General features: G+C 46.2%; 2 protein-coding genes across 2 annotated transcripts; one reads left to right on the top strand and one right to left on the bottom strand.

Moving 5' to 3' along the window:
- Positions 1-8175: 8175 nt before the first annotated feature.
- Positions 8176-19444, bottom strand: IGFBP4 (insulin like growth factor binding protein 4). The gene is made up of 4 exons (XM_079798380.1): positions 18814-19444; positions 12544-12701; positions 11603-11737; positions 8176-9440 (listed from the first exon to the last, which is right to left on the bottom strand). Exons 1-4 carry the CDS (start codon positions 19160-19162, stop codon positions 9306-9308), a joined length of 777 nt encoding a protein of 258 aa, XP_079654506.1. The 5' UTR covers positions 19163-19444; the 3' UTR covers positions 8176-9305.
- Positions 19445-29815: 10371 nt separating this feature from the next.
- Positions 29816-60517, top strand: TOP2A (DNA topoisomerase II alpha). The gene is made up of 34 exons (XM_079797147.1): positions 29816-29972; positions 33480-33635; positions 33862-33952; positions 34481-34544; positions 36124-36269; positions 36444-36541; positions 36644-36856; positions 37012-37185; positions 37368-37469; positions 37576-37713; positions 39668-39806; positions 40963-41120; positions 42053-42178; positions 42518-42628; positions 42773-42878; positions 42971-43080; positions 43305-43397; positions 44183-44297; positions 44401-44522; positions 45819-45967; positions 47871-48102; positions 48293-48427; positions 48564-48764; positions 48940-49135; positions 52057-52148; positions 52250-52408; positions 52535-52618; positions 53478-53660; positions 54838-54928; positions 57238-57390; positions 57632-57752; positions 57864-57907; positions 58632-58831; positions 59407-60517. Exons 1-34 carry the CDS (start codon positions 29952-29954, stop codon positions 59530-59532), a joined length of 4449 nt encoding a protein of 1482 aa, XP_079653273.1. The 5' UTR covers positions 29816-29951; the 3' UTR covers positions 59533-60517.
- The last annotated feature ends 2095 nt before the right edge of the window (positions 60518-62612 follow it).

Consider the following 62612-nt stretch of genomic DNA (forward strand, 5'->3'; position numbering starts at 1 on the left):
GGCTGACCCCCAGTTTGCAGGGCTAACTCCCCTCATTAGAGCCCCAAGAACATCCGCTGCAGGGGTTTACAAGGCCGTTTGAGTGTTAAAGGCAACCCTCCCCACGCCCAAAAGAAAAAGTTTCAAAAACTTTTAAGGTCCACTTACATATAAACCCTTCTGGGCCTGTTGCCTGGGACTTGGGACTCACCCACCCTAAATTCGAAGAAATCTCTTCTGGGGAAGGTTTATGTTTTTACCACAGCCTCTCCCTCATCCAGGGCTTTTGGAAGTGGGGGTGATCACAGGTTCTGGGAGCACAGTTCAGGCTGGCCTGGCCTGACCCTTCAGGCCGCGATCAGGCCAGGGGTCACAGAGCAGTCACGTGTCGCTTTGAATGAGAAGCCTTGAACTGAGGCTGAGAAATGAAGTTGGGAAACAGCTCAGCCAAAGGCAATTGGGCTTTTTTTCTTAGGCTTTGGGGGAGGGGGGGGGGGCGGGCCGCGGCTCTATTGTCCGACTAACCTTCCACGATGCTGGAAAATTGAATTTATTTCCTGAGCAGTCTGATCCAATTTCCCCTGGGTAGGGACGAGGTTGGGCTCCCCTCCCTGCTGCTCCAACTAGAAGCTTCTGGCTCTACTCAGAGACTAGACCCTGAGCCCCGGCCCAGCCAGCCAGCACCCCACCCCCAATACGATCCTCCCTCAGGAAGCGCCCCCTCCCACCCCTGCTTGTGGGGGAAACTTTCTCAGGAGCTTCAAGTTTCCTTGTCCTTCTCACTCAGCAACCAGCTGTCCTGGCCTGTCTCCCACACACTCCAGCGTTCCGTGCATGCCCCTCTGAGTCCCCCAGGCTCCCCATCTCTGTCTCTGCCCTCCAGGGCTCCAGGGCGAGCCGATGGAGAGAAGTACAGCTGTAAAGCATTTGTGCTGGCCGCCAGGCTGGCGGGGGAGTCATCTGCAGCGGGGTAGCTGCCAGGCCTGAAATGACGGGAACCTTGGGCTTCAGCCCAGCTCCAGCCAGGCCCCAGCCCTTCCACCCCAACCCCCAGCGCAAGAACCCCTGTCTGCCAAGGCCAAGGAGGCCAGGGGTGAGGAGAATGACCTGGGGGCCACTCCAGGAGCCTGGGGGCGGGCACCGTCAGCCCCCACTTGGCACCCTGCCTCTGAGCTTCGTGGTGGGGGTGGGGAGATTGTCCTAGGCTCCAGGACTGCCCACCCAAGCCCCCGGGAAAGGCTTGTCCAAGGCTGGTCCCCACACCACTGCCACCCTCCCTGGTGAGGAGCGCCTCACCACCTCCACCTCCCCTTAGTCTGTACCCCGCCACCCTCCCGGCAAAGGAGCGGACTGCAGAGACAGACCTCCGACCACATCAGGCCCATCTGGTTCCAATCAGGAGAGCAGGTTCCCAGATCATGGAGGGCACATTGGCAGGGGCGAGGCCACAGCCTCATGGGCACCCCCAGAGCCCTCCCCCGAGTGCGACCCCCTCCCATTTGGTCACCTTTCACCTCTCAGGTGGGCCTCACACACCTGGGCCTCATACACAGCCACCAGCGTGGGCCTGCCTTTTCCTGCCCAATAGTCGGTTAACATAAGAAACGTCCGAAGCTGTAAGAATTTTTGAGAGGTGTTTGTTTGTTTGTTTGTTTGTTTGTTTGTGGGGGTTTTCTTTTTAGTGTATTTGAGCCAAACTGATGGCAATTGCCGAGAAGCAAAAGCAAAGCAAGGGGGACCGGGTGTGGAATCTCCGAGATTGGATAAAAAATAAAACAAATAGACACTCCTTTTACATAGGCGGGTATAGGACAGTTAACACTGGCAATTAACGGGATAATGGGAGAAATGGCTCACCTGTCCAAATTTCAAATGACGGACTAGGAAACAGAAACATGGTGAAAATGAGGCTTTTATAACACTCTCCAGAGGAGGGCGGCGCCCATTTCACAGGAACACACAAGGGCAAGGAGCGCAGCCTATTTATTTAGACCCGCCTCCGGTTCCTCATTGGCTGAGGACTATTTGGTCATCTATTTCCTAACAGGTCGCCTGGGTCTTGCTGTCTCCCATTGGGTTACTTAAAAAAAAATGGGCTGGGGCCTTCTCTAGTTGCCTCCACTTCTCTTTGTCTAGGCCGCCTAGGGGAATCTTCCTAGGACATACGGATGGACGTACTGCTCATACCCTCCCCACCCCACACCCTGTTTGCTCTGGGGAAATTCAGTAATGGCCTGGCCACGTGCTGCTTCTTTTCTATGAAGATAAATCAGAGGCATGTTTCTTACAATAATGATAACAATGAGGGGACTGGTGGCCTCTGCTCAGGTGCCAAGGTTGTGCATTGAGGGGTCGGGAGAAAAGGAAATTACTGTGATAGTCCAAAGGCATGTTATCAGGTATGTTACACAAAGTATGTAGATACAAACTATGTAGATTCAAAAAAGACAACAGGCTCAGTTAAGGTAAAGATCGATCTTCCTTCGGGAAAAATACTGGCCTAGGACATGACTCCCCGCCACGAACGGCTTTTAGTTAGGACGTTTTCATTTCGGACCATCCTCTGTGGTGACTTTCGGTCTCAGTTTGTAAGGCTGCCATGTGGGCCTCCCCTGAGATAGTCAGGGTTAGTATGTCGCCCCTTTTTTGTCCATACGTCTAAGCACAGACCCCAGACCTCTGTCGGTAGTTAGATGTCCAGACCACAGAGGAGAAAAGGGAAGCTGAAGGAACACGGAGGGAGAAGAAGGGCTGCAAACAGGGCGTCTGGGCAAGCGAAGGTCCTGGAAACCACCAGATCCCAGCAGCACCTTGTTATGAATGGGGTCCTAACCCACCACTTCCTGACCTCGGCCCAGGCCCTGGTCACACGCTCTGCCCACTGGTCTTCACTCTCTACATAGGAACGACCATCCCCACTTGACAGCTGGGAAAACTGAGGCTCTGGCCTCAGTGAAAGTCTTACCTGCCCAACCTCACCCAGCAGGTGTGAGTCCAGAGTCTGAGCACCAGGCTGCCCTCCAGGTGCCTCCGCAGCCCCATGTCCCAGGGCCCCCATCTTGCCTTCTCTGCTGTCTCCAGGCTTGGAGCAGGTGGGAGCCCAGTTCTGGAGAAATCTACCCTCCCTGACCAGGCCCTGCTCTGATTCCCCAGCCCTCGCCCTCCCAGACCCACGCTCTGTCGCCAGGCCCAGGGAAAAGGATACACACCTGGAAAGAAAAGCCTCCCTGGTCCTGGCTTAGCGCCAGAGTTCGAATCCTGGCTCTCAATGACCTTGGCATCTGGGCCTCAACCTCCCCATCGATCAGATGGACTGAGTTGTCTAAAAGTGGGTTGAACAGCCCAGCTGGCGTGGGCGTGGCTTGGAGGTTAGGCGGCAACCTATGAACCAAGAGGTCACGGTTCCATTCCAGGTCAATGTACCCTCAGTTTCCGGCTCAGTCCCGTGTGGGGCATGCAGGAGGCAGCCAATCCGTGATTCTCTCTCATCGTTGATGTTTCTATCTCTCTCCCCTCTCCCTTCCTCTCTGAAATCAATAAAAATATTTTTTAAATAAAAGTGAGTTTTTCGGTGAATCTGTGATTACCCTACCCCCATTCTTTTCTCTTTTTTTAAATATATTTTATTGAATTTTTACAGAGAGGAAGGGAGAGGGATAGAGAGTCAGAAACATCAATGAGAGAGAAACATCAATCAGCTGCCTCCTGCACACCCCCTACTGGGGATATGCCCGCAGCCAAGGTACATGCCCTTGAGCGGAATCGAACCTGGGACCCTTCAGTCCACAGGCCCATGCTCTATCCACTGAGCCAAACCGGTTAGGGCCCCAACCCCCATTCTTATCCTAAACAAACCTAGAGTCTTCCCTTTGGCCTGGGTGGTCTTTACAAAGAAAGTTCTGACCCCAATTTCAGAATTTAGAGCTGGCAAGGGGGCCAAGAGAACAGCTCCCCGCAACTGTTCCCCCCCCCCCCCCCCCCCCCCCCCCCCCCGCCAGCTGTGGAAGCGGCTGATCTCCGTTTCTGCCTGAGGGGACTTCACTGCCGCCTCTGCTGAAAGCAATTTGTCATGCCCTGAATTAAGTGGTTCCAAAACGGGTTTAATTTCAGTTTAATGGCTCTGTTTTTATGTGTAATTAAATACCATTGCATGGTGAAAATATGTTGTTTGCACTTCAGAGTGTGTGTAAGCGCCTGGGAAGCCAACCCCAGCGGGTTTCTACTCCCAGGCCCCTCCAGCCCCTCCCCTAGCCTGGCTGGAATTGTCTAGGTTGTGGGGAAGGGGATTAGAGATCTGGGGGAGACAGGGGGGCCGTGCGGACAGAGGCAGTCCTGGTGGTGCCTGCTGGCTCAGTGGAGCATGTTTCTAATTATCTGTAGCGCACACACACCCCTACTCCCTGACCCCAACCCTCCCCAACCCCTGGGGCCTCAGACAGAGAAGGGATAGGTCACCCTGACAGTGAAGATCTAATTAGGCCCTTGGCTGGCTGGAGTGGTGTCTGCTCCGGGGTTGGGGGGGGGGGTGCCCAAAAGTGCCCCATTGTCTCTCCTCTACTTACTGTTTCCATTAACTCCCCCTCCCCCTTGACCCTTCCCCCTGACTCCCAAGTGGGGCCCCTCTCCTCCCCTCTTCCCTGGGACCACCCAACATTCCAGCCGCCAGCCCGCCTCCCAGCTCCATCCAACCACATCGTCTTGGCTTTCTTTAGGTCAGAGGTGACATTGACATAGGGGTCTAGAATGCAGGGGGCGTTTCTCTGGCTGGGAATGATCCAGGGTCCTTTACCACACAGCCGTCTCCCCCTCTCCCCGTCTCCCCCACTCCCTCAGGACGGGGCGGGGGGGGGGGCAAGCAGGCGCCCCGAGTCCTGCGTGCTTCAGAACATTCCTGGAGCAGCTTGGGGGAATCTGGCCCCAGGAGTGAGAGGAGAGGCCGGTCGGATCGGAGCAGCCTTTTCCTGGAAGGAGTTGGAGCGTTGGCCGTGGCCGGAACCTTGGGGCCCTGATGGGAGGAGGGGCCGGGAGGCTTGGCCAGCGCTCCAGAGGTTTCCCCACCTGAATCCAATACCAGAGTCAGTCCAAGGCTCCGTTTTTTTCTTTCTTTCTACCCCCACCCTGCCTTCGTGCCAATGGAAAACCCAGCCCCCAACCTCCAGCCGACATCAGGGCTGGATCGCCACTAATGAGCTGGGGAATGGAAACCAAATGCCTGATGTGGCTCGGCACCTATGGCCTAGAGCCGTGGCCGGCAAACTGCGGCTCGCGAGCCACATGCGGCTCTTTGGCTCCCTGGAGTGTGGCTCTTCCACAAAATGCCACGGCCTGGGCGAGTCTATTTTGAAGAAGTGGCGCTGGAAGAAGTTTAAGTTTAAAAAAGTTGGCTCTCCAAAGAAATTTCAATCGTTGTCCTGTTGGTATTTGGCTCTGTGGACTAATGAGTTTGCCGACCACGGGCCTAGAAGATCCTGGCAAGATGTCCCCCATACCCCTGCTCCAAGCCACAGTGGGGGGGTTGGGACAACCTTTCGGGGAGGGGGAAGGGGGAGCAGGACAGAGCACTGAGGGCTGTGGTTTTAAGTTTATCCAGGTATGGTGGCCCACCAGGACATAATAGTTTGGTCCTTGCCATCTCCTCCTTTCTACCTCTGCCAGTGATGCTGATGCCCCTGTGGCAACTAGAGTGGCCATTTCAAGGGTTTTTGGAATCGAGGGTGGGAGGGCCTGGTGCAAACTAGGCCGGCAAGTCCTCCCTGGAGCCCCGTTCTCCCACGGCGACGCTGCCCAAACCGCTCACCTTGCCCAGGGGCGTGTCCACTTGGACACTGAGCTGCCCTTATTTTCTTCTTCTTTTTTTTTTTTAAATATATTTCTTTATTGATTTCAGAGAGGAAGGGAGAAGGAGAGAGAGCTAGAAACATCAATGATGAGAGGGAATCATTGATTGGCTGCCTCCTGCACGCGCCCCACTGGGGATCGAGCCTGCAACCCAGGCATGTGCCCTTGGCCGGAATCTAACCTGGGACCCTTCAGTCCGCAGGCCGACGCTCTATCCACTGAGCCAAGCCGGCTAGGGCTATTTTCTTCTTTTTTAACACCTACGACCTGGCTCCTGGATCATGGGGGCGAGCGCCAGGGGTTGGGGTGGGGGTGTACATTCTCTATTCTCTGATGCTAGACAGCTCCCTCCCAAGCCCTGCAGGGGACACCTAATGAGCGAGGGTCACTCCTTCACAGCCAGGAGGGGGGTACATGTCTGAATTTCTCATTCCCTCTCTCCTCACCGCATACACATTCATTCAGATCCATGGAGCAGCCCACATAGGGACACACCACACAAATGCACTCATCCATACACACCCAGACCTGGTATATGTGCCCTGTAAAAGCCCACACTCTCACATGTCAGGTATCACTTGGCTATATTCACACACATGTGCGCACGCACGCGCGCGCGCACACACACACCATCAATATACATGTAGCACAGAGGCACATCCCAGGCCATGTGTGCAGCTACTTCCCAAGCAGACCCTGCTTTTCCCGGAGGCCCATGAAAGGAAAAGGACCCCCTGCCACCCATGGCCAAGGGTGCGAGGCTGGAGCATTTAAAGAGATACGTTAGGGATCCAAAGAGAAACTTTTCCTGCGTTTGGTTTAGGGACCTAAAACTTAATCGGCAGCCTATACCCACCTCCTACCCCAACATGCCTTGGCCTTGGCCCCACGAGTAGGGGGCTCTCTGAAGAGTGGTCAGGGGCTGAGAGATCAACCCTCCGCGTCTGCCACTTGGTTCGTTATCTCCTGCTGCCAGGGGCCCATGGTGCCTCGGGGAGACTAGATGGCTGAGCTAGAGATGAGGGAGGACTGCAGCCCCAGACTCAAAATGCAGACAGCACAGGTGCCCGCACATCAGAGGCCAGTGAAGTCGAGAGCCTGGCAGCACCTCTGGAACTGGGGAGGGCTAGGAATCCAGGAGCTGGCCAGACCGGAGGGTGCTCCCCCAGAGGCCAGGTCAGACAGGAGGGTGCGCCCCCAGAGGCCAGGTCAGACAGGAGGGTGCGCCCCCAGAGGCCAGACCAGACAGGAGGGTGCGTCCCCAGAGGCCAGACCAGACAGGAGGGTGCGCCCCCAGAGGCCAGACCAGACAGGAGGGTGCGCCCCCAGAGGCCAGGTCAGACAGGAGGGTGCGCCCCCAGAGGCCAGGTCAGACAGGAGGGTGCGCCCCCAGAGGCCAGACCAGACAGGAGGGTGCGTCCCCAGAGGCCAGACCAGACAGGAGGGTGCGCCCCCAGAGGCCAGACCAGACAGGAGGGTGCGTCCCCAGAGGCCAGACCAGACAGGAGGGTGCGCCCCCAGAGGCCAGACCAGACAGGAGGGTGCGCCCCCAGAGGCCAGACCAGACAGGAGGGTGCGCCCCCAGAGGCCAGACCAGACAGGAGGGTGCGCCCCCAGAGGCCAGACCAGACAGGACGGTGCGCCCCCAGAGGCCAGACCAGACAGGAGGGTGCACCCCCAGAGTGCAGCAGCTCGGTGCACAGGGTCCCCAGGCTGCCTGTGAACTCCCAGAAAGGGACCTCCACCCAAGAAATCAGTGCCTGGCACAGAGGTCCGGGAGGAGAGGGACATTAGGAACTGACCAGGAATCCAATCGTACCATGTGGGCACAAATTCGGGGGCTGCCACCAAAAGTCCACAGCCTGGTGTGCCCAGGACAGCAAGATCAAAGATGCCCCCACTCTTGACCCCTCGACCCATCAGAATCAAATCTCAGCACAACCCCCAATCAGGAATCCAAGCATGCAGAGCTGTGGAATGTGGTGGAAAGTTTACCCCTTTCCCAAGCTTCCGGGCAGTGCCTCCCCCGCCCCCGAATTAGTAAATCAAATTCAGATGCAAACCCAACCTGCCTGATGCCCTAGGAAATGCCCCAGCCTCACACACCAGCTGCTCCCAGGAATAGCTCTGGCCCTGCAGGACTGTCCGGCTCTCTCCCTCCGTTTGGAAGCCAGTATTTCCCCACCAGAAGTCTGAACACCAACAGCACAGACTTGGGGGACAGGGAGGCCCCTCCGGAAGAGGCTGCAGGGAGAGGCTGGTGAATTGGCTGAGTCTTAGAGTCCTTCTACCATGTAGGATAGGCCTCCCATCCCTGGTACACCCCTGTCTCTAATTTAAATAAATAAGCAAAACACAATTGTATTGTTTTTTGTTTTGTTTTGTTTTTTGTTTTGTTAAAAAAAAAAAAGACATCATGGCCAACTGGTAGGTCCCTAAGTCTCCTTCCATCCAGCGAAGCCAGAAAATGCCCAGGGGGCGGGGTACAGGTGCGGGAGCTGTAGGGAAGGAGGTGTGGAGCAGGAGGCAGAGGCGCTGGCTGTGAGCCAGATGGAGTCATCCTGCTGATCTCGTGGCTCTGACTACAAATGGAAGGAAGCAGGACCCCAGGCAAGTCCCTCACTCCCGCCCAATCCCATTACGCTGGTCCTTTCCCCCATCAGGCACACACATTCCAATGACACATTCTTCCCTCCCTCCCTGACTGCTCCGACAGGGGCCCCAAACCCCAGCCCTCTGCCCTGCAGGCCTTCCTAGGACCCTCTCCCCTACTCCACAGCAGGGATTCCGCTGCCAGGCAATCAAGCAGATGGCATTCCCCCAACCCCAAAGTAGGCTTGTCTCTGCAGGTCCTTGCCCTTGGAGGGCCTGGGGACAAAGAGAAGAGGAGCCTGGCAGCCCTTAGCTTTGGGAGTGGGCCTGGTCTCCTGACCATTGGGCCATCTGCTACCCCACACCTTCTCTGTGGCCTCCACTCTACCACGAGATTGAGGGAGGGACAATGGTCAAGGTACATGTCTACTTTCCTCCTCGGATTATGGGCATGGAACTTCTCTTCTCCCACAGACTTGTGTCCACCTTGTAGGAGGTGGCCCCAATGTCCAAATCAGAGGAAGTCAGAATCAGAGCGCCCCCACCCCGGGCTGAGAACTAGAGCTGGCATGTAATATGTAGCCAGTAAATGTTTTTAGATGACTTGAATGAATAAAAGAATGAATGAATCCAGGGTCAATTTGGAAACACACCAGGGCTCCCCATTGCCACTCTGACCTCTTAGGCTATCTAAGCCCCAAGAGGACACCCCCTAGGCTCCGGCTCACCCCAAGGGTACATCCATGCTCATCAACGCACACACACACCACACATGCCGAGGAAAACTTCTGGGCCAGAGGCAGAGCCAGGACTCAGATCCAGGCTCCAGGTCAGCTCTGCAGCCTCCAGGGGGAGGGGGAGCAGGGGGCAGGGAGCCCCCTGCCTGCTGGTAGGGCTCACTCGCGGAAGCTGTCAGCCAACTGGTGGCAGTCCAGCTCCTCCTTCGGCTCCAGGCCCCCCGGAAGCTTCACTCCTGTCTTCCGGTCCACACACCAGCACTTGCCACGCTGCCCATCCAGGGCAGGGTGGCACTGTCAAGACAAGGGCATGAGAGGTCAGTCGGGTGAACCCCAATCCCAGCACCATCCCAAAATCAGACAATTGCTCCATGACGGCCCCTGAGGCCAGAGGCTCTCTCATGAGCACAAATCTTCTGAGCTCGCTGAAGTAGAGCGAGAACTTGGCCAAGAAGGAAAGGTCCAGAGAGTTTTAAAAGGCAGGGCCCTGAGGAAGTTCTCTAGCCTTCCTAGGGGGGAATTGGATCCATAGGATTTAGAGGTGAAGCTGGATTTGAAAGACACGTCGGAGATGTTTTGAGTGTGTTCTCATTAGGTTGGGACTTTTAAGAATGGGATTAAAGCCCGGCTGGCGTGGTTCAGTGGTTGAGCATCAACCTATGAACCCAGAGGTCACGGGGTTCAATTCCCGGTCAGGGCACAAGCCCAGGTTGCGGGCTCCATCCCTGGTGGGGGCATGCGGGAGGCAGCCGATCAATGAATCTCTCTCATCATTGATGTTTCTATCTCTCTCTCCTCTCCTTCCTTTCTGAAATCAATAAAAATGTGTATTTTTTTAAAAAAATAATGGGATTATGGGTAATAGTGGGATCCAAGTTGAAGTTACGGTACCGTCAGGATAAAGAATTGCAGTTGAATTGGGAATTATGACTAACACTTGAGTTGGGTGAGACTCAGAGTCCAGGTCAGAAATCGAGTTGGGATAAAGATAGAGGTCAAAGTTAGAACAACTAAAGCAGTTGGGCTCAAGTTTGGGTCGGGATTAGAACAGGAAGGCGGGGTGGATAGGGAAGGCAGGGAGCAGAGGTATATTTAAGAGTCAGGATTAAAGTTGAAGTGAAGGTCGTCTCAAGGGTCAGATTTAGTCTGGGGGATCAAGGGTCAAGGGTCAGACCTTTCAGTAGGAAAAATAATTGGGGGAAGAAAACCCATAGAACTGTCAACACGAAGAATGAAACCTAATGTAAACTATGGACTTTAGTTACTAATAATGTATCAGTATTAGTTCCTCAATCATAACCAATGCACCACACTAATGTAAGATAGTAACCGGGGAAACTGGGTACGGGGGAGTAGACGCAAACTCTGCACTTGCTGCTCAATTTTCTGTAAACCTAAACCTTCTCTAACAGAGTTTATGACCGGTTTTTTGGGTTTTTTTTAGTTAGGGCAAAAAAAGTTTTAAAAATTGGGACCAAAATAATTGGTGTTGGGAAAAAGGTTGGAGATAGGTTTGGCATTGGCTTAAGGGGGGGCCTCGTTGATTCCCAACTCATTGCACACCTCTCATCACATCCTCGGGCCATGCTGGGATGTGTAGACTCAGGGGCAGCCTTTCTCCTGGCTAGGCCTCTGCTGGCTGCATGGCAACCCACTTTGAGGATTTATCATAGAGCGTGCAGTGTGAGAATGTGTGTGTCTCTGCCCACAAGGAGCTGGAGAAGGAGATCCAGGCCAGGGCTCCCCAGGGAACACCCAACACGAGGCACCCCAGTGCTCTGTCCAGAGATGGGGCTGGAGCAGGCCAGCCTTCTTGGACATCCCAGCTTCCTGGTGGCTTGTCAGAGGAACCCATGTCCCAAGGGTATGAGGTGCACAGAGGTTTCTACACTCACGGCTTCTCTTCTGCCTACCTCCTTCCCCTGCTTCCACCCAAAGCCCCTAACTCCAGCTGTCAGATCTGGCATCGCCTCCATCCTGGCTGTACCCCAAGTGGTTTGGCTGCTCAACTTGGGGTAAGGGTCAGGCTGTTTCCCCCTTAACCCCTCGTGACTTAGTCCCTCCATTTCCAGGGCAGACAGACATTCGATGACGAAGGAGAACTACTCAAAGGAAGGGAGTAGGGTGAGTGAGAAAGTGACGGGAGGCAGAGGTTGGCAGGTGTACCAGGGTAAACGTCTCAGATTGTGAATCAAGAGGTGAAAATAGTCCTGGATGGGGAAGCAGGATAGTTCGTCTGCCGTTAACTTGCTCTGTGACTTTGGGCCTCAGTCTCCTCATCCCAAAATGAGTGATGTGGGCAAAATGAGCCGAGGTCCTAAAGCTGGGGGGAAGGTTTGGGAAGGATCCTAGGGGTTGGGGAGCCTCCCCCTTCCTGAGGCATCTACCCTGGATGACCCTGTCTAATGCCCCTGGAGCTGAGGCCAGGGCCCAGCAGGAGACAGAGGGTGACCCACCTGCTTGGGGTGGAAGTTGCCGTTGCGGTCGCAGTTGGGGATGGGGATGATGTAGAGGTCCTCGTGGGTGCGGCTCTGGGAGGCGGCCAGCCGCTCCAGGGCCCGGTGCAGCTCACTCTGGCAGGCGCCCTGGGGCTGGAGGAGAGAGAGAGGATGAAACTGCTCAGCAGAAGAGAAGAGGGGCAGGAGAACCAGGGATGGGGGTCATCTCAGGACTGAAGGCCTTGAAAGGAGGGTCAAAGCCCAGAGGTCAGGGTCAGGGCCCAGTGAGGTGAAGGGCGTGGCTTGGGTTCTGAAGACACTGGTGGGAAGAACAGAGGGACATTGAAGACAGGATCTTGGGCCAAAGAGCTTCTAAAAAGGAGAGGTGTGAGGTGAAGGAACCCTGTGGGGAAGGAGCTGTAGAAACCTATGGAGAAGGACTGGGAGGGGGTGATGTCTAAGCAGGAGGGATGAATGAAATCATGCAGTCAACAACTTGTAAGATCCAGGCATGGAGCCATCAGAACCATCCGTGAGAAAGGACATTTGCCGGACTCCGGAACAGGGTCCCAATGCCCCCTGCTATGGCCAGCATTACCCCTTTAGAGATTGAGAGGGTCTGGGGAGGGGAATCCAAGAGAAGGGCCAAGAAATATCAGGAAGCTTGGGGCAACCATGAGTTACCAACCAGGACAGAAGTATTTCAGTATTTAAAAATCACTTCGGCTGTGCCAATATAGAGAACTACCAAGCAGGAATGGAATTTTAAGGAAAGGAATGGATCCTCTCTGGATCCTGACAACGTATACTGTACACCTTTGGCATCCAAAGAACGTTTACTGGATGAACATAGGCATAGGTGGTGGTGGTGGTGGTGGTGGTGGTGGTGGTGGTGGTGGTGGTGATGGTGGTGGTGTGTGTGCCTGTGAACATGTGCATTTGAGGTCAGAGGTCCTCACCATAGGCCGGGCTTCTTCCCGGGGCGCCCCGATGACCTTCATCTTGCCCCCATTGGTGTTCCGGTCTCGAATCTTGGCGAAGTGCTTCTGCAGGCACTTGCGGTCATGGGCACTGCAGGGGCTGAAGCTGTTGTTGGGGTGGTCACCTTCATCCTTGTCTGCAATCAGGCCAAGATGGGGAGAGGTCAGCACGGACAAAAGACAGAGCAGCACACCAACCCAGCCTCCCACCTGCTTTCTGCTTCTTGGGGGCTCTCCAGCCTGACATGGGAAGCATGGGGAGGGGGTGTCTAGGAGCAGGAAAAAGTCAAAACAGCACCTCCGTCTCCTTCCCACTCCCCTGGAACTCCTCAGGAGACTATTCTTGAAGTCCTTGACTTGCCCCTCACCCCACCCAGTCCGGCCCTCAGATGAGTCACCAGCTGCAGCTGCCCAGACGGGAGGTTCCCCTGGGCTCTGCTGAGAGGTCTGAGGCAGGCAGGGGGGCCCCCCACCGGATCTTTTCTCCTAGTCAGCTCCTCCTACCACCCCCCTTCTCCATCTGCTCTCTCTTCCTGTCTCCTTTCCTGCTCTTTTCAGCGTCTGGCTGAGCCAGCCACAGGATCCCCAGGGCTATCAGCCCTGCTGACCCCCTTCCAAATGGCCAGAATCAAAGTTTCCATGAGTGATGAGAAATCCAACCCAAGCCCTCCCCATTGGCTGGACAGGAGAAAAGTGGGAGTGGGTGTGTATGCCTGCATGTGCAAGTAAGTGTGTGTATACTTGTGTAATGCTCTGTGTGGCCCTAGGACCAAGAGAATACCTTCACATCCCTTCAGTCCCCTACCCTTAGACTTCAGACCCCTTCCAAAGTCCATGTCTGTTGCCCAGCGTCAGGGCACTGGGGATCTGGAGATGGGGGTGGAAAGGCTGGGCCTGCACCCCCTCCCTGGGATGTCCTGAAGACTCTATCTGAACTCAAGAAAAACCCAATTGCAACTGCTGCTTCTCCCTCCGGGCAGCCGAATCCAGACTACAGGCCTGAGCTGGAGGGAAGGGGTTGCAGATCAGAGCCTCCTCTGAAATGCTCGGCTTAGCAGCTCACTGCCAGCATTCCAGATGTTGGCGGCCAGACAGAAGGCTACATCTGGTTCGTGTCAGGATTTCTTTTTTCCTGAGGAATTAGCAGGTTCCTCCAAGTGTGGCAGTGGTCCCAGAGCTGCCTCTGGGTCAAATGGTATGTTTCTGCCTGGCCAGAGTGAGTTGGGGGTAGAAGGGGGAGGTTAGCTCTCTTTTTATTCTCCTAGACCTGGGAGTGTGGGGAGAAACATGCAGATAAAGGAAAACCAAGCCAGGAAGAATCGAGACCCTCGGAAAGTCTTTGTCGAGATTCCACCCCAACGGTTATTTATAAAATTGAGTCATCAAGGATGGAAAGAAGGATCTGTCACGAGTAGCGGGCTGGCTTAGAAAGAGGAATCGAAGGGAAGAAATAAATAGAGCAGATATACCCCGTCCTTCAGCATACCTAACATCCCAAGGACAGCCCAGAGGAGACTCACTTGTAACACCAACTCGAGTGCCCTTCAAACCTGGAAAGATTTTACTGTCTTTCCTTTGAGTGTGTTTTCATGGCCATAAAGGAAAGGGCTACTTTGCAGTGACACTTATTCTGCTTGGTAAATGGGCAGAATGTTCTTGGGTTCAAGGAGTAAGGAAGAGTTTTCTACGAATGGGGCTGTCTCAGGAGGTAGAGAGCCCCCACGATACTAAGGTGTGGAGCGTCCGAGGGGTTGAGGCCTCAAGAATCTAGAGACATCTGGAGTAGAAGTTCAACTGCAACCAGGTTTTCCAATGTTGAAGTTCTATGAGTCGAAGTCCACAAATGACCAATGCTTGAGGGATTATTACTGGGTATTTGAAAATGTGTATACCTTAACTTGAGCGGTATCATTCAGGACAACTGGGTCTACTCACTGAAATCTGGGGCTGCGCTTATGTTCTTGTGTTGGGAGGGCCCCATGTCACATGGAGGTTACCTGGGGAAGATGAGCAGGCAGCATGCCTGGTCTCCCCATTTTTTGTTTCCCCACCACCACCAGCACACGTGTGCCTAGCTTGTGTGTAAGCTTAGAGAAGAACACACCAAGACAGGGAGAGTAGCTCCTTAGTGTCTCTCATAGGGACATAGGTACCTGGACTATGTCCATATCTGCCCACTCAGACACAGAGAGGCCGGGACTCAAGAATTACAAACATATACAAACAATGACGTGTCCAGACACACACTTGTCCACGTGTGCACACCTACATGCACTCAGGCACTCTGACCCAGCCTGGGCAGACACAGACCTAGGGCAGGGCACCCTGGCTATACCCTAGCTTGTTGACTTTCCATTTAATCTGTAACTTTTCCTTGTCCAGCACACCAAGTACCCACCGCAAGGCACCTGGCTTGGGAGGGTGAGTGTCACAGCATTGAGTCTCTGAAAAAACGTGAACCGAACCGTCCCACCTACAAAAACTGGCCACCTGATGCTGCTCACCCAGGTGGTGCCATCTGGAAAACCCCAGTACTGGTGGGCTCCCCCCCCCCCCCGAGCAGGGGCTGGAGTCAGACCTAGCCCCCTGAGAGATCTGACCTCCTGAATTCCAAAAGGCTTGTTTGGGAGATGGGGCATCCAAGACTACGTCATCTCCTCCAGCCCCTGCTTGGAGTGAGGCCAAGGACACGCAGCCACGGGGGAAACCTTGGTTTTTGCTCCAGCAACAGCAGAAGGGAAGGCACCCAGAGAAAGAAGAGGCTTCACAGCTTTGGCACTACTGGCTGCAAAGTTCGTGGCCAAAGCTAGAGGATTTCCGCTTTCTTGCTGCCTGATTTCATCCCCATGATTCCTCCTCAACGCCAGCCCCTGCCCCACTCAAGACACCCAGCGTGAGACTGTGAGGTGGGTGGGTTCCAGGCATGACCTGGAAGGTCGCCCACCTGCCCTGGAAGGCCTTTTCCTTCTTCCTCTGGACTCTGGCTGGAGAAGTCAAGACCACCATGTTGGGTACCAGACCCTTTCTTGGAGTTCTGGCTCAAGGGGTGTCTCCCTCACTGTTGTGACACACTGCTGGCCTCAAGAGTCAGAGACAAGGGCAGCTGGCCTGTTCCTCCCGTGTTTACAGCAGGAAAAGGCATCAAAGTCTGCCCCACCTCTCAACTCCTCTGCATGTCCCCCAGCTTTATTCCGTTGCCTACTGTCCCCCAAAACCCCAACATCAGAGGGGGATTTAAGCTTCAAGTTAAATCCATCCAGCGTCCTCTTCATCACCATCTTCATCACTGCTCCACTTTATTGAGCTCTTACTCCATGCTAGACGTCCCACCCTGTGAGGCAGGTCCTATTGTAGACTGGGTGGAAGGGAAGGAGGAGAGATTTATCTCTACAGCTCCTATGCCTTTAAACAGAAAGACTCCTGGTACCCAAGGCACCAATAATTCTCACTTTCCCAATACTAAAAAAAAGTAATCATATTGAGCAGCTATGCCCCTCCTTCCTCCCTCCCACAGAGGCACAGAAATTCTGGGAAGGCCCTGTTCCCATGACACGACTGGATTCCCAGTACTGAAGTAGGGGGGGACAGTGTTTGCCGTGTTGACTAAAAATTAACCTGGCCTGCATGTTCCCTAAGCCTGTCCCAGAGGAACACCCCAGTCCAAACGTCGATGCCACTGTCCACTCCCCCAGATTCCATGAATCCAGGGTCAGCGCACTTATGCAGAATTGTGGATTTCTGACGCACATGTCCACCCCATCCGCACTTCTGGTGGCCTGAGTGGTATTAGTCCACAACCTGTTGTGGCTCAAAAAGCTAGGACAGGAAGGTGGGGGAGCCTGGAGATGGAGGGGGGGGGGCCTGCCCCTGGGGCAAATAGTAGGCAACTGGGCCACAGCAGTTCAGGGGAGGGGGCAGGCCAAGTGGCTGCCTTCCCTCAGTCACTTGCTGAAGCTCAGCCCCAAGAGGAAAAGGCAGAGAGAAGAGGCTTAGGTCCCCAAGCCTTGGGACCTAGGAGGGACAGTGGCCTATTGTCAGTGGGAAGCTAAAGAGGAGAGTAGAGACAGGGGCCAAGCCCTGGACACTTTGTCTCACCAGAGATCTTGCAGGGCTACTGCACAACTCTAGGGGGCGCCTTTCACATGGTGCTGTGCGGCCCAGGCTGTGGCAGAGGGTTCTTCTGTGATGGCTGGGAGGTAAGAGGGCAGGGACACAGCTTGCCAAGAAGGTGCCTAGTTTCCCCGGGGTCCCCCTGACGTAGCCTTTCCCTCTCCAGAGAGTGCATGCACTGCATGGGTGGAGGACAGGCGAGGAAGGAGGGGTGAGGGGTGTTAGTGTTAGAGACCCAGGCCCTGTAATCCAAAGGGGACCTAAAGCCACCCTTGGAGGCGGGTTTGCATGATACCCACAGGACAATTACACTGTTCATGCCTCCCCAAAGCTCCCAGGGAAATGGATTTTTCTCCACTACAGGATGGGGTGTTCCTTCCCAGCCAAGGAAAATGGGTGCCCAAGACCCTCTGAGGGTTCTTCTGCCTCATGTTCAAGTTGGTGAGAGAGGAAGAGGCTACCAACCATCCTAATCAGTTGCCAGATACCCGCTGGCTGGTGGAGGAGGGAGATACAAAGAGAATGTGGTCCTGTTATACTCAGGATGCCCAAGGGCTCAGCCCTCACTCTCCCACTGGCACCGGCATCTCTGCCCCCATGATCAGCGACTTATTCCCTGAGGACTGCCCCCCTTCCCAGATGTGCTGGGTGCCAGGCTGGCATTTCTCCTAGAATGTTTTCTGCTGACCCATCTCTTGTTGCCCAGGGGCAGGAAGGGCAGTGAGGCCTGAAGCCCAGACCCCTGGGGTCCACCTCCTTCCTGTTTTCCCTGCATCCTGCTCTCCTCCAGCTAACAAGCTGCAGAGGATTGAGGAAGTGGAGCCTCGGTCTGGGACCCAGGGCAGGAAGCTTGGGGCCAGAGTCCCAGCATCCGGACTGGAACAATGGAAGCTTCAAGCACCAGGAAAAGAGACAGACAGAAGGGCACAGGGAGAGCAAAACAGAGAGAGGGAACAAGGTACAAAAGCAGACACAAGGAAAGGCAGGCAGAGAGAGAGAGAGAGAGAGAGAGAGAGAGAGAGAGAGAGAGAGAGAGAGAGAGAGAGAGAGAGAGAGATTCCAAAAGTAACAGAAAGACAGGAACAAAGAAAGAGAAACAGTGATACAGAAAGAGACTGAGATGAGAGTGAGAGAAGCAGGGCAACAGAAACAGAGAAAGGTAATAAGACAGAGAAAGAGAAAGAAACCGATGGTGGGCAGAAGGTATTGGGGAAAGGAGGACTCCAGAACGTTGTTTGTGAAACTAGAGGCTGAAAGACACAGCAGGAAAGAACAAAGAGAAAGAAGGAAAGAGACTGAGAAAGATTAGAAGGAGCAACTGAGAGGCTCACTGAGAAATGGAAAAGAGAAAGGATAAGAAAGAGTTTAAGGCAAAGGGCCTTCTAAGTCTGTCTCCCTCTCTTCTTTACTCTCTAGCCCACACCCGTTAGGTTTCTGCAGCTCTGGGCTGGGAGCCCAGACTTGCTTCTTTCTGCCACCTCAAATGGCACCTGCCAAGAGAAAAAAGAGGGATGCCTGTGTACCAGGGCAAGAGGAGGTGCCCAGGTCCGGTAGAGAGACCCCTGACTTCCCAGTACCCCCCAAACGGCTAGGTGAGCTGGCCTGGGGCTTTGGGGAAGGGCCACTCTGCTGCCCCTCACCACCAAAGCCCCCTCAGATGCAAGTCCCAGTCCTCCCACCCCAATGTCAAAAGTCCAAGCTCTGGCTTCTCAGACCCCTGGGGTTTTCACCTGTGGTGAGGGGATCAGCACCAGGAAGCTCCCCACCCCCCCTCCCCCACCCCCACCCTCATCCTCCAGTTATCTGGCTCACTTGCAGGCTGTGGGCTGGCCCAGGTCCCTTAATTTTCCACTCTTGCACCAGCAGCCAAGACTACTCTTCCCAAGTAGGCATCCTCGGGAGGTTTGAGATGGAGGGATGGGGCAGAGTCCTCCTTGACAGTGGCAACAGGCTGTTAGAGACTGGGTAGCAGTTGGCTCGGCTGAGCCTGTCCCATGCCAGGAGGGCCCTGCCACGTACCTACCTTCTCCTCAACTCACAGGGGATTTTCAAGGGCCTCCCGGGCCAGCCCTATGGGGAAAGGGGCTTCTGGGAGGGCCGCACACCAGGGAGGACGTGCAAGGGCTGACGGAACCTTACCCGTGGGCTGCACGCTTTCCTGGATGGCCTCGATCTCCGCCAGTTCCATGCACACGCCTTGCCCGTGCATCAGTGTGTGCAGGGGCTTCTCCACTCCCCGGGGAGGGTAGCAGCGCAGGCCCGAGCCGCAGCGGGGGGTGTACACCCCGCAGGGCATCCCCTTGCCCAGGGCGCAAGTGGCACAGCAGCCGCAGCCGGGCTCACGCACCAGCTCCTCGCAGCCCACGGGGGGGCGGCAGCGAGCCAGCTTCTCCTCGGAGCAGGGCGGGCAGTGGATGGCTTCGTCTCCCAGGCTCGGCCCGGGCCAGGCGGCCAGCAGCAGCGCGGCCACGAGGCAGAGGGGCAGCATGATCGGGCGAGGACGGGGCGCTGGCGCCAGGTGCGGGCGGGGAGCGCGGGCTGGCAGCAGGAGGCCCACGGAAGCAGCGCCCGGCGCGCCTGAAGGACCGGCTCGGGAGAGCGTGGGGAGACGGGGCGGCCCCGCTAGCGGACAGAGGAGGAGGCAGGGAAGTTAGCAAGCGGGCTGGAGAGGAGCGATCCTGGCCACCGAGGCGCTGCGCCGCATCCTCGGCCGGGTCCAGAAGGCGGGGGGGTAAGGGACAGAGCGGCGGCCCGGGACGGCTACCCCGGACTTTATAGCAGCCTCTGGCCACACCCCCAGCGCCTTCCCAGAGGTGGGGGATCAGGCTAGGGAGGGAGGGAGAGGGGGAGCGGGAGACGCCGCCGTGAGGGGGAGGGGGCGCTCTCCCGCGTCCCCGCCGCCGCCTCGGCTACAGCTGAGAGTCCTTTTCTGCCCAAGAAGGAAGCAGCGCGGTGTGGAAGCCCTGATAGGCGCCGCCGAGAGCGCTGCAGAACCAGAGCCCGGGAGGGGAGGGGAGGGAGTTGGAGAAGCGAAGAGGCTACTCCTTGGCCCCCTCCCCCAACCTTGGAGGGTTCATCCCGACCCACAAAGGTGGCCCCAGGCCCCCCACTGAGAGCACAACCTTGGACTCCGACTCCGGGTGGGCTCCGCGGATTCAGTCTCCCTGGCCAGTCCTTTCCTCCCTACCCCAGTGCTTCCAGTCTCAACCAGTCGGGTGAGGTGGGGGGAGAAGTACGGGTACACAACGAGGGGCCCAGAAGGGCCTCATGGCCCTAAGACTCTTCACACTTGCCCCTTCCAGCCCCCTTCCTCTCCCAGTCTCCCAAGGTTCATGTGGGCCCTGGTCCCCTCTGCCTTCCCCAGTGGAATCTCTGAACTGGGGAGGGAGGTGCCCAGCCTCTTCCTCCCTCAGGATATTTGCTTTTACTGCACAGACCCCGTGGGCGGGGGGGGGGGGGGGGGGGGGGGGGGCTTTGGAGATTGCCACTCTGTGTGCATACAAATTGTGCAGTGCACAACTCCAGAGGGCGCCATTTCTCTTGTAGGCTTTGTAGATGTGTGTAGGGTTTTGAGGAAGGGGTGCCTCTTTCTCATTCCGGTGTTGCTCTTTGGGGTTGGCTAGGCCCTTTGTGAGATCCTGCTGATGCCTGTGTCCTTCACCCTTGCCTCAATCCTCCTGATTGGGAGGTCCACCAGGGTAACATTTGGAGCAGGGCCCCATCTCCTAGGTTCTCTCTCAGGTCCTCTAGTACTTCCCCCATCCTCCCCCGCAAACGCTTCTGCTCTCCTGGAGCTGGCTTCAGGATAAGGCTCCTGTCCCGGCATAATTGGTGACCCACTGTGGGTGTTTTTTTTCTTTGCCTAGAAAGCTGCAGGGCAGCCAAGCTGAAATGCAAATCAAAGACCCTCTTCCTGCTTCCTCTCCCAGAACCGGGGTCTTTCAGTCTCGCGGGGATTGCGCCCTCTCCTACTTTGTGCAAGCGCAGACTGTACCGGTGATAGGAGGAAGAGAGGGACTGGAAGCTGGAACTGGAGGGACAGAACCAAAAGTGGCAAACTGACGGCACCTACCGGCAACCATCAAGACTGCAGAAGGCCTGGCGCGTTCTGGCCAGCGACAAGAGTCTAGGATTCTCGATTGTAACTGGAAAATAAAAATTTTAAATAAGAATTTTAAAAAAGCCCTGGCTGGTTTGGCTCAGTGGATAGAACGTCGGTCTATGAATTGAAGGGTCCCAGGTTTAATTTCGGTCAAGGGCACATGACTGGGTTGCAGGCTGAATCCCCAGTTGGGGGTGTGCAGGAGGCAGCCAATCAATGATTCTCTCCCATCACTGATGTTTCTATCTCTCCCTCCCTCTCCCTTCCTCTCTGAAATCAATAAAAATATATTTTTTATAAAAATGTTCTAGGATTCTCTCCATGCCATTTCACAGACCAATTGGGGTCTCTTGTGTCCCAGAGCCAGGTCCCTCAAGTCCTGGGGGGAAGCCCAGCCGGTCCCTGATTCAGAAAACCTCCCTAAGCCCTGTTCCCTTCCTACATCATACTGGGCCCAGTTCTGCCATCAACTTATTGTATGAACTTGGACAGCAGCCTCATGGAGCTTGAAAGTCCTGTAAAATGAAGATCGGCCACTTCCACTTACCCTACCTCTTAAGCTCTTATGAGAATAAAATGGGACCGGAAGGGATGGTTCTGATCTCAATGCCAGACTTGTCCTCTAGACAGCAAAGGTGCTGGGAAAGATAGCGTTGCAGAACATGGAGGAAGGCGTGCAGGAGAGAGTGGAGTGAGCCAAGAGAAATGCCTGGGGATGAAGCATGAGTGTAGACGAGTGTGGGGAACTGGAAAGGTTTCAGGTGAGACAGATGTTCACACCTCTACCCCAGCACCACCCCTCCATCCATCCTCTGATGCCCCCCTATCACTGTCTGAGATAATTCCAAGGAGGCAGGAAAATGGACATGAGACCTTCCAATCACTCCCATCGTTCATGCAACACATATTTATGAAACAGCTATTGTGCACGGACTTTGTGCTTTATTCAGGATGTACAGGGGATTCAGAGATGGCCAAGATCACTCTTTGCTCTCAAGGAGCTCACTGTCTAGTGAAGGGAGACAGGTATATAAGTAAAATAAGTCTAAGAAGTATGCAGGTGCCCTGGGGGCATTTCTATGGGGCACGATGGGGACCCAGAGGCACAAGTGGTTAGTTCTACATCCAGGACATGGAAAGACTTCATGGAGGAGGTGAACTGGAGCCAAGGTTACATGGTCTTCCATGTTAGCATAAGGTGACCTAGATTCTAATCCCAGCTTTGCCACTGGACTCACTGGGGAACCTAAAACAAGTTTCTTAAGCTCTCTGAGCATCACCATCCTAACCTGGAAGATGGGACTTTGCAATAAGAAAGAAAGAAGGGTGGCGAGGGGAGAGAAATAGTGGTCTGTGCAAAGTACCCAGCACACAGTAGGCACCGAGTGTTTATTCCCTCCTACCCCTCTCTTCTGGAAACTCCAACTTCTCCACAGGCTGGAGATCCCTTGGTAGCAGGACTTGTGTCTCCCCCACTGGACTGAAAGCTCCTTGAGGACTGGTTTAGTGCCCCCCCGCCCCGCCCCCAGGCCTGCTGGTGTCTGGGACATATTGTATACAAGGGCCATGGGATTTGGAATCACAGGACCTTGGTTCAAGGTGCATATGCTGGACATGGTCTGAGTGCTTCACTCATATGCATTTCACAACAACCTCGTGGAGTAAGTGCTTTTTAAGATAGAGAAACGGAGACACAGAGAGGTATGTAAGTTAACTCAAGGTCACACAGCAAGTAAGTGGAAGAGAAGAGATATGAACCCAGGCAGAGTCTGTATGATTAACCTCTGTGTTTTACTGCCTTCCAAAATAGCTGTCATAAGCATTCCAAACAAATGCCAAGGATGAAAGACTACGATACAGAGTGCCAGCTGGCTGTGGGGGGGTCAGAGCAGAGGTAGCATTAGCGTGAGGACTGGGTTCCGGGCCTCCCCATAACTTTGGCTTTCCAGCCCCTCCCTGGCTTCCCTGGACTGTCCCCTGAGCCCACACTGAGTAGGGACCTCAGCTTCCCTCCATGTCAGCTGATGTGTAGGCCCCAGGTATGGCATCCTCCACAGTCACCCCAGGTGTGTGGGCTGGACAGTGACACATTAGTATGGCTGCCTCCTTGGCCAGCAGGGCCCCACTCTTGGAGAGACCATATCAGGAGAGTGAGGATTTCCACAGAGACCCATAGAAGAGGTCTGGTCCAGAGGACAGAGCCTGAGTCCTTCCCTTAGGACAGTGGTCGGCAAACCGCGGCTCGCGAGCCACATGCGGCTCTTTGGCCCCTTGAGTGTTCTAACGCCACTTCTTCAAAATAGACTCGCCCAGGCCGAAAACCGACTTCTGCGCATGGGCCACGAAGTTTCCATCGCACTGTACGTGCGCGCCCGCACGTGGTATTTTGTGGAAGAGCCACACTCAAGGGGCCAAAGAGCCGCATGTGGCTCACGAGCCGCGGTTTGCCAACCACTGCCTTAGGACATTGAGCTCAAGAAGTGGACACCCAGGCCAGGGAAGGGTGGGGAGAGGAGAGCCCATCTGCAGTTGGGTTGGCCAGGATCCGGTTTCATATCTCCAGTCCCGCCAGCTCTGCTCCTTGCCAGCTTTGTGCCCACTTCCCCTTCCTGAGCTTCCGTCTCACCATCTGTAAAATAGGGGAGGGGCACTCACTGACTTGTGAAGATCCTTCCAGCTTGGGCAGTTTAGGAAGCTAGGTCTTCTGGAGTCCTTCTGCATGGTCCTCGGCCCAAAACCAAGATATGGAATAAGGAGACTGTGATACAGAAAACAAATTTGTACAACTACTTGGAAACAACCAACAATTCCACCCCAGGTATACACCCAGTAGAAATGTGTGTGTATTTAAAAACAGGCAAAACTAATTTATGATTTTAGAAATCAGTATAAAGGTTACTCTTGAGGAAAAGGGTGGGAGTCATTACTGAAAGGGGTCTTATGGGGTACAGGTAATGTTTAGTATTTAGTTACATAGCATAGTCACTAAGTGAACATTCATTAAGTTAAATATTACTTATTTCTGCACTTTTCTGTATGTTATACTTTAATTTTTTTAAAGAAAAAACTTTTTGGTTTATTTTTTTTTAACGAGTCTTGGCTCTCATGCTTGCTCTCAAGTCAGCCTGCCTGGACTGGACTCCTGGCAGTAGATTTAGGACAGGTTAGCACACTCCCTGTGCCTGAGTATCCTCCTCTTCCATTTAAGTGACTATTATATAGGATGCCTGTAATGATTAAATGAATGAATCTGTATAAAATGCTTACGATGATCCCTGCCACATATTAAGTGCCCAGTAAGTGTTAGTTACTAGCCATAATCAGAAAAGTGAGATTAAGAGCCTGGAGCCAAAGTGCCTGTACTGAATTCTGGATTTGCCATTTACTAGCTCTGTGACTTTAGCCAAGTGACATCCTCCCTCTTATCCTTACATGCCCTCGGTTGTAAAAGAGGGATAATGCCGCCCTGGCCAGTTTACTCTGTGGTTAGAGTGTCGGCCCACAGACCGAAGGGTCTCGGGCTCAATTCCCAGTCAAGGGCATCTACCTTGGTTGCAGGCTTGATCCCTGGCCCCGTCGGGGGCATGTGCAGGAGGCAACCAATTGATGTGTCTCTCTCACATAAATGTGTGTGTCTCTCCTCCCCCCGCCCCCCCCGCTCCCCCCCCCCCACTCCTCTCCACACTCTCTAAAAAAGAAAAAAAGAATCAATGGAAAAAATATCCTCTGGTGAGGGTTTAAAATAAATAAATAATAAATAAGAGAGGGATAATGCCAGCTCAGTCTGATAGGGCTGTTTGAGAAACTACAGAGACAATGTGTGTAAAGCACTCAGCACAGGGCCTGGCGCAGAGTAAGGCTCAAGACACATTAGTCATTATGATTACTGATCACCATGGTAACTCTCTATAAACACACTTTTAGGTGGGACTCCAGGTAGTAAAAAGACTGGCTTCAGGTCACAAGCAACTGTGATTTAAACCCATTTGTGGGAAGACACAGAGCCTGTGCCCGGGCCCCCACTGGCACACCTACCAACCCAGAAGGGTCTCATCCTGGGAGGTTTGCCCAAACAAACAGTGCCTCTTCCTCCCGCCAGCTGCCCTTGTCGGGATTCTGTGCACCCAAAGGCTATTGTACCCTCCCTGCCTGCCCAGCTCTAGTTGTGGGAAGAGAAGGTCAAAGAGAGAAGCCACAGTGCCCCCAGCTTTCCATGCCAGGGGCCTCTTGTGCTGCTCTCCTAAAGGAGTAGGGGCCGTCCTAACGATAGCTGGTGAGGGCTGGGGGAATTTGAAGGCAAAGGGATAGGGCTGAGTGAGCCCAGGAACAAGGCCCATCCCGGGAGCCCCCATCCTCTTCTCTCCTGAAGCCTGGATTCTTCCCATCCTCACCCCCTCAGCCCTTTTGGTTTCCAGAGGCTTGATGCTTGGAGCCAGGAATGCTCAAGATCTGTGTGCAGTCTGTTCCTCACCCCGGCCCCGGCGTGATCATCTAAAGAGCAGCAGAAGCTGGCCCCAAGCCAGGGGAGAGCCAGCAGCCACAATTGGGAAGAGCTTTGCCCTCAGGCTGGGGCTCTTACATTCAGAGCCAAGGATTCAAATCCAAGCTTTGCCCTGATTAATGGTGCACCGTGGGCTTGTATATTCACCATGATGGACCTCAGTTTCTTCATCTCTAAATTGGGGATGCCAGTATCTACTTCACTCTGTTAAGGAGGATCAAATGAGCCATATAAGTGGAAGGACATATAGCCCAGAAAGCAGGTTACAAATTGTAACCTTTCCTGACTCTAAAATTCTATAATAATTTGAGGTGGAAGGAAAGAAAGAAGAGGAGAGGGTACTAGCAAAGCGAAGGTCAAGAGAGGAAGAGACGAAACATGGAACACGCAGAGAGATGGAGAGGAAGAGAAGATGGATAGATATGAAATAAAGAACTTGGAAAGATAGGGGAGATTTACAGACGGAACATGAAACCAAAGCTCCCGTCCAGTCTCCCCCTTTAGAGGAAGAAATGAGGCAGTCACTGCCCAGCTGGACCAGGTCCCGGAGCCTGCATCTACCCACCAGGCCTGCTCCCAGCAGCATCCAAGGGCCCTCTGAAGGCAGTGGACTGGAGGATGGGTCTCTGCAGCTCCAGATATCCTCTTCCCCAGATCAGACCCCTGGGTTCACAGGCCAAGGTCAGAGCTGGGGAAGCAGCTAGCTACCAGGAACGCCAGTCCCCTCCCCTACTCCCACCAGGACTCTCATTAAGGAATGGGAGCTCTCCCCAGGCTCTGGCAGATCACACAGACACCTGAGCCTCCACTCAGGTTCTCTCCACCAGCAAATAAGTAACAAATGTAGAGTGAGGAAGGGGAGGGGCTAGAGCCCGGAGATGAGATCACCAGGGAAACAGATGGATGCAGCTAGAGGCACACAGCATCCCACTCCAGCCAATTCCTTTGTTTCTGGAACCCACCCTAACGCTTCCTTCAATTCCGACGCCAATTCTGATGTGTGGGTTTCCCAACACTATCATGTGATTCTCCAACACCAGCTGGTGTCCTACAATTTAACTCCGTTCTGACACTAACTCGATGGAGTTGCCAGCAGATTCCACAGGTTTAGGGCTCAGTCCTACAAGACTGCCCCTCCCCCCCACACACACCCTTCAGATGCCAGTCGAAAGTCCAGATTGTCACCTGGGCTTCTGACTGACCTGCTATCATTGGGAGGTTCCAATGACCCCTTCCTTGGGTCCTATTAATTTGCTAGAGTGGCTCAGAGAAACATTTTATTTGCTAGATTATTGGTTTATTATAAAAGGATATAACTCAGGAGCAGCCAGGTGGAAGAGTGCTATACGACAAGGTACGGGGAAAGGGCACAGAACTTCCTTGCCCTCTCCCAGTGAGCCACTCTCCCTGCACCTCCAACCCAGTAGCTCTCCGAACCTGTCCTTTTGCAATTTTATGGGCCTTCAGTACATAGGCATGATGGATTAAATCATTGGCTCTTGGTGATTAAACTCAATCTCCAGACCTTCCTGGAGATCGGAAATCGATGGGTAAGGCCAAAATTCCAACCGACTAATCTCTTGATGGGTTCCCTTGGCAACCGGCCCCCATCCTTAATTACCTAAGGGCTTTCCAAAACTCACCTCGTTAACATAACAAAAGACACCACTAAGTGGCCATTGCATTCACCACTTAGGAAATTCCAAGGGTTTTAGGAGCGCTGTGCCAGGAATGTGGAAGAATACCAAATATGTTTCTTATTATAAATCCCAACATCACAACGCCCAAGGAGCTTATCTGGGATTTCTTCCCATTTGAGAGCTGGGGAGAAAGTGACAGGTCCTGGTAACCCCATTCCTCACACCACATTAGGGGACATTGCTGGCTTCTCTCTCTCTTAGGCCAGTTTGATGCCCCACTGCAGTCACCTTCAGTTACACCTCTCTCTGGAACTAGTTCTAATCTATCTCTCTTCCATGGCAATCCAACCCTGCTCTTCGCCCACCTTCTGGGTCTGCCTGCCCTGCTAGGCCTCTTAAATGTCACATAAATGTCATTCTGGGTGAGAAATTTCAGGGACTTTGGGACCGACCCTCTGGGGTGGCAGTGGAAATGGGGTGGGGGAACAAAAGGAAGACTGAAGAGTTGGAGTGAGACAGAAAGCCCTTCCGTCCTGGTTTGTATCTCTCCTGCATACCTTGTCTGCTCCAACAGGGAGAACAAGGGAAGAGGAGGACCCCAGGACTGAGCCCCTGGCTTTCCTGGTGAGAAGGAATTTGTGGGGAATCCCAGGAGCCCCAGGGATCCCTGGCCTCTCAGCTCACCAGCCTTACCTTTGGAAGGAGCAGTCAGACCAGAGGTGAGGGATGGATGGTGTGTTGTTGGTGGGAGGTTGATGCTAAGTGAATGTTGGGTGGCCCCTAGCCGGTTTGGCTCAGTGGATAAGACTAAGTAAGGCCTGCAGACTGAAAGGTCCCAGGTTTGATTCTGGTCAAGGGCACATGCCCAGGTTGTGGGCTCCATCCCCAGTAGGGGGCATGCAGGAGGATGGATCAATGATTCTCTCTCATCATTGATGTTCTCTCTCTCTCTTCCTCTCTGAAATCAATTAAAAAAATATTTTTCAAAAACTATTTAAATGTTGGCTGGATGAATGCGTGAATGATGGGTGGATGACATAAGGACAGCATTCTTTGGGTAGAAGGGTGGTTGAGGGTCCTCTGAGCCAGGGGTCTGGGGTAAAGGTGGCAACAGGAGTCTCAAACTAAGAACCCAGATTCCTCCTGAGGCAACTTCTATATCTATACTTAAGCACTGCAGGTTCCCCCAGTATATTGAAAATCTACCTCTTTTAGAAGAAGAAAATAAAAAGCATTAAATCCAAATTGTCATGCCAGCCTGAGGAAAATTCCTGCTTCCTGACACTGTTAGCCTACTATTCCAAATGCCTTACATTTATTTCATGTGATCCTCATACAGCTTTGAGGAAATACTCTTATTTTATTCCCCCTTTTTAGCAGAGGAAACAAAAGCATCAGGAAGCCACCTCCATCAAGATCCCATCACTGGCCAATTACCCAGCTCGGATTGAAACTCAGGGAATGCTGATTGGGTGGCTCAGATGGAATTAGTAGTCATGCAAATTGTGCAGTTATCTTTTCTAGCATCTTGTAAGGGCAACAGCTTTTTCTTTCTTTCTTTCTTTTTTTTTTAAAATATATTTTATTGATTTTTTACAGAGAGGAAGAGAGAGGGATAGAGAGTTAGAAACATCAATGAGAGAGAAACATCGATCAGCTGCCTCTTGCACACCCCCCACTGGGGATGTGCCCGCAACCAAGGTACATGCCCTTGACCGGAATCGAACCCGGGACCCTTGAGTCTGCAGGCCGACGCTCTATCCACTGAGCCAAACCGGTCTCGGCATCTTTCTTTCTTTTTTCATCCTTTTCACGTTGTGGATTGACAGGAAAGAAGACATTCAAATACTTTTATATCAGAGTAATAAAAAAAACTCTAGTCTTTGACATTTCCACTGCAGAATCCAGGGAACTTGACACAGAAGGGAGCATCCTACTGGCAGGCTGAGCAAAAAAAATAAAATTAAAAAATCAGCAGGTCCACGTGGCTCAGTGGTTGAGCGCAGACCTATGGATCAGGAGGTCACGGTTCGATTCCCAGTAGGGTTGCCGGCTTGATCCCCAGTGTGGGGCGTGCAGGAGGCAGCCAATCAATGATTCTCTCATTATTGATGTTTTTCTCTCCCTTCCTCTCTGAACTCAATAAAAGGTATATATATATATATTTAAATCAGCCCTAGAATGACCCCTAAACCATCCTCAGCTCCTGAGGTGGTAACTATAAATTATTCAATTGCTCAGTTGCAGCCCAATGCTGCTCTCTATTTCGCGTGGCCTCGCTACACCCTTTTGTTACACGAAAACCAAGAACCACAACTGAGGCACTTTTGTTTCTTTAAAAATAAAGTATTGTAGGGGGTGTTGAGGCAGACGCCGAATCTGTGTTGCTTAATGAAATCGCCAGGCTGCCTGTCCAAAGCCGGCATTCGGTCTTCCTCAAGAAAATGAGGCAAGTTTCCTCAGGAAAATGGAGCTCGGATTCTTCCCCTTTCGCTAAACAAAAAAACCTCGGGCCGAGGACGGATTTTAGGTTTAAGAGACCAGAAATAAACGAGCCGCTCCTAGGGAACGAATAGACTCCTCTCTCTTCCCAACCCGGTCCGCCCCTCAGAAAACCCCTTCACGCTTCCACCGCGAGACTCCTCCGAGTTTTCTGCACGGAGAGGACCAATGAGCCCTCCTCATTGGCCAGACACCCTGTCTGTCTCTCCGTTACGCCTCTAAGTGCTGCCTTTGGACAACCCCCTAGTCCCGGATCCCCTTACCTAATTGGTTCATTCAAACAGACCCCCGACCAACGCCGCCTTTCATTGGTAGATATGGAAGACCAATCGGATCCTCAGATGGAGCCTGTGAGAACGAGTCGGGATTGGCTCACCTGGTTTGGGCGGGCTAGAGGAAAGTTCAAATCGCAGTGGAGCTTCCGTCCTAACCGACGAGCGTCTGTGGAGAAGCCGCTTGCTCCGCGCTAGTCTCGTGGGTCCCGCCGGTTCAGTCGCTTGCAGGGTTCTCGAGCCCTTTCACGACCGTCACCATGGAGGTGTCACCATTGCAGGTACAGCTCGCGGAGGAGACGGGTTGTGGAGTCAGCGCGGCCCGCTATCTCCCTGGCTGCCCGTCAGGGGTGAGACTCCCGGGCTGGGGTCCCTCCCGCCACGACGGGCTGGGAGTCTGTTTTCTGTGTGGACCCCGGTCTCCTGCGCTGCGTGTGATCGTGAAAAGGGGGAAACCCTTTGTGGTGCTGATACTGAAGTGTTACCGGCTTCACTGGCTTCTCGGGGGTTGTGTGTTGTCTTTACGGTTTCCAGGCACAGGATGCAATCGGGCCCTCTAGTCGCTCGGTGCTATAATGGCCCGCTTGCGACTTTCCACAGAACTAGTGATGTTTTTCTCTCCTGCCCTCCGGTTGAAAAGGGGATTGAGCGGCCCTGACCTTGAAAAGTGCCGAGCAGGGCACGGTGTCCCCACTGGGGAGCCGGCAGGCCCCGGTTGTTCAAAATGTGCCCTTCCTGTGTTCACCGCGTTAACGCGGCCAGCGATGGCCTCCCAGACGGATGCTGCCGAGCCAGCATCGATTGTGTGCCTGGGACACAGTAGGCACTCGGTTGGTTGGGGACACAGTAGGCACTCAGTTGATTGGGGACACAGTAGGCATTCAGTTGATTGGGGACACAGTAGGCACTCAGTTGGTTGGGGACACAGTAGGCACTGTCGGTTGGGGACACAGTAGGCACTCAGTTGGTTGGGGACACAGTAGGCACTCAGTTGGTTGGGGACACAGTAGGCACTCAGTTGGTTGGGGACACAGTAGGCACTCAGTTGATTGGGGACATAGTAGGCACTCAGTTGGTTGGGGACACAGTAGGCACTCAGTTGGTTGGGGACACAGTAGGCACTCAGTTGATTTGGGGACACAGTAAGCACTCAGTTGGTTGGGGACACAGTAGGCACTCTGTTGGGGACACAGTAGGCACTCAGTTGATTGGGGACATAGTAGGCACTCAGTTGGTTGGGGACACAGTAGGCAATCAGTTGATTGGGGACATAGTAGGCACTCAGTTGGTTGGGGACACAGTAGGCACTCAGTTGGTTGGGGACACAGTAGGCACTCAGTTGATTTGGGGACACAGTAAGCACTCAGTTGGTTGGGGACACAGTAGGCACTCGGTTGGGGACACAGTAGGCACTCGGTTGATTGGGGACACAGTAGGCACTCGGTTGATTGGGGACACAGTAGGCACTCGGTTGATTGGGGACACAGTAGGCACTCGGTTGATTGGGGACACAGTAGGCACTCAGTTGGTTGGGGACACAGTAGGCACTCAGTTGGTTGGGGACACAGTAGGCACTCGGTTGGTTGGGGACACAGTAGGCACTCGGTTGATTGGGGACACAGTAGGCACTCAGTTGGTTGGGGACATAGTAGGCACTCAGTTGATTGGGCACACAGTAGGCACTCGGTTGGGGACACAGTAGGCACTGTCGGTTGGGGACACAGTAGGCACTGTCGGTTGGGGACACAGTAGGCACTGTCGGTTGGGGACACAGTAGGCACTCAGTTGGTTGGGGACACAGTAGGCACTCAGTTGGTTGGGGACACAGTAGGCACTCAGTTGATTGGGCACACAGTAGGCACTCAGTTGGTTGGGGACACAGTAGGCACTCAGTTGATTGGGGACACAGTAGGCACTCAGTTGGTTGGGGACATAGTAGGCACTCAGTTGGTTGGGGACACAGTAGGCACTCAGTTGGTTGGGGACACAGTAGGCACTCGGTTGGGGACATAGTAGGCACTCAGTTGGTTGGGGACACAGTAGGCACTCAGTTGATTGGGGACACAGTAGGCACTCAGTTGATTGGGCACACAGTAGGCACTCAGTTGATTGGGCACACAGTAGGCACTGTCGGTTGGGGACACAGTAGGCACTCGGTTGGGGACACAGTAGGCACTCAGTTGATTGGGGACACAGTAGGCACTCAGTTGGTTGGGGACACAGTAGGCACTGTCGGTTGGGGACACAGTAGGCACTTTCGGTTGGGGACACAGTAGGCACTGTCGGTTGGGGACACAGTAGGCACTCAGTTGGTTGGGGACACAGTAGGCACTCAGTTGGTTGGGGACACAGTAGGCACTCAGTTGGTTGGGGACACAGTAGGCACTCAGTTGATTGGGCACACAGTAGGCACTCAGTTGGTTGGGGACACAGTAGGCACTCAGTTGGTTGGGGACACAGTAGGCACTCAGTTGATTGGGCACACAGTAGGCACTCAGTTGGTTGGGGACACAGTAGGCACTCAGTTGGTTGGGGACACAGTAGGCACTCGGTTGGGGACACAGTAGGCACTCAGTTGGTTGGGGACATAGTAGGCACTGTCGGTTGGGGACACAGTAGGCACTCGGTTGGGGACACAGTAGGCACTCAGTTGGTTGGGGACACAGTAGGCACTCGGTTGGGGACACAGTAGGCACTCAGTTGGTTGGGGACACAGTAGGCACTCAGTTGGTTGGGGACATAGTAGGCACTCGGTTGATTGGGCACACAGTAGGCACTCAGTTGGTTGGGGACACAGTAGGCACTCAGTTGGTTGGGGACACAGTAGGCACTCAGTTAATTGGGGACATAGTAGGCACTCGGTTGGGGACACAGTAGGCACTCAGTTGATTGGGGACACAGTAGGCACTCAGTTGGTTGGGGACATAGTAGGCACTCGGTTGGGGACACAGTAGGCACTCAGTTGATTGGGGACACAGTAGGCACTCAGTTGGTTGGGGACACAGTAGGCACTCAGTTGGTTGGGGACACAGTAGGCACTCAGTTGGTTGGGGACACAGTAGGCACTCAGTTGGTTGGGGACACAGTAGGCACTCAGTTGGTTGGGGACACAGTAGGCACTCGGTTGGGGACACAGTAGGCACTCAGTTGGTTGGGGACACAGTAGGCACTGTCGGTTGGGGACACAGTAGGCACTCAGTTGGTTGGGGACACAGTAGGCACTCAGTTGATTGGGTATCATCCTGTACATCAGTGTAGATGCAAGAAGTGGGTGTATTTCATTGATGGTATTTAAAACATGGGACATAGTTCCGTGTCAGATACACGTAGTGAGGTAACACATCTGTGAAAACGGACAGACACCTAGGAATGAGGTAATTCACCTGTGAAAATGGACAGACACCTAGGAATGAGGTAATTCACCTGTGAAAACGGACAGACACCTAGGAATGAGGTAATTCATCTGTGAAAACGGACAGACACCTAGGAATGAGGTAACATCTGTGAAAATGGACAGACACCTAGGAATGAGGTAACATCTGTGAAAATGGACAGACACCTAGGAGTGAGGTAACACATCCGTGAAAACGGACAGACACCTAGGAACCCGGCAGCAGTGACCTTAAATCTGCGCAAAAAAGATGTAAGCTCCACCCAGGCCCACGGGGAGACTGTGATTTGTTACAGTGTGCTTAAGCACGTGACGGTAGACGACGTGTTTTGTTTATAGTTTCTGATAAACCTACAATTAAACTTCCCTTTTCTTCACCATTTTTTAAAATTGCTAGCCTGTAAATGAGAATATGCAAATCAGCAAGACAAAGAAAAATGAAGATGCTAAGAAAAGACTGTCTATTGAAAGAATCTACCAAAAGAAAACGCAATTGGAACATATTTTGCTCCGTCCAGACACCTACATTGGCTCCGTGGAATTAGTGACCCAGGTACAACCAAGCCCCTGAAACGCAGTGACTACGTAGTTAAAATGTGTGCTTTTCCTGGTTAATTTTCTATACATGCATGTGCTTGGAGTGTCCACTGGAATTAGCCTGAACTATTATGTGTGTGAGTGTGTGTATTTTTTAATCCAGAAGACCTTACAGTAATCATGATGATGAGACAGAATAAATATAGGGTAAAAATAACGATGTCCCTTTGCCTTATTTCTAGCAAATGTGGGTTTACGATGAAGATGTTGGCATTAACTATAGAGAAGTCACTTTTGTTCCTGGTTTGTACAAAATCTTTGATGAAATTCTAGGTGAGTAAATTCATGTATGTAAAGATCTGCTGGTCAAATTCGTTATAAGAAGTTTCATTCCTAGCAAACCCTCTGTAGCCAGAGCTGTCATTTCAATTGTTGGGAAAAGTGATGCAGTGACATTGAATTCTTTCCTAGAAACAGTACTATGAGTAAAAATTGCTGAACTAACACCTTGTTGGTGCTACTCTTTTGCTTGAGATTTTTCTTTCTATATCTTTTTTATTTCTTTATTGATTAAGGTATTACATATGTGTCCTTATCCCCCCATCCCCCCGCCACTCATGCCCTCACCCCCCTGTTGTCTGTGTCCATTGGTTAGGCTTATGCATAGAAGTCCTTTGATTGATCTCTCCCCCTTACCCCCCCCCCCCCCCCTACTTTTCCTCTGAGGTTTGACAGTCTGATCGATACTTCTCTGTCTCTGGATCTGTTTTTGTTAATCAGTTTATGTTGTCTTTCTATATCTTATAGTTAAGAAATTTTTTTTAATGCTTTAATTTTTTACAAATGTGTATTTTCTTTCAGTCAACGCTGCAGACAATAAACAAAGGGACCCAAAAATGTCTTGTATTAGAGTCACAATTGACCCGTAAGTCTCTTGCTTATTAGTCTTTTATTTCTTATAGTTCATGTTACTGTTAGTTGCATTTTCTTGGAATTTAGTAAAGTTGACTTGTTTATTATTTATTAATCATCACCTAGAATGTTTTTACTGATTTTAGAGAGGGGGGGGGTGGAGAGAAAGAGAGAGATGGATCCACTGCCTCCCACACATGCCCTGACCGGGATGGGACCTGCAACCAGGGCATATGCCCTGAACGGGAGGTCCTGCCATGGCGGGCTGAGAGCCTGTATTCTACAACCTTTTTGATGTACAGGATGATACCCAGCCAACTGAGCCACCCAGCTGGGGCATAAAGTTAACTTTTTAAAATAAAAGTTTGAAGGAAAAAAAAACAACAGGACAGAATGCTAAAATGAACAATCTCTGATACCTACTATCCAGATCCAACAGTTATCAACACTTTGCCATATTTGCTTCATCTATATTTTTTCTGAATTTAAGTATCAATTACAGACACTATGATGCTTCATCCCTAAATACTTCCATAACATCTTCAATAATTGCCTGAAGTCTAGAGCTTTTGAATTTTTTGAAGTTTAGAGCTTTTGAATTTTTTCCTCCACATAATGCTATTCAAATAATAAACCAGAGGGTGGTGCTAGAGAGCTAACATTTCTGATTATAAATGCTGGGTGTCCATTTATGGGTGGTCAGAATGCTTCTTTCATTTTTTTATTTTTATCCTCACCCAAGGACACATTTTTATTGATTTTAGAGAGAGAGGAAGGCAGGGGGAGAAAGAGAAACATGGATGTGAAAGTGAAACATTGATCGGTTGCCTTCACCAGGGATTGAAGTGCAACCTGGATATGTGCCCTGACCAGGAATCGAATCTTCTATCTGCTGTATGGGATGATGCTCCAACCAACTGAGCCTCATTGGCCTGGGCTTCACCTTTTTATTAGCCTATTCAAAGTCCACATAAATTCTTAGCATTTTATTGGCAAGCAGGGAAATTTACAATTGATGTTTTTCTCTTTCATATTTGTTTTACAATGAGATTTGTTGTGTGGGAAAGCTAAGAGAGCTAGGATAGTACAGATGATCCTCTTAAAAGCAGTATAAAAAAAAACAAAACAAAAACACAAAGATTTGACTTTGGGTGGTGGGCACACAGTGCAATAGACAGAACTTATAACATAGAAACCCACACCTGAAACCTATATGATCATGTTAATCATTGTCACCCAATAAATTTAATTTTTTTTAAAAGAAAAAGGCAATATAATAAGTTTCCAAATTTTGTTCTTATCTTTCCATTGAGCATAAGTCATTTCCCTTTGTCTATCCCAACATTTTAAAATTTCTTATTTTTTCAATATTATCAGTGTTAGCCCAGGTGTTGGAACAGGTTTAAATTTTTATTTTCCTCTTGGCTCCTATTTCAGGAGTATCAGGAATTAAGCACAGTGGGAAAGAGAGTTCATGCTAAATTTCAGAAGAAAAATATGTACAAGAGCCATAAAGAAATTAAGACTGAATTTTAGAAATAAACATATTTAAGCACTAGCTTAACAATCAAATTCCAATCTTCTTTTCTTAGGGAAAACAATTTAATTAGTATATGGAATAATGGAAAAGGTATTCCTGTTGTTGAACACAAAGTAGAGAAGATGTATGTCCCAGCTCTCATCTTTGGACAACTCTTAACTTCTAGTAACTATGATGATGATGAAAAGAAAGTAACAGGTAGGATACTGAGGGGAAAAACAAACATATTGTTGCTAAAAAGCAAAACAAAAATATCTTAAATGACTATCTGTGGCATAAAGTTTTAAAATCTTTATAATTGCATCACTTTACCAGTGATTAAGAAATGAAGCTGTTCATCAGATAACAAATAGTATTTATTTATTTGCCTAGGTGGTCGAAATGGCTATGGAGCCAAATTGTGTAACATATTCAGTACCAAATTTACTGTGGAAACAGCCAGTAGAGAATACAAGAAAATGTTCAAACAGGCAAGTAAATAGTTGTATATTGTACTATAGCAATTTGTGTTATTTAGTTCTAGTTTATTTGTAAGGTGACTCGAATTTTTCATCTTTCCTATTCTTCCATAGACATGGATGGATAACATGGGGAGAGCCGGTGAGATGGAACTCAAGCCCTTTAATGGAGAAGATTATACATGTATTACCTTCCAGCCTGATTTGTCTAAATTTAAAATGCAAAGCCTAGACAAAGACATTGTTGCACTAATGGTTAGAAGAGCATATGATATTGCTGGATCCACTAAAGATGTCAAAGTCTTTCTCAATGGAAATAAGCTGCCAGTAAGTGTTTTTCTGGTCATGAGAAAATGTGTGATCATTGTCAAAGGCAAAATTGGTTTTCATTCAATAACCATTTCATTAGTTTTGAAAAAAATCTTATTCTTCAGTCTATAATTTTTTATTTTATTTTTTGTACCATTTTAATTCCTATACAGGTAAAAGGATTCCGTAGCTATGTGGATATGTATTTGAAGGATAAGGTAGATGAAACTGGCAATGCATTGAAAGTTATCCATGAACAAGTAAACCACAGGTGGGAAGTATGTTTAACAATGAGTGAAAAAGGCTTTCAACAAATTAGCTTTGTCAACAGCATTGCTACTTCCAAGGTAATTTTATTCTTGAATTGTTAATTATGATTTATATTTTCATACATGTTCTTATTTTTAATATATATAAAATGAACTTGGATATTTGGCTGCCTTGGTATAAAGTAAGCTAAATTAGACTTTTGTGTTTATTATAATTTTGAGGATACTGAGCTTTACAGTCGATTATTTTTCCTCATTAGGGTGGCAGACATGTTGATTATGTAACTGATCAGATTGTGACTAAACTTGTTGATGTTGTGAAGAAGAAGAACAAGGGCGGTGTTGCAGTAAAAGCACATCAGGTATTGTATTTTAGCAGTTTTCTTTTTCCAAATGCAAGGAAGAAAAGACAAGACTAAATAAAATATGATTACATTTTTAGTGATTTAATGTCAACTTTTACTGCAGGTGAAAAATCACATGTGGATTTTTGTGAATGCCTTAATTGAAAACCCAACCTTTGACTCTCAGACAAAAGAAAACATGACTTTACAAGCCAAGAGTTTTGGATCAACATGCCAATTAAGTGAAAAATTCATCAAAGCTGTGAGTACATAGAGGGAAATAAAATAATAGAAATACCTTGCTTTATTTTCCATTATTCTTTTCAGCTCTGCAGATGATAGGTAGGTAGGTAGGTAGGTAGATAGATAGATAGCATTTCATATCACATTCAGTTTAGATCACTTCTGAATTCAGCCCATCTGCTTTCCAAACATTGAATGCCTAAAGTTGCTCTCAAGCACACATTCAAAACTCAATTCCTTCTCTCTATATTCAATTGATCTCCATATAAGGAAGTCCCCCAACCCCCAAAAAACATATTTCCTATCTTAGTAAAAAGGCCCCAACCAACCACTAGGTTGCATAAACAAGAAAGCTGGGAGCCTTCTCTTTATCCCCCCTCTCTAATCCATAAGAATTATCTTGGCCCTGGCCAGTGTTGCTCGGTGGTTGGAGCATTGGCCTATGCAATGAAGGGTTGTGGGTTCAATTCCCAGTCAAGGGCACATACCTCACTTACGGGTTTACTCCTCGTCCCTGGTTGGAGCTTGTGTGCAGGGCAACCAGTCAATATTTCTCTCTCTCTCTCTCTCTCTCTATATCTCTCCCTCTCCCCCTCCCCCTCCCCCTCTCCCTCTCCCTTCCCTTCTCTCTCTCTGAAAAAGCAGTGGAAAAAAATATCCTCAGGTGAGGAGTAATAAAAAGAAAGGATCATCTCTTAGATATCTCAGTAGCCTTCTATTATCATCTCTTTTCTTTTTTTTTAATATATTTTATTGATTTTTTACAGAGAGAGGAAGGGAGAGGGATAGTTAGAAACATCGATGAGAGAGAAACATCAATCAGCTGCCTCCTGCACACCCCCTACAGGGGATGTGCCCGCAACCAATGTACATGCCCTTGACCGGAATCAAACCTGGGACCCTTCAGTCCGCAGGCCGGCGCTCTATCCACTGAGCCAAACCAGTCAGGGCAATCATCTCTTTTCTTAATAGGTTCTTAACATTCATACAATTTCAGTCATTTCTTTGTAATGCTCTTGAGTAATCTTCTTATGTTAAAGCACACATTTTGTCTTCACTCTCTTTTGGAAGTCTTTGAGTGATTTTCACTCTTAGAAAAAGTCCGGATTGCTTAATTTGGTCTACAAGACCCTGCCATCTCCAGCCTCATCTCAGGGCACTTTTCCCTACGGCTTTAAATTACTGAAAAGCATAGTACTCTTCTCCTCCTCATAACTTTTTCACATGCTTATCTCTCTCCTTGAAATGCTTTAAATCTGATTAATCACTTTAGGTCTTCAATGTCATTTCCGCAGGAAAGCCTTTACTTGCTACACTTCTCCCCTACTAAGTTTGTTCCAGTGTAACACTGACATACACTATTATATGTAGTACATTTTTTTCATTTATCCATAACATTCATTACACTTGTGATTTCTCATTTTATTTCTGTCTTGTCTTTGTTGTATATTAAACTCCATGAAGACAGGGACCATCTCTAATTTTTTTAACTGCTAGATTTTTAACATGTAGCTCAGTGTCTGGCACAATTATAAGTGTGTAGTCAATAAGTATTGAATGAATGAACCCAATGGAACCAGCTTCCTCAGTAGTGATAAACTGAGACAGGAAGACGTGCCACCCTCTATCCAGAAATCGTATTTCTATCTCTTCAGTATATATATTTTTAAATATACTTTTTTTTTTTTTATTGATTTCAGAGAAGAAGGGAGAGAGATAGAAACATCAATGATGAATCATTGATCAGCTGCCTCCTGCTCGCCCCCTACTGGGGATGGAGCCCACAATAGGGGCATGTGCCCTTGACGGGAATCAAACCCAAGACCCTTCAGTCCACAGGCTGACGCTCTATCCACTGAGAAAAACCAGTGAGGGCTCTTTTCAATCTTTAAATTATTTTTATGGGAGTTCATTTATTTATATTCTACATTTCTGACTAAAATCTTCCTTAACATGAATCTTCTTGTTTTCAGGCAATTGGCTGTGGTATTGTAGAAAGCATACTAAACTGGGTGAAGTTTAAGGCTCAAGTCCAGTTAAACAAGAAGTGTTCAGCTGTAAAACATAACAGAATCAAGGGAATTCCCAAACTTGATGATGCCAATGATGCAGGTACACATTTCATGTTTCCAAATTTCAAATCTTATAGTTGTTATTTGTTTTATTCATTAACAGCATACCATGAGTATTTTTTCCTTGGCAGTTAATATAAAGAGAATATTTTTACTCTTAAAAATCAGTGGATTCCCTTTTATTAAAAATTTAGGTCATTTCCAGTTAAAATAATGTCAAGATGATTGTTTTGGGATATGGAACAAGGAAGTTTCATATTGATCTATAAGAAAGGGAAAAGTTTACTTTGACTCTCTTAGGTCCCTGGCTTGGTCTGAAAATTAAACTAATGAAGATAGATTAACCGGAGGAAAGTGTACAGATTAATTTAATGTAAACTTTACATGACACAGGAGGAAATCAAGCCCCAAAGAAATAATTAAACCTGGGTATTTTTATGCCAGGTTTGATGAAGAGTGGAAAGTCATGGAAAGATATTATAAGTAAAGGATATGAGCTAAGTGCAGTAAATTTGGGGAAGCTCAATGAGGCACGTTTATTCAGATTCTTCTCAGTGTCCCTCAGTCTTAAAGTTAAGAATCCTCCTTTCCTCTGGATATATGAAGGTCCCTCTCACAATGAGAGTCTTATGGCCTGCTTCAAGAGGGATGAGGTCAGAGAAATCTTCCTTCTTCTACCATTTTCTAAAATTCCTTCAGCTTAAAATATATGCCAAGATACCATATTTTGGAGAAGCATGTAATAAACCCCATCGTTAAGAAATATTTTTCATATAATATGATCAAATGAATGTTTAACAGTAGTATAAAATGAAAAATTAGCCTAAGAAACTAAGACTTCTATTTACTATGAACTTTAGCTAAAATACATATCTAGCTAGAGGTCTGATGCATGAAATTCGTGCAAGAGTAGGCCTTCCTTCCCCTGGCTGCCAGCACTGGCTTCCCTCTGGCACCCGGGACCCGGGCTTCCTTTGCAGCCCCGGCTTCATCTGGAAGGTTGTCCAGAAGGACATCCGGTCTAATTAACATACTATGCTTTTATTATTATAGATTATTAGCTCCATTTTACTCCTAAGCTGCTTGTTATAAACTATAAATTACTTGAGTTTTATCACAAAGCTATTAACAGCATGTCTGAGTTAATATTTGAGGTTGAACTAAATGTGCCAATAATTTGTGTATTTTTATTTTAGGGAGCCGAAACTCTACTGACTGCACACTTATTCTGACTGAGGGAGACTCAGCTAAAACCTTGGCTGTTTCAGGCCTAGGTGTGGTTGGGAGAGACAAGTACGGGGTTTTCCCTCTTAGGGGAAAAATACTCAATGTTCGAGAAGCTTCTCATAAACAGGTAGAATATAAAATTATCTTCAGAATCGCTATCTAGTTTTATAATGCAGGACTTGGTGCTTATGTTTCATTCTCTCATCAGGCATTTTAAAATGTGTTTTAAACAGTTTTTGTTATTTTAAGAAATTGGATACACAGAACCTACAACCTATGTGTGTTCCCTGACCAGGAATTGAACCCATAACCTTTTGGGTTCAATGCTCCAAACAACTGAGCCACCTGGCCAGGGCTATACCATGTCTCAGTGATGGGCAACCTTTTGAGCTTGGTGTGTCAAACTTCGCCAAAAAACTGAGCTTAACTCGGGTAGTGTGTCACTTTGAGGAAAAAACATTATTTCGCAAATGTTTCATCCTCGGCATGCGGCCGCCTCAGCAGCCACGTGTCATCAGAAATGGCTACGCGTGTCAGTGCTGACACGCGTGTCATAGGTTCGCCATCACTGCCATGTCTTAACGGATCTTTCTGATTACTAAAGTATCCTATATAATAAAAGACTAATATGCAAATCAAACGGCGGAACAACAGGTTGCTATAATGCTCACTGACCACAGCGGGGGGGGGGGGGGGGGGGCGGGTGGTATGCTCAGTGCAGGAGCTTCCCCCTGGTGGTCAGTGTGCTCCCACAGGGGGAATGCCACTCAGCCAGAAGCCGAGTTCATGGCTGGTGAGCGCAGCAGTAGTGGCAGGAGCCTCTCCTGCCTCCACGATAGGAGCAGGTCTAAGCCATCGGTAGGCCATCCCCCAAGGGCTCCCGGATTGTGAGAGGGCACAGGCTGGGCTCTGCATGAATTTCGTGCACCGGGCCTCTAGTAGGCTAATAATAACTTAAATAATAACTTAAAATACCGGAGCTCAAGAAAATCCAGGCAACATACACTGTTGTATTTATTAGTTCTTTTCACATTTATAAACAATATATGTCCATTTCAGATAATGGAAAATGCCGAAATTAACAATATCATAAAGATTGTGGGTCTTCAGTACAAGAAAAACTATGAAGATGAAGATTCACTGAAGACTCTTCGTTATGGGAAGATAATGATTATGACAGATCAGGTCAGATTTGCTTTTCAGATACTTTAGATTGTTACAGTAAATTAAACATACCTTATTGTTGCATTGCTTTCCTGCAGTGAAAGGAAATTACTTAACTTGGAGCTCTGGTCATTATCTCTAATCAATATCTAAGCAGATATAGTATTATGTTTATATCATGTACACTACCTATACAGGTTAATAGTCTGGATTCGAATAGTCTTTGAATATTTTAATAGCCTTTTTTTTTTTTTTAATTAATCCCCATAGAAGAAAAATATTGAGAAATTACCCAATATGTCAATCATAATTTTTTGAGTTCCTAAACAGTTCTATGTTTGGCGTTCCAAATATTTCTAGGACCAAGATGGTTCCCATATCAAAGGCTTGCTGATTAATTTTATCCATCACAACTGGCCCTCTCTTCTGCGACATCGTTTTCTGGAGGAATTTATCACTCCCATTGTAAAGGTATATTAACTTCTAAGATACCATAAAGGATATTTTAAGGCCCTGCTTCTCAAGCCTAGATACACACATAACCCCAGTGAAGTACGGTGGTATGTAGGAGTACCATCACCGTGCAAAGCCACAGCAATGTGTACTTTACCACAGGTGTCTAAAAACAAGCAAGAAATGTCTTTCTATAGTCTTCCTGAATTTGAAGAATGGAAGAATTCTACACCAAATCATAAAAAATGGAAAGTCAAGTATTACAAAGGTTTGTAATGAAACTCATATAGAATTCTCATTTTGTAATATACCATTCTATAAAAGATTATATGGAGTAACTTGGTATTCTTGGTTATGTAGGTTTGGGCACCAGCACATCAAAAGAAGCTAAAGAATACTTTGCAGATATGAAAAGACATCGTATCCAATTCAAATATTCTGGTCCTGAAGATGATGCTGCAATCAGCCTGGTGAGTTTGAATTGTATTTCATACATACACTCTAGTTTTATAAATCACTGCTTTAGCTAGTCAGTTGAAATATTTTTGTATAATAGAATGTTTTCAGAAAGCATATCCCAGAGAAAGGAACCAGATATTTTAGAAAACTGAGTTTTTGTTGTTTTCGTTTTCATACAAGAAATATTTCGGAACCTATTAGTACAGTGACATCTTTTTCATCTGCTAATTTGTAGGCCTTTAGCAAAAAACAGACAGATGATCGAAAGGAATGGTTAACTCATTTCATGGAGGACAGAAGACAACGGAAGTTACTTGGCCTTCCTGAGGTAAAAATTTTAAATATATCCCACAGAATGTACTATTTACTGAACTTTTAGGATTGATATAACAAATTTAAGTTACTGAGTAGCTATTTTAGTAAAAAGTGTAGTAATCAATAGTTATATAAGTATTCTTATTTAGAATGCTGCATAAATGTATTGGGCATAAAAGAAATTACAAAGACAGTGCACTTTTTTTCTAATTGTGCAACAATTAAATTTGCTTTATCTTTAAAACAAAATTATTTCTGCCCTGTCTGGTGTGGCTCAGTTGGTTGGGTGTGTCATCCTGTGCACCAAAAGGTCACTGGTTCTATGCCCAGTCAGGGCACATACTCAGGTTGTGGGTTTGATCCCTTGTCGGTGCGTATGGGAGGCAACCAATCAATGTTTCTCCCTCTCTCTCTCAAAAATCAATAAAAATCTATTTAAAAAACAAAATACTTCTGAAAATTTTTTAAAATACTTCTGAATTTTTTTAAATATATTTTTATTGATTTCAGAGAGGAAGGGAGAGATAGAAATATCAATGATGAAAGAGAATCATTGATTGGCTGCCTCCTGCACGCCCCCTACTGAGGATAGAGCCTGCAACCCAGCATGTGCCCTTTACTAGAATCAAACCAGGGACCCTTCAGTCCACAGGCCGATGCTCTATCCACTGAACCAAACCAGTGAGGGCAATACTTCTGAATTTTTAAGGGGCTTAATAACTATCCTAAAAATACTGAGAGGTTTCTTTGTTTCATTATTTTAAACTAGATCATGTAATACTCTCTTTGGTCCCTCAGGATTACTTGTATGGGCAAGCTACCACATATCTGACGTACAATGACTTCATAAATAAGGAACTTATCCTATTCTCAAATTCTGATAACGAGAGATCTATCCCATCTATGGTGGATGGTGAGTTCCAATTATTTAGTCTGTTTTTGTCATGACATAGAAATCAATGCCCAGAAATGGTTAAATTGAAGATACTAATATTTGCACTTCTTTCATTTTGAAGGTTTGAAACCAGGTCAGAGAAAGGTTTTGTTTACGTGTTTCAAACGGAATGACAAGCGAGAGGTGAAGGTTGCCCAGTTAGCTGGGTCAGTGGCTGAGATGTCCTCTTATCATCATGGTGAGGTAAACACACAATCTATGTTTCCGGAAAGCATTATAGTAGAAATACCTGCAAAATTATTCTCCAAACACTTAGTGAAAATATAAGCCTGGTACCTTTGTAGTAGAGAACAATTTGGTGAAATCTGCCAGACTAGATATGTGCTTACACTTTGGCCTAACAAATCTATTTCTGAAAATATTCCTATAAGGATATTCATAAGTCTGCAAGGATCTGTGTTCAAAGATGTTTATTATAACTTTGATTTTAAATTTAGACATCAAAAATGTCCAATGATTGGGAAATTGTTATAAACTGTGACACATCTATGCATAGAATTATTGATATAACTGAAGTAAACCTGTGTATACTAACATTGAAGAATGTCTGTGTCCTGTTGTCAGCTGGGGAAAAAAGAGACAGAACAATACTTAAAGCAAAATGTCTAGAACAATATGTTCGAAATTATTGACTTTTATTAGCCCTGGAAATTAAAAAGGGCGATATTCCAATTTGTTATAGATATCTGAATTGTTTGACTTTACACAAACATACATTCATTTTTTTTATTTTGTGATTGAATTGTTTTTTTAAAGAACTAGATTGCCTATAAGTTTCTAGAACTTTAAATGTAATGATTGTCTTGCTTGTTGCTTTCAAAAATATAGTGGTAGCCCTGGCCATTATGGCTCAGTTGGTTGGGCGTCATCTCGTGCACTGAGAGGTTGCTGGTTTGAGTCTGCTGGGGGCACATACCTGGGTTGTGGGCTCCATCCCCAGTAGGGGGCATGCAGGAGGCAGCTGATTGATGTTATGCTCTCACGTCGATGTTTCCTCTCCCTAAAAATCAATAAAACTATTATTTTAAAAATTAAAATATAGTGGGTACCTAGTAAATGATCGTGATTTGTTAAATGCTTACCATGCACCAGGTACAAAAGATAAGTCAAATATGTATCTTACTTCAAGGTATAATCACAGTTTAACCAAGAGGGACAGCACACAACTATAGAATAAAGTTATACATGCTAGAGTAGAAATGAGTGAAATATTGTAACTTAAGTAATTTTTTATTCTACTCTGAATGGAGAAAGGAGCTATGCCTTTCTTGATTGAAATTATTGGAAGGCAAGAGCCCTGAATTTGGAGCCCTAAGTCTTGGGTTAAAGCACTACATCTGCCATGTACTTATCTGGAAAAAATTAGTAAACATCTATATCTCATAAAACCCTACAGGATTATAGTAAGGCTTAGTCATAATAATGGGTATGTATTATTAAAAGTCTACAGATCAGATTAACGAATCTTTCCTTCCCCAGATGTCACTAATGATGACCATTATCAATTTGGCTCAGAATTTTGTGGGTAGCAATAATCTGAACCTCTTGCAGCCCATTGGTCAGTTTGGTACCAGGCTGCATGGTGGCAAGGATTCTGCTAGTCCTCGATACATCTTCACAATGCTCAGGTGGGTAATGCTTTCAATTTCTAGTGAACTGCCATTTCCAATTTTGAAGTAATATGAGATTTAGTAGACAAAATAATATAAAAATTCAATCAGAAAATGTACTTTTGATGCAGATGCTTAGAATATTAATTTTTTAAAAACTACTCATTAAAGCTTAATTATGCTACTTTTGCAATGAGCAGAAAGACAAATTGTATTTCAGTTTGATAGCCATAGCCTTTGTATCCGTTAGAAGTATTATTTCCTTGTGAAACTATAAATGTTTTTACATACATTTCTTATATTTTCTTTTCTTTATATAGAGAGTGTTTCTTAACCAGGAGATATTTTGCCGCCCAGGTGACATGTAGCAGTGTCTGGATACATTTTTGATTGTCCTAACTAGGAGAGCCATGCTACTGGCATCTAGTGGGCAGCGGCTAGGAATACTATTAAACACCCTCCAATGCATAGGACAGCCCCCCACAACAAAGAATTATCTGACCCAAAATGTCAGTAGTGCCAAGTTTGAGAGACCCTGCTGCAGAATTTACATCAGAGTAAAGAGCTTGATTCTTCCTAAATACCACAGTTGAAATCGTACTTCCTTTACAATTCTATGGAAAGTACACTATGAACGGTCAGTTTTCAGCTATCATTGTATTTAACCTTTCAGCAGCACTGAATAGAGTTAATCACTTTATCCTCCTTAAAACTCTTTATTTTGACCTCCAAAACACCAGACTTGGTTCTCCTCCTTATTAGTCTTTTTTTTTGCTGTATATTCTACTCATCGTCCCAACCTCTAAATGCTGGTCTGCCTCAAAGCTCCATCAGATCTTTTTCCACTAGCTATTCTCAGTTCCCATCCATAATGATACCTCATCCATACAGTCTCATAACTCCAGTCCCGAATCTAAACTTTTATATGTCCAATTATCCACTTATCATTTACCACTTGGATATCTAGCAAGTATCTCAAACACAAGTTCAAAACAAAATCCTGTCTCAATAAATAGAATACCATCCTTCTAATTTTCAGGCTAAAAACCTTAAAGTCGCTTAGGGCAGCCAATTTTTAAAAAATAGGTCACTGGTGCAGAACCTTCCAACTGCTTCATTTAGAGTAAAATCCAAAGCCCTAGCCCTAACCGGTTTGGCTCAGTGGATAGAGCATCAGCCTGCGGACTCAAGGGTCCCTGGTTCGATTCTGGTCAAGGGCATGTACCTTGGTTGCGGGCACATACCGAGTGGGGAGTGTGCAGGAGGCAGCTGATCAATGTTTCTCTCTCATCGATGTTTCTAACTCTCTATCCTTCTCCCTCCCTGTAAAAAATTAATAAAATATATATTTAAAAAAAAGCCCTAGGTTAACTAACCAGTCCTCACATGATCTATGCACCCATTCCCCATGTCTTTTTATTCCATTTCATATTATCTCTGCTTAGAATACACCTGGCCTCTTTGTCTATACATGCCAGGCATACTCCCTCTTCAGGGCCTTTTACTTTACTGGTCCATCTTGCTGGCAGTACTCTTTTTGCAGATAACCTCCAGGCTGATTCTCTCGATTTCTTTTCTTCTCAAACATTATCCTATCAGAAAGTACCTACCATTTCTTAGCACCCCTTCAATCACTCTTACCTACTTTATTTTTCTTCTTAGCATTTATTGCACCCCCTGACAAAATCTAAGTTCATTGTCTAGCTCCTATATTAGGATGTGAGCTCCTTGGAAACTGAGACTTAAGTCTATAGTGCCTGGCACAATGAAAGTGCTCAATAAACATTGTTAAGCGAACATTAGCAAGTAAAGCTGAGGTAAATCCATGTATTGATATGAGGTAACATATGTCCTTTTCATTAAAGTTAAATATCAAAGCCAGTATTTTTGTAAAATAACATTCTTTGATTGTTTCCTTTAGTCCTTTGGCTCGGTTGTTATTTCCACCAAAAGATGATAACACATTAAAGTTCTTATATGATGACAACCAGCGTGTGGAGCCTGAATGGTATATTCCTATTATACCCATGGTGCTGATAAATGGTGCTGAAGGAATTGGTACTGGATGGTCCTGCAAAATCCCCAACTTTGATATTCGTGAAGTTGTGAATAATATCAGGCGTTTGATGGATGGAGAAGAACTTTTGCCAATGGTAACTATTTTGTGTTTATTAGGAATGTTCATTTTCCTCTGGTTTCAACTCAATAGACTATATGATTAAAGAGGCTATAAGTATACAATTTATTTCACACTGAAATGTTAGATTTATTGTTTTATGCTATTGTGATTTGTGTTTTTAGTGTCACATTTAGAAAACATTCTTTTTTTAAATACCAATTTAGCTTCCAAGTTATAAGAACTTCAAGGGTACTATTGAAGAGCTGGCTCCAAATCAATATGTGATTAGTGGTGAAGTGGCTATTCTTAATTCCACAACCATTGAAATCTCAGAGCTTCCCATCAGAACATGGACCCAGGTAAGTAATGGGGGAGGTGTGTGTGTGTGTGTGTGTGTGTGTGTGTGTGTGTGATCAGCCAAAACACTTTTTGTAATGCTTGTTAACTATTCAGGAGCTGGTGTTTCAGATACTTACAAAAGGATTATTTCTTTAGACATACAAAGAACAGGTGCTAGAACCCATGCTGAATGGCACTGAGAAGACGCCGCCTCTCATAACAGATTATAGGGAATACCATACAGATACCACTGTGAAGTTTGTTGTGAAGATGACTGAAGAAAAACTGGCTGAGGCTGAGAGAGTTGGACTACACAAAGTCTTCAAACTCCAAACTAGTCTCACATGCAACTCTATGGTATGTCTTATGAGATAGATCCATATGTTTACAATTTATACTAAGAAGATAATATCAATTTTAAAAGGAAATCATAGTCTACTTTTATATTTTGAAAGAATAAAGTCATTTCTCTAAAACCATTAAAGTTTAGCCAATTTAGCTGTTCTTGACTATACGCTTTTTTTTTTTCCAGGTGCTTTTTGACCACGTAGGCTGTTTAAAGAAATATGAAACAGTGCTTGATATTCTAAGAGACTTCTATGAACTCAGGCTTAAATATTATGGATTAAGAAAAGAATGGCTTCTAGGAATGCTTGGCGCTGAATCTGCTAAACTGAACAATCAGGCCCGCTTTATCTTAGAGAAAATAGATGGCAAAATAATCATTGGTATGTTTTTGGGATAATAACTGTCTGTACTAAACTACAATTGTGCCAAACTTCCTTTAAACATTTTTGGAGAGAGTAATGGTGGGGAGGGAGGGCAAAATCCATTTAGTTGGCTGGCTACTTAAATGAGCATTTCTTTGAAATACTTAATTAGGTGTCTTACAGTTTGAAAGACATAGTTTTTACTATATTGAACATCTTGAGAAATCAAGATTTAGTTGACATTTAGACAGAAAAGAGCTAGAAGAGGTTCCTATGTAAACTAATTGATCAAGAGAAAAGTCTTATAGAAAACTAGAGGCCCGGTGCACGAAATTCATGCACTTGGGGGCAGGGGAGGTTTCCTCAGCCCAGCAGTCAGACATCCCTCTTACAGTCTGGGACCCCTCGCTTCTTACTGCCTGCCTGCTCGCTGCTCCTTAGCACTGCCGTGGAGGTGGGAGAGGCTCCTGCCACCACCACTGCGCTCGCCAGCTGTGAGCCTGGCTTCTGGCTGAGCAGTGCTCCCCCTGTGGGAATGCACTGACCACCAGGGGGCAGCTCCTGTGTTGAGCATCTGCCCCCTGGTGGTCAGTGCACATCATAGCAACCATTTGTTCTGCCATTTGGTTGATTTGCATATTAGGCTTTTATTATCTATAATAATAAAAGTAATATGCTAATTTGACCAGACGTCCTTCCAGATGATCTTCTGGACGAAGCCCAGGCTGTGAGGGAAGCTGGTGCCAGCAGCCGGGGGAAGGAAGTCCTACTCTTGCACGTATTTCGTGCATCGGGCCTCTAGTATAGGATAAAGGGCTTTTGAAGTAAGATTATAAATGGCTTCTATTATAAGTAAATTGTGTACTTAAGCCTGAAAAGTCGTGTCTTAGGGATTTTTCAAAGACATTCTAGCTCTGGCTGGTGAGGCTCAGTTGGAGCATCGGCCCCTACAGATTTGGGGCACATACCCAGGCTGCAGGGTCCACCCCTGGTCGGGGCACATGCAGGAGGCAATGGATCAGTTCTCTCCGTTCCTCTCTCAATTAAAAAAAAAAATTGAAGCGGGGGTTGGGGGGTTTCATTGACCAAGAAGCTTGAAATAAAAGGAAGGTGGGCTGGAGCCATCCAGGCTCAGCCACCTGGTGTGCGGATGATCAAATAAATTCGTAATACCTCACACACAAAAAAAAAAAAGGCGGGGGGGGGGGGGGGTGAAAAGAGATAGCTTAGTTCTGACCAAGGTTAACTAGGAAAGCTGGGCAACTAACTCATGCTACTAGGTTATAGTAGCAAATCCCCAAAACATGACAACATGAGTTCCTAGTGATTACAGGAAATTTTTCTGGTGGTACACAAAAATGTTTAATTTGTTACATCTTCGATTTCATGAATATTTTAAAAAATAACACTAGTATATCAGCCCCTTAATTTCACAGCTATTATTGCTTAAAACAAGGCTAAAATAAGTAATATTAGACATGATTCAAAGAAAAACAAAAAGTAAAGGTTATATTGACTACTGTAAACATTGGAAGAGAGGTTCTATAGGAAAGGGGAATGAGCCCTGGCTAGGTAGCTCAGGTGGTTAGAGTGTCATCCTGATATGCCACGGTGGCAGGTTTGAGCTCCAGTCAAGGCACATACAAGAATCAACCAGTGAATGCATGGATAGGTGGAGCACAGATCAATGTTTCTCTTTCAAATCAGTAAACTAAAAAAGAAAATTTTTTTCTTTTTTTTGGTAAGAAAAGGGGAACATATGCAACAAGGAAAAATCAATATTTGGATGGTGGCACTAAAAACTTGCCTGATCAGATAATGAAGTTTTTAAAAACCAGGGTCCATAATTGAGGTAGAGACCAAAAATAAATATTTGGATTATCTTTTGTTAAGAGTTATGATTAGATCATAACCTCATGATTTGACTGCCCTCTTGTGGTAATTTACATTTGTCAGTATTTTAGGGCAGCGATTTTCAACTGGTGTGCTGCAAGAATTTTTAAATATGCAATATCTGACTATTTAGTCAGGGGCACTGACCATTTTCCCTTCGATTGTCAAATTAAAAAATGACAGCAGCCAACACAACAATAGCTGTCCGGTGTGAATGAATTAACATTACACCTATTTTTTTTGTTAGATCAGCAAAAAATTTTTTTATGTGCAGTAGAATTTTAGTATTTAGTTTATGTGTGCCATGAAATGAAAAAGGTACTGGTTTTAAGGAGAATACTTAACTTTAGCTGACCCTTGAATAACATGGGATTTTTTTTGTGTCTTTTTTTTTTTTTTAACCCTCACCCAAGGATACATTTTTATTGATTTTTTAGAGCGAGAGGAGGAGAGAGAGAAACATTAATTTGAGAGGGAAATATCCATAGGTTGCCTCCCATACACGCCTGACCGGGGATCAAACCCACAACCTTTTTGGTGTACAGGATGAAGCTCAAACCAACTGAGCCACCTGGCCAGGGTGACTCACACAAATTTGAACTGTGTAGGTAAACTAATTTTTTTAATATTTTGGAAAATTCTGGAAGGTTTGTGACAATTTGAAAAAAACAAATGAACCTTGTGATTTTCTTAATATTTTCTCTTCTCTAGCTTTATTGTAAGAATACATATAACACAGAAAATATGTGTTAACCGACTGTTGATGTTATTGGTAAGGCTTCCAGTCAACAGTAGACTATTAGTAATTAAGTAATAGGGGAATCAAATTATATGGAGATTTTCAACTATTTAGGAGGTTGGTACCCCTAATCCCCACATTGTTCAAGGGTCAGCTGTATATATCAGAATGTACAAATTTATGCAGGATAAAAACAGCTTACTAGTTTCCAGTTCTAATCTTTTGAATTACTATGGTAAAATCTTATTACTTTCCTAAAATATTACTCAAAACCAACTATTACCTCTGTTTATATTTTTGTAAATAGAAAATAAGCCCAAAAAAGAATTAATTAAAGTTTTGATTCAGAGAGGATATGATTCGGATCCTGTGAAGGCTTGGAAAGAAGCCCAGCAAAAGGTAATTTCTTGGTTAACATTTTTCTATATTATTAGGACTGTATAATCTAGTGTCTGTGTTTCACATTTCCTATTAAAACTACATTTTAATTCTTCCCATAGGTTACAGAAGAAGAAGAAAATGAAGAGAGTGACAATGAAAAGGAAACTGAGAAAAGTGACTCTGCAACTGGACCAACTTTCAACTACCTTCTTGATATGCCTCTGTGGTACCTAACGAAAGAAAAGAAAGATGAACTGTGTAAACAAAGAAATGAAAAGGTAAGTTGATGGATGGTACATTTTGCTTAGTTATGTTCTAACCGTGAAAGTAAAAACTAGTGTGCTTCATGAAAATGCTGTTTATGCATATAAATTAACTCTTAATTTGCTGACTATCTTATGAAGGAACAAGAGCTGGAAACATTAAAGAGAAAGAGTCCATCAGATTTGTGGAAAGAAGACTTGGCTGCTTTTATTGAAGAGCTGGAGGTGTGTAGCTTATAATGTCCATTTTAGAATTTTTACTAATGAAATAATAAATTCTATCAATACACCTCTTTATCAAGAAATTTCACAATTGGCAGTAGAAAGAATATGGAGGCAAAAGGAAATATTCCAGGATAATACATAAAGGAATAAACTGTTTTAAACTAGTTAGAATAAAGTAAGTGATGCAGGGGACATACTAACCTGGAAGTTTCTGGACAAAGAGAAAAAGGAAAGGAGGGCAAGAGTTGATTTTTGACCTAATGGGACTAAGAAGATAAGAATTTAAATGTGAAAGAAGACCAACCCAACCCAGTCCTCCAAATCAACCTAAAAGGACAGAACAGTTTATCTTCAGGGCTAGCTAATTAGTAGTTTTGAAGATCCTGTTAATTTCACTATTTGGTTTTCCTACATTTTGACATAAGAAAAAGCATTTCATAAATGAAGCTAAAAGGATTACCATGCAAATTTATATTATTGCATTCAGTATGATGTGCAGCTTATAATCAGTTGATTGGATAAGTATACATTACTAGAATTACATCCTTATTTTTTATTTGAGTTTACAAATTTTATCCCTAACGTACTTTGCTCTTTTTATCCTCAGAAAAATTCAGAGGTAAAATCAAGAGTCGCACCCAGTCTTCTATCCCCACACTGTTCAAAGTGTGTCTTGATTATATTTTCACTGTTGTAGTGGTATCCTTAGCTATGGAACAGGTTGTCACAAATTTATTTTAAGATATAACTAGTTGAAACCCATTTAATTGTTGCCTTTTATGCTATCCCTATAAAGTAATAAAAATGTTATAATGCCTTTTTTAGCTTATAAACTTGCTTTCTTCTATCCCTTTTTTAGGCTGTTGAAGCCAAGGAAAAACAAGATGAACAAGTAGGACTTCCTGGGAAAGGGGGGAAAGGAAAAGGGAAAAAAACACAAATGGCTGAAGTTTTGCCTTCCCCAAGTGGAAAAAGAGTCGTCCCCCGGGTGACCACAGAGATGAAAGCAGAGGCAGAAAAGAAAATTAAAAGGAAAATTAAGGTAATACTCTTGAAAACATTATACATAAAACACTTTAAACTTATTTTCACTTAAAATTGAACAAATTATGAGTTTTCTACTCCCATAGTTTGGAATTACCCTATATCTAGTCATAACATTCCTTTTTTAAAAAAAGAAATTATTGGTTGATTTGAGAGAGAGAGAAACATTGATTTGTTCCACTTATTTATGCATTCATTGATTGATTCTTTCATGTACCCTGACCAAGGATTGAACCCACAACCTTGGCATATCAGAATGACACTTTAGCAACTGAGCTGTCCGGCCAGGGTATAACATTCCTTTCTAATGAGCCTGATTTTTTTAATGTTTAAATACCTTGAAAAAGTCATACTTGTACCTTTATTCAGAGTTCTTAATCAGACCCAAAGAAAATCACTCTTTGACCTGATATAGATTTGTATACTTGACCTTATATTATTCCAAGTACAGTAAACCCTTGATTTTTGCAGACCTCAAAATGGACAAAATATCTAGTCTGTATGTCATATATGAAAATTAACACCTTATTAACTTTTAAATGTTTTTAACCAAGATTTACTTATAATTTAAGTTAACAAGTTATATTTTTTGTTATTCATTGTTATTTTTAACAAATTTTAGGGAATAGGATATATGTTGGAAAAAACACTAGTGATTTTGCCAACATAAATAAAGATTACATTTCCATAACTATACTCTACATATTTAAATCAAAGTGTCTCTGCTCATAAACAATATCCAATGAATGATTAGCACGTATTCGCACTGCATTTGTACAAGGTAATTGGTTCTCTTGTCAGTGGCGTGACTTTCTGCAGTAGTTTTAATACATGCTAAGTCAATGTTCTGACATGTACTAAGGCATGCCCCAGCAGTGTGCACTTGTTTACTCGAAGTGACTGGTGAATGCACACATTTATTAGATCTATTCAATATATAAATTTTTCTGTGACATTAAACTTCTAACTATACAAACGTGTCTACATAAGTGAAAACAGATAAATTCACTAATTTGTCAAATTTTAAATATGCACATTCAGAAAACCTACTTTGTTATATAATGGACTTTCAGCTTTAACGGGCACCCCCCTCTCCCGAATATATCTGTTATATCGAGGTTTTACTGTAATAAAATTTGGCAGAGCTTGACCATTCTCATCTTGCTGTCCTTTAGAATGAAAATACTGAAGGAAGCCCTCAAGAGGACAGTGTGGAAACAGGAAGCCTAAGACAAAGATTAGAGAAGAAACAGAAAAGAGAACCAGGTATTAAACATTTTAAGGAAATGGTCAAGTTGAGATAAAATTGTGTTTGTTACCTAGCACATTCCACATAGATATTCAATAAATTCTTAGTGCATAACATGAAGGAGAGCTACATCTGAAGTAGTTTGAACCTCACTAACATTGTTTTTGGGATTTGATTTGAGTAGAGATCATTTTGTAATAAAATATTTCTTAATTTGGCAACTTGGATTCCTCAGTTGGGATCCAAAGAAAACAAACTCAGTTAATTAGATTTCTCCTTCTAGCCAGTTAAAAGCTTGAGTACAGTGACCACATCTTAGTCATGTTTGTATTATCCCTAGAGTTTAAGATTAATGCCTTTATTGAGTATCTACTTTGTTTAACTTCCTCAGTGAGATATTGACATACCAAATTCACACTTTAAAGTGGACCGATTAATGGTTCTGGTATTCTCCAAAGTTTTAGAACCATTTCTTGCCCCCCAAAAGAAACACTGTACCCATTGAAGTCACTCCCTATTTCCTCCCAACTCCTCCTCCCCCTAGGCAACCACTAATCTAATTCTATCTCTAGATTTACCTATTCCAGATGTTTCATATAAATAGAAATCATATAATATGTGGTCTTTTGTGTCTGGTTTCTTTCACTTAGCATAATGTTTTCCAGGGTCATCCATGTAGTAAACATGTATCAATACTTCCTTCATTTTTATTGCCAAATAATATTTCACTGTAGAGACACTATATTTTGTTCTGTTCATCAGTTGATAGGAATTTGGATTGTTTCTTTGGGAGGAATTGACCTCCAGGCCAAACTGGCTGTGAGGACCAGCTACGGCTACAGTGGGAGAGCTGCTGTGCAGAAACACCCCTATGGAGCAGGACTTGCTTCAGTGGGGCTTTGGTGCTCACTGAGCCTGCCCCATGAGTGTGTTGCTAATGGATGTGTACAGATATAATCTGCTATGGTCTGAAGATGTCCACTGGGAGCATTGGCTCTAGGGCCTCCAGGGAGGTGCAAAATCATCCACTGCCTGGGGCCACCCTGCAGGAGCTATTTCTATTGGGTTTGCAGGTGCCCAGGCAAGGTGCAGCTATGAAGCAAGTTAGGCTCATGCTCCAGCAGGGTCTTGGGTCTTTTATTGCTAAGCCCAGCTGCAGCTTGTTTGAGATATTTTAGCAAAGTCTGAAGCCTGAGCAAGGACAAGCTGCTGCAAAGAGGTTGGTGGGGTTGCAAAATAGATGGGGCAGGGTCTCGGGGAATAACCGGGGCGGAGCCAACAGATAAGGCTACAAGTCAGCCCTGCAACTGGGAGGTCCCAGCACAGGAACCCCTGTGAGAACCCAGGTCTGGGAGAAAGCTGCCCCCAAGTTCCTGCCCCGATGCCAGATAATCCAGTTCCGCCCCTTATGTGCCTGGGTCTCCCAGAGCCTCATCCTGACGCTGGAGCTCAGAGTAAGCAGGACATTCAGTTCAGTTCCCGCACCAGCCCTTTAAAAGGAACACATGAGTCTCCAGCAGTCTCCATGTCACTGAGCCCCAATCCCTGCTGGGTTTTACAGCCTGTAGTTATGGGGACTTCTTTTCCCAGCTCTGGGAGCCTGGGCTGGGGGGGAGGAGGGGGCCTGGTATGGGGCTGGGGGGGAAGGATGGGGGGCCTGGTATGTGGCTGGGACCCCTTGCTCCTCACAGGCAGCCACCACAGAGACCGTCTCCCTCCCTATTTTTTTTTAATATATTTTTATTAATTTCAGAGAGCAAGGGAGAAGGGGAGAGAGAGAGAGAAACATCAATGATGAGAGAAAGTCATGGATCGGCTGCCTCCTGCACGCCCCGCACTGGGGATGGGGCCTGCAACCTGGGCATGTGCCCTGACTGGGAATCGAACCTGGGACCCTTGAGTCCGCAGGCCGAGGCTCTATCCACTGAGCCACACCAGCCAGGGCTCCCTCCCTATTAAAAAAGCAGCACATGTGGGTGGCAGTCCAGCCCGTTCAGCGCCTCTGCCCCTCCTACCAGTCTCAGTATGCTTTCTTCTTTACTTCTCTAGTTGTAGGACTTCCATTCAGCCCCCTTTTAGGCGGTTCTGAATGATAGTTGTTCTGTATTTTGATGTGCTGTGGGAGGCTGAGAGTACAGGTGACTCACCTACGCCACCATCTGTTTTCTGCAACACGTATTATGGGGTTCATTGACCAAGCTGTATGCTCCATGAGAAGAAACTTCTGTTTCTGTTCACTAGAACAGAGCTCAAGAAATATTTGAAGGATGAATGATAGAGAAAAGTGGGTCTAAGAATATGTAAAGTTGGTTAATCTCCCTTCTAGGTAACAAGGCAAAGAAACAAACTACATTGCCATTTAAACCAATCCAAAAAGGAAAGAAGAGAAACCCCTGGTCTGATTCGGAATCAGATATGAGCGGTAATGAAAGTGATTTTGATGTCCCTCCACGAGAAATAGAGCCACGAAGAGCAGCAAGTAAGAAAAACTGATGAATATGTAGATACACTAAGAGATTTTAATGGCCAGTATATTTCAGGGCACTTAATCCCAGAAATTGTTCTATCTTAGAGCAGTAATTATATTAAAACATTTTTAAACTAAAACATCTTTTAGGAAATTAAACTGAAGCTTAAATCTTCATAAAATGTTGTATCAATCTGTGGATCAAATAATCTGTTACCTTCTTTGATTCTTTGTATATGTATGTTTTTAATAGCAAAAGCCAAATTCACAGTGGATTTGGATTCAGATGAAGATTTCTCAGATACTGATAAAAAAAGTGAAGATGAAGATTTTGTCCCATCAGATAGTCCAGTTAAGACCAAAACTTCCCCAAAGTAAGTATCTTTTCTAATATGGGTTTTTATCATGATTAATAGCTGATGATGAATTCTCTGTTATTTGACACACTTAGAATTGGTTCTCAGGATGTAATTTTTTTCTTCTAGACATACGAACAAAGAACTGAAGCCACAGAAGAGCACCACATCAGGTGTGTATTAAGTAAAAAGGGTGAGCCGTCTGCTTTCCTGGGTGCTCAGACCCACCTGGGTTCTAATGCAGACTACATTAGCCAAGTCCTGCCTTTGAAAATAAAAGGGGGTTCTCGTTAGCATTACATTGATGTTGTTCATTAGGTTTAATTTTGCAAATAGATGTTCTACACTTAATGTGCTAAAAGTATAATGTGCTGCCCAGCTGGCGTGCCTCAGTGGTTGAAAGTTGACCTATGAACCAGGAGGTCACGTGACAGTAAAGAAGACAATGGCAAAAAGTAAGCCTAAGTCTTATAGATGTGTTAATAATATTGGGATTAACTAATATTAGTCGCCACAAGTCAATCTTAATTTTTTTATCCCTATTGATATTGAAATTAAATTCCAAATGAAAGCAAATCTAATCTTTAGATGTTTATAATAACAAATGGTGGTCAAAAGGTGTAAGATTAGCATGTTTCTCAAAATGCCAGACATTATCTAGCTCATTGCTATGACCGGGACAGGATTTATACACAGTTTGCAAGTGTTTAAGATAAAACATATACTTATTTTTTAAATCGATGCTTAAGAACACTGATTCTCTAATATATTTTCAGCTCTATTAGATTGTCTTTTTCCTGTGTTAAATATAAGCCGTCAACAGGTTGCTAAAGAAAGTTCACAGTGAGAACAATTCATCTGAGCGTGGCCATGATGAATGCTTGTGTTGACTTGCAGGTCAGTCCTCCACCTCCACTACAGGTGCCAAAAAAAGGGCTGCACCAAAAGGAACCAAAAAGGATCCAAGCTTGACTTCTGATGTCCCTCAAAAGCCTGATCCGCCCAAAACCAAGATCCGCCGCAAAAGGAAGCCATCCACTTCTGATGATTCCGACTCTAATTTTGAGAAAATGATTTCTAAAGCAGTCACAAGCAAGGTGGGTGCTTATCCTAACTGGTTCTTTGCTGTAGGTGGATTTTGAGGTTTTTTTGGTTGTGTGGGGTGTGTGTGTGTGTGTGTGTGTGTGTGTGTGTGTGTGTGTGTTAATCCTCACCCAAGGATATTTTTCCATGGGTTTTTAGAGAGAGTGGAAGAGAAGGGGAAAGACAGAGAGAAATATCGATGTGAGAGAAACATATCAATTGGTTGCCTCCTGCACGAGCCCTGACCAGGGCCCGGGTTGAGGAGGAGGCTGCAACCGAAGTACGTGCCCTTGAACGGAATCAAACCCGAGACCCTTTGGGCCACAAGCCAACACTGTCCACTGAGCTAAACTGGTTAGGGCTGCTATAGGTATTTTAAAACATAACCAAGCTTTGCTCTTAGTAATTTAGCACATTTGTAAGAAAATTTAAATCCCAATTCATTAGCTTTTACTGTATTTACTTTAGTAATAAAGATACATACCTCTTAGTCCATGAGAGACTTGTCTCAGACTTAGATTACATATTTTTTACATTGAAATTCTGCTCTCAGGTTAACACGTGCAAATTACTTTGTCTTTTCTCTTAGAAATCCAAGGGGGAGAGTGATGACTTCCATCTGGACTTGGACTCAGCTGTGGCTCCTCGGGTAAAATCTGGACGGACAAAGAAACCTATTAAGTACCTCGAAGAATCAGATGAAGATCTGTTTTAAAATGTGAGGTGACTATCTTAAGTAATGATTTAAAGTTACCTCAATCTTTGTTTGTTTGTTTCCTCCCCTGTGAATTTAGTTTGGGGAAGCTAGTTTTAATCTGGAATCATCAAAGTGAAGTGTGTAGACTGCAATGTCCCTTATCTCTTTATAACAACATCTAAAGGGTGATCCATCTCATGGGCATTGTTTTCTTCTCTGCTTTGTCTATGTTTTTAGTCTGTTTTTTCTCTTGTCTTTAAAATCTGATTTTACTTCTGAACTCTAGAGATAGTTATGTAGTAGTCACTTCAGCATAATGTAGTTTATTGTCCATACATTAAGCTAGAATTGGAGCACTTTGATATAAAAGTGTCTGTCTACTGTACCTCCTTTCCTACTTTCATAAATATGAGATAAAGCATGATTAATTCTCTGTTTTTGTTGTATAGGTAATTTTCCATCAGATAGAATTTTGTAGTTCTAGTACAAAATATACACCCCACTCAGCCTTTTTTGAATTTTTGTTTAAGTAATAAGTTGTTTAAATGCTTCATATTCTTCAGAATATCAGCAGAAGCTAAAGGAAAACACCCTGGCTGTTTAACCTCAACACAGATAATAGGATGAAGGAAATTATACCATAAGTTATGTGACTATCTCAACTTTTGACTTTTCTTGCTGCCTCTGAGTCTGAATTTCACAAAAACAAATTTCTATAGAGTGCTGGATGGCAGAAGAGTGAGATCAACATTTACTCAAAGATCTTACATATTTTATTGATGCCATACTCAGCAATGAAATGAGTTGTTATATCCATTTAGGAAATATCTATAATTTTCAACTTGCAAACTTTTTAAGATCTTTCTGCCTTTTACGTGTGTGTGACTTCAGTGGTGTTATCAATGTTCTTGTAAATATTTACTATGTATTTCTATTTAGCTTAATTCCAACAATTTTGTACAATAAAACATTCTAAACATTGCAACCCATTGATTGTCCTTTTTTCTCCCTGCATTATACCTTTTTCTTACAGTAAAATCCCTCTTCACTTCTTTTTTTAATAAGCGTTTAGACACTTTTCTTCACTTCCTTTTCAGAACTATTCTGATCATATTATAATGTTCCTGACTGCCCCTGGCCATAGTGGTGGGTCTAAGAGATAGGCACGATGACCTAATTGAGGTCAATCAGGTTTTTTCTCCAGGGATTTTATACATGAGTATTGCGTTTTTCTTCACACGCAAAAGGCCTTGGCCCTACATCAGTAGAGTTTTAAATATGTGTGTATATTTTTAAACAATTCACTACTTCAACTTTTTTTCTTGTTCCTTTGTCAACTATTTTAATAAACCAAGTCAACTACTTGATATCAGTAAATTATATTGGGGCAATTGGCTAATTGAAAAAAACCAATATTAGATAAATCCAACCCCTCCTCATATCTTACACCAAAGTTAAGTTCAAATATACTAAATATTTAAATGTCAAAAATAAAACTATTTTTAGCCCTAGCTGGTTTGGTTCAGTGGATAGAGCATCAGCCTGCCAACTAAAGGGCCCCTTGTTTGATTCTGGTCAAGGGCACATGCCCGGGATGTGGGCTTGATCCCCAGTAGGGAGTGTGCAGGAGGCAGCCAATCAATGATTCTCATCATTGATGTTTCTCTCCCTCTCTGAAATCAATAAAAATCTACATATATAAAAGCCTGAGCGACCTTTGTGACTTGACAATGGGCTGTTAGCTATGATGCACACTGACCACTAGGGGGCAGACGCTCAATGCAGGAGCTGCCCCCTGGTGGTCAGTGTGCTCCCACAGCCAACTCCAGTGGTCCATTCCCCCAGCTGGCTGGCCAATCTCCTACAGTCCCTCCCCACCCCTGCCGGCTGGCCCCAATCAGCCCGATTGTCTGGGATGGACCCTACCCGTGCACAAATATGTGCACCAGGCCTCTAGTATATTAAATAAAATAAAACTTTTTTAAAGGTACTAGAAGAAAAGTAAATGAGTTACAGAGGGATAACATAAACATATCCCCAAGGGTACTGTTGATAAAAAAAAAAAAAAAATGAAAAAAAGGGGCCCTAACTGGTTTGGCTCTTGGTCCCGGGTTCTATTCTGGTTAAGGGCAAGTACCTTTGGTTGTGGGCTCAATCCCCAGTCGGGAGCATGCAGGAGGCAGCTGATCAATGTTTCTGACTATCCGTCTCCCTTCCTCTCTATAAAATCAATAAAATATATTTTAAAAGGAAAAATGAGCCCGTTCATCAGAATCTGGACAGAAAGGCCACACTCTTTGTCCCAGCAATTCTCACTTTAAGAAATTTAGTTCAAGAAAAGAATTGGACATGCAAAAAACTAAGTAAAAACACACAAATGCAAGTTCTAGTAATACGGAAACAATATTGTAGTTAAGCTGATAATTATACTTTCCATTGGGGAAAATGGGATAAGTGTGTAAGGGGTTTCTGTATTATTTCTCACAACTATGTGTAAATCTACAGTTATCTCCCAAAAAGCCATATATAAAATACTGACATTTCTTTGATAAAATCAAAAGTAACCTAAATTTTAAATTATGGTACAATGAGGAATACAAGTTACTCATTAAGAATGATTGTGGCTCCGTGGTTGAGCAGCAACCTATGGAACCAAGAGGTCATGGTTCGATTCCCAGTCAGGGCACATACCAGGGGTGTGCAGGAGTCCAGCCGGTCAATAAAAATAGATTTTAAAAAAGAAAGCAGGTTACAAATCAAAGGTGAAATCCCTGTCTGGTGAGTGCGCATTTGTTTACAAAATAAATAGTGGACGAAAAGCATATGCACCCTCTTTAGAAAGAAAAATAATCGGAAACATTTCCCTTTAGAAAGTAGAAGTTTGCTCCTGATCAGTAAAGTACTTGCTAACTAAAAAGACGTGAAGGGCCCAACTGGCATGGCTCAGTGGTTGAGCATTGACCTATAAACCCAAGAGGTCATAGTTTGATTCCTGGTTAGGGCACATGCCCAGGTTGTGGGCTCAATCCCCAGTGTGGGGCGTGTAGGAGGTGGCCAACCCATAATTCTCATCATTGATGTTTCTATCCCTCTCCCTC

Source organism: Cnephaeus nilssonii, assembly GCF_951640355.1.
Source record: "Cnephaeus nilssonii genome assembly, chromosome: 19".
Lineage (NCBI taxonomy): Eukaryota > Metazoa > Chordata > Mammalia > Chiroptera > Vespertilionidae > Cnephaeus > Cnephaeus nilssonii.

Excerpts from the sequence above, each read along its gene's own strand:
- IGFBP4 (XM_079798380.1), bottom strand. The coding sequence starts at position 19,162 with ATGCTGCCCCTCTGCCTCGTGGCCGCGCTGCTGCTGGCCGCCTGGCCC. Across the intron at positions 12,702-18,813 it reads GGAAAGCGTGCAGCCCACGG|ACAAGGATGAAGGTGACCAC; the intron begins GTAAGGTTCCGT and ends GCCTGATTGCAG. Across the intron at positions 11,738-12,543 it reads GGGAAGAAGCCCGGCCTATG|CCCCAGGGCGCCTGCCAGAG; the intron begins GTGAGGACCTCT and ends TCTCTCCTCCAG.
- TOP2A (XM_079797147.1), top strand. The coding sequence starts at position 29,952 with ATGGAGGTGTCACCATTGCAG. Across the intron at positions 36,270-36,443 it reads TGATGAAAAGAAAGTAACAG|GTGGTCGAAATGGCTATGGA; the intron begins GTAGGATACTGA and ends TTATTTGCCTAG. Across the intron at positions 42,879-42,970 it reads GAAAGTCAAGTATTACAAAG|GTTTGGGCACCAGCACATCA; the intron begins GTTTGTAATGAA and ends TTGGTTATGTAG.